General features: G+C 43.7%; 2 protein-coding genes across 2 annotated transcripts; one reads left to right on the plus strand and one right to left on the minus strand.

Moving 5' to 3' along the window:
- Positions 1-15,475: 15,475 nt before the first annotated feature.
- On the plus strand, positions 15,476-19,535 carry LOC311119340 (S-formylglutathione hydrolase-like). Its single transcript, XM_084194061.1, has 9 exons — positions 15,476-15,650; positions 16,727-16,805; positions 17,485-17,573; positions 17,833-17,931; positions 18,057-18,181; positions 18,327-18,446; positions 18,548-18,646; positions 18,770-18,937; positions 19,164-19,535. The coding sequence occupies exons 2-9, from the start codon at positions 16,738-16,740 to the stop codon at positions 19,242-19,244; spliced, it is 849 nt and encodes a 282-aa protein (XP_084050187.1). The 5' UTR covers positions 15,476-15,650; positions 16,727-16,737; the 3' UTR covers positions 19,245-19,535.
- Positions 19,536-23,421: 3,886 nt separating this feature from the next.
- LOC311119339 (leucine-rich repeat and calponin homology domain-containing protein 1-like) lies at positions 23,422-60,353 on the minus strand (the record flags this gene model as incomplete). The annotated part of the gene is made up of 11 exons (XM_084194060.1): positions 23,422-24,808; positions 29,519-29,596; positions 29,712-29,849; positions 29,992-30,101; positions 45,565-45,681; positions 46,997-47,075; positions 55,705-55,747; positions 55,848-55,925; positions 56,739-56,819; positions 57,933-58,000; positions 60,223-60,353. Coding segments are annotated over 11 exons (1,037 nt in total), but the record flags the coding sequence as incomplete, so codon positions are not given.
- Between the last annotated feature and the right edge of the window lie 671 nt (positions 60,354-61,024).

The raw sequence follows: 61,024 nt of genomic DNA on the forward strand, positions 1-61,024 counted from the left end.
TTTTACTTGTGTGCAATCACTATGGTAATTTAAGGGATAGTTCACCCAAATTACAAAATGACACATTGGTTTCCTTACCCTGTAAGCAGTCTATGGACACGGTATGACACCAATCCATGCTTTGGTTTAGTTTCCCTGGCACTGTTTCCACATGCTAACTCTAAACTAAACCAAATCATGGATTGCTGTCATATTTTGTCCATAGACTGCTTAAAGGGTAAGGAAACCAATGTTTAATTTTGTAATTTGGGTGAACTATCCCTTTAAAGAGTCTCAAATGTTCCACCCTAAACCTTCAAATCAACATTTCTTTAAGTCTTAAATAGTTAATCAAAAAGGAATATGTTCACATATAATTATTTGATCCAAGGAGAGGATGGTTAACCATAATGAGAGTTTACCTTCAGCTGCGGCCCATCAAAAGCTACAACAACTGAACCAAACAGACACCTACATCACAAGGACCAATAGTACTGAGTGGGGAGTCCTAAGTGGTTTAAAAGTGTAAACAGGCTTCCTCTGTCATTGTCTCCTTTCCTCCATTTTCACTGACCTGAAAACCCAGCCTCAGTTAAAGCAATATGGAGGCTGATGCTTGTTAAAAGGAAACTATTTGGGGTGTTTTTCCAATCTGCCTACATTTTTGTGTGATGATAGGGTGTTTCAGGCATAATTATGCATTATAGTTGTATTTTAGAATTTTCACGCCGGGAGAGTTTAGCTAGCTAGCTGTGTTTGCTATTCCTAAAATGTACTGTAGTCTAACGTTATAGCTAGCTAGCTAACTTTCCTGGCTAGCCTCAGTGCCTCTCATTAGGAGCAAAACTGGATAAACTGTTTGATGATGATTGCATAAAGGAATGGCTTTGGCTTGATGACTCATATTAGTCTTGGAGTAACTATACCTGTATGTTGTAGCTAGCTAGTTAACGTGTGTTTGTGAGATGTCTCATATTCTACACCATGCTGCTACAGTAGGAATAAAGACAGTGCACAACGTTTGCCCATAAATGTGTAATAGCGTTTTTGTCTTCCTCTCAGAGACAATATCGCTTAAGTACAAAGAAGGTGATGACTCTCAAGAGGAGATGTAAAAGGTCCCATAACAACAATCTCCCCTTGTATCAAAGTGACTCCGAACACCTCACTGCACCATCCAAACACACCATATGCAAGCATTCCCTTATAGAACTGTAGTATTTATTATAAGCGTTAGCAGTATATTTTTATTCTACTGTATACAGTGGGGGAAAAAAGTATTTAGTCAGCCACCAATTGTGCAAGTTCTCCCACTTAAAAAGATGAGAGAGGCCTGTAATTTTCATCATAGGTACACGTCAACTATAACAGACAAAATGAGAAAGAAAAATCCAGAAAATCACATTGTAGGATTTTTAATGAATTTATTTGCAAATTATGGTGGAAAATAAGTATTTGGTCAATAACCAAAGTTTCTCAATACTTTGTTATATACCCTTTGTTGGCAATGACACAGGTCAAACGTTTTCTGTAAGTCTTCACAAGGTTTTCACACACTGTTGCTGGTATTTTGGCCCATTCCTCCATGCAGATCTCCTCTAGAGAAGTGATGTTTTGGGGCTGTCGCTGGGCAACACGGACTTTCAACTCCCTCCAAAGATTTTCTATGGGGTTGAGATCTGGAGACTGGCTAGGCCACTCCAGGACCTTGAAATGCTTCTTACGAAGCCACTCCTTCGTTGCCCGGGCGGTGTGTTTGGGATCATTGTCATGCTGAAAGACCCAGCCACGTTTCATCTTCAATGCCCTTGCTGATGGAAGGAGGTTTTCACTCAAAATCTCACGATACATGGCCCCATTCATTCTTTCCTTTACACGGATCAGTCGTCCTGGTCCCTTTGCAGAAAAACAGCCCCAAAACATGATGTTTCCACCCCCATGCTTCACAGTAGGTATGGTGTTCTTTGGATGCAACTCAGCATTCTTTGTCCTCCAAACACAACAAGTTGAGTTTTTAACCAAAAAGTTATATTTTGGTTTCATCTGACCATATGACATTCTCCCAATCCTCTTCTGTATCATCCAAATGCACTCTAGCAAACTTCAGACGGGCCTGGACATGTACTGGCTTAAGCAGGGGGACACGTCTGGCACTGCAGGATTTGAGTCCCTGGCGGCGTAGTGTGTTACTGATGGTAGGCTTTGTTACTTTGGTCCCAGCTCTCTGCAGATCATTCACTAGGTCCCCCCGTGTGGTTCTGGGATTTTTGCTCACCGTTCTTGTGATCATTTTGACCCCACGGGGTGAGATCTTGCGTGGAGCCCCAGATCGAGGGAGATTATCAGTGGTCTTGTATGTCTTCCATTTCCTAATAATTGCTCCCACAGTTGATTTCTTCAAACCAAGCTGCTTACCTATTGCAGATTCAGTCTTCCCAGCCTGGTGCAGGTCTACAATTTTGTTTCTGGTGTCCTTTGACAGCTCTTTGGTCTTGGCCATAGTGGAGTTTGGAGTGTGACTGTTTGAGGTTGTGGACAGGTGTCTTTTATACTGATAACAAGTTCAAACAGGTGCCATTAATACAGGTAACGAGTGGAGGACAGAGGAGCCTCTTAAAGAAGAAGTTACAGGTCTGTGAGAGCCAGAAATCTTGCTTGTTTGTAGGTGACCAAATACTTATTTTCCACCATAATTTGCAAATAAATTCATAAAAAATCCTACAATGTGATTTTCTGGAGAAAAAAAATCTCAATTTGTCTGTCATAGTTGACGTGTACCTATGATGAAAATTACAGGCCTCTCTCATCTTTTTAAGTGGGAGAACTTGCACAATTGGTGGCTGACTAAATACTTTTTTCCCCCCACTGTATACACTCACCGGCCATTTTATTAGGTATACACATCTGTTCTGGAGGCAAAGGTCGGACCCGCCTTTGCCTCCAGAACAACCTGAATTATTCAGGGAATTCTGAAAGTGTTGGAAACGTTCCACAGGGATGTTGGTCCATGCTGACACGATGGCATCACAGTTGCTGCAGGTTGGACGGAGGTACAATCATGCTGCGAACAGCCCATTCCATCTCATCCCAAAGACGCTCTTTTGGGTTGAGGTCTGGGGACTATGCAGGCCACTCAAGTAAACTGAACTCACTGTCATGTTCCAGGCGATGTTTTCCACTCCTCAATTGTCCAGAGTTGGTGATCGCATGCCGACTGGAGCCACTTCTTCTTGTTTTTAGCTGATAGGAGTGGAACCCGGTGTGGTCGTCTACTGCAATAGCAATAGCCCATCTGTGATAAGGATCGGCAAGTTGTGCATTCCAAGATGCCGTTTTGCACACCACTGTTGAGCATTATTCAGCATCCACAGCAGTGAGATGGCTGATGGCTTCTTCAAACTAGACTGCACCCGAGCAAGGTTTATTTTGAGCTGATTAGCGTTTCCATTTTGATTAGGCTGCAACAACACTGTAAAACATTTTCTGTAAAATGTACAGTAATTTACTGGCAGCAATTGGCCAGTAAATTACTCTAACTTATTTTACAGTACAGTTACTGTAATTAATTTTACAGTAATCCTTTTTAAAGTACCAAAAATGTTACTGTAATCTAATTTACAGTATATTATTGGAATTGCCCATGCAGAAACATATTATCTAGTGTTCTTTGCACATTTTCATTTTTACATTTTGGTAATCTAGCAGGCGCTCTTGTCCTTAGCAATTTACAGTCAGTGCATTCAACCAAGGTTGATTAAAAAAACGCACATTTCTGTAACCATTACTGAAAATGTTGTTGTAGTTAAGGATACATTGGTCTTCAAAATAATTGTAATTACAAGAGATTAGGGGTGTAACGATCCATTTACTACATCGATGTATCAATTTATATTCCTATGATCCAACTACATCGATCTGTGCTCGGCGAGTTGGCCTTTTGGACAACATATATCGATCTAACATCGTTTTAAAATGTAATAAATCGATTGTATCGATACTAGGAAATAACCCATTGGATTTAAGCACGTCAGACTTTATATGGATGTTTTTTCTTAGCACTTTTAATGATAAAGGCTTTAAACATTACTCGATTCAGTCTGCCTGTCCGTGACGTCATCGCGCCAACAGCAGCGCAAAGGCGCAAAGACAACAAAACATAGCATGGCGGACGACAGAGGAGAAGCCGACGAGCGAGAAATTATCGAGCCACCATTGCGGTCCTTACAAGAAACAGGAATCTAGGAAACTTCACCTGCACTGTCCAGTATCCAGGTATTTATTTCAGTCACACTGGTTGAATTTTTGGCTAAAAGGTTACTGAATCGATTTCAAGTCACTGAATCGTTTCGGATCGTATCGTTCTAAATGAACCAATATCGTCCTTGAATCGTATCGACAACCACGAATCGTGATACAAATCGAATCGTTGTTAAAACGAATCGTTACACCCCTACAAGAGATCTTATATGTCTCTGACTATCTCTGGATAGTGCCACTACAATACTAAGATATTCACGGTAACTTGATGAAACAGTACAATACAGCAAAAGTGACTATTAAACTGTATGAACATTATTTCACTGTAATTACAAAGGATTAGAGAAAGCAGGTTGGCTGTGTGCATTTTGCATATTAAAGATTACTACAGTGAGGGAAAAAAGTATTTGATCCCCTGCTGATTTTGTACGTTTGCCCACTGACAAAGACATGATCAGTCTAGAATTTTAATGGTAGGTTTATTTGAACAGTGAGAGACAGAATAACAACAAAAAAATCCAGAAAAACGCATGTCAAAAATGTTATAAATTGATTTGCATTTTAATGAGGGAAATAAGTATTTGGTGGCAAAACCCTTGGTGGCAATCACAGAGGTCAGACGTTTCTTGTAGTTGGCCACCAGGTTTGCACACATCTCAGGAGGGATTTTGTCCCACTCCTCTTTGCAGATCTTCTCCAAGTCATTAAGGTTTCGAGGCGGACGTTTGGCAACTCGAACCTTCAGCTCCCTCCACAGATTTTTTATGGGATTAAGGTCTGGAGACTGGCTATGCCACTCCAGGACCTTAATGTGCGTCTTCTTGAGCCACTCCTTTGTTGCCTTGGCCGTGTGTTTTGGGTCATTGTCATGCTGGAATACCCATCCACGACCCATTTTCAATGCCCTGGCTGAGGGAAGGAGGTTCTCACCCAAGATTTGACGGTACATGGCCCCGTCCATCGTCCCTTTGATGCGGTGAAGTTGTCCTGTCCCCTTAGCAGAAAAACACCCCCAAAGCATAATGTTTCCACCTCCATGTTTGACAGTGGGGATGGTGTTCTTGGGGTCATAGGCAGCATTCCTCCTCCTCCAAACACGGCGAGTTGAGTTGATGCCAAAGAGCTCGATTTTGGTCTCATCTGACCACAACACTTTCACCCAGTTCTCCTCTGAATCATTCAGATGTTCATTGGCAAACTTCAGACGGGCCTGTATATTGTCACACCCTGGCTCTGGGACTCTATATGTTGAGCCAGGGTGTGTTCATTCTATGTGGTTTATTTCTATGTTGGGGGTTCTGGTTTGTTGTTTTCTATGTTTGCCTTAGTGACTCCCAATCAGAGGCAACGAGTGTCAGCTGTTGGCTGGTTGTCTCTGATTGGGAGCCATATTTAACTGTCTGTTTTTCACTTTGTGTTTGTGGGTTTTTGTTCCGTGTTCGGTCATTGATACCGTTGGACGTCACGAGTCGTTTCTTGTTTTGTGTTTAAACTTTAACTAATTAAAGTATGTTTGTTCATCACGCTGCGCCTTGGTCTGTTCCATATGACGATCGTGACAGAAAAACCCACCAAAACTGGACCAAGCAGCGTGTCCAGGAGCCATCGCCAGGGGAATCGCTTGCAGATCTCCGTGGCAACCTCGACTGGGTCCAGCCTTGTAAAGAGCAGAGTGGATGGACTTGGGAACAGTGGAGGAAGAGTCTCGACTGAGTCAAGCCTAATGAAGAGCAGAATGGCTGGAATTGGGGGCAGAAGAGCGAGAGTTGGGCGAGAGCGATAGAGGCCTGGCCCACGGGGAGGAGAGACCCTCAGAAAATTTTTAGGGGGGGGCTCACGACGTCGGGGCAGCAGGAGGCCGCGATAGAGCGGTCCAGCGGGTTGGCAGAGGAGGCCGCCAGGTTACGGGGGCCACTGGTCGAAGAGGGGATGGAAGGTGGAGAGGCACAGCGAGAGGTACTGGGGTGTGTTACCAGTCCGGTCCGGCCCGTTCCAGATCCCGGTGTAGGGCCAGTGGTGTGTGTCCCCAGTACGGTCCGGTCTGTTCCTGCTCCCCGCACCAAGTCAGTGGTGCGCTTCGTCAGCCCGGCTCGGCCCGTTCCTGCTCCCCGCACCAAGTCAGTGGTGCGCTTCGTCAGCCCGGCTCGGCCCGTTCCTGCTCCCCGCACCAAGTCAGTGGTGCGCTTCGTCAGCCCAGTCCGGCCTGTCCCTGCTCCACGCACCAAGCCTATGGTGTGCGTCGTCAGCCTGGTAAGGCCTGTTCCTCCTCCACGCACCAAGCCAGTGGTGCGAGTCCTCAGTCCGGTGAGGCCCGTTCCGGCTCCACGCACCAAGCCAGGGGTGCGCATCGTCAGCCCGGTCCGGCCCGTTGCTGCTCCACGCACCAAGCCAGGGGTGCGAGTCATCAGTCCGGTGAGGCCCGTTCCGGCTCCACGCACCAAGCCAGGGGTGCGTATCGTCAGCCCGGTCCGGCCCGTTGCTGCTCCACGCACCAAGCCAGGGGTGCGCATCGACAGCCAGGTCCGGTCCTTTCCTGCCTCACGCACCAAGCCTGGGGTGCGCGTCGTCAGTCCGGCACAACCCGTGCCTGGGTCATCGGTGCCAAATCAGGTACCGCTTTATTGCTCCCCAACGGAGCTGAAGCTAGCCACTCCTGCTACGTCCAGGTCAGCTCCAGCCAGCGGGGCCAGACCGGACCAGGGGCGCTATGGGGGGTTTATTGGAGGGTGGTGGGCAAGCCCGGAGCCAGAACCGCCGCCGAGGAGGAGTGCCCACCCAGCCCTCCCCTATTTTTCTCTGGTTGAGGCGCGGTCGCAGTCCGCGCCTTTAGGGGGGGGTACTGTCACACCCTGGCTCTGGGACTCTATATGTTGAGCCAGGGTGTGTTCATTCTATGTGGTTTATTTCTATGTTGGGAGTTCTGGTTTGTTGTTTTCTATGTTTGCCTTAGTGACTCCCAATCAGAGGCAACGAGTGTCAGCTGTTGGCTGGTTGTCTCTGATTGGGAGCCATATTTAACTGTCTGTTTTTCACTTTGTGTTTGTGGGTTTTTGTTCCGTGTTCGGTCATTGATACCGTTGGACGTCACGAGTCGTTTCTTGTTTTGTGTTTAAACTTTAACTAATTAAAGTATGTTTGTTCATCACGCTGCGCCTTGGTCTGTTCCATATGACGATCGTGACATATATGTGCTTTCTTGAGCAGGGGGACCTTGCGGGCGCTGCAGGATTTCAGTCCTTCACGGAGTAGTGTGTTACCAATTGTTTTCTTGGTGACTATGGTCCCAGCTGCCTTGAGATCATTGACAAGATCCTCCCGTGTAGTTCTGGGCTGATTCCTCACGTTCTCATGATCATTGCAACTCCACGAGGTGAGATCTTGCGTGGAGCCCCAGGCCGAGGGAGATTGACAGTTATTTTGTGTTTCTTCCATTTGCGAATAATCACACCAACTGTTGTCACCTTCTCACCAAGCTGCTTGGCGATGGTCTTGTAGCCCATTCCAGCCTTGTGTAGGTCTACAATCTTGTCCCTGACATCATTGGAGAGCTCTTTGGTCTTGGCCATGGTGGAGAGTTTGGAATCTGATTGATTGATTGCTTCTGTGGACAGGTGTCTTTTATACAGGTAACAAACTGAGATTAGGAGCACACTCTTAAAGGGAGTGCTCCTAATCTCAGTTTGTTACCTGTATAAAAGACACCTGGGAGCCAGAAATCTTTCTGATTGAGAGGGGGTCAAATACTTATTTCCCTCATTAAAATGCAAATCAATTTATAACATTTTTGACATGCGATTTTCTGGATTTTTGTTGTTGTTATTCTGTCTCTCACTGTTCAAATAAACCTACCATTAAAATTATAGACTGGTCATTTCTTTGTCAGTGGGCAAACATACAAAATCAGCAGGGGATCAAATACTTTTTTCCCTCACTGTAGCCTCTTACAAGATAAGCCTCAATATGTTAATAAGTGAGAAGCAACAATACCATGCGCATATGGCAAAATATGGTGTAATTGCAGACCGCAATTGGGGGTGTTTATTGATGTGGGTGTTACCTGATATCAGGAAATACCCATTGATACCTGCAAGTTTGGTCAGTTCCGGTGTTATGAGACTGATGGTTTCTCGACACAGATGATTTGTTTACATAGCAGGTTAGGATAACTAACTAGGCAGGTTCAATTCAAATCAAAAAAAATGTGTCACATGCGCCGAATACAACAGGTGTAGACCTTACCGTGAAATGCTTACTTACAAGCCCTTAACCAACAATGCAGTTCAAGAAATAGAGTTAAGAAAATATTTACTAAATAAACTAAGGTAAAAAATAAAAAATAAAAGTAACACAATAAAATAACAATTTGTACATGTAGGTAGGGGTAAAGTGACTATGCATAGATAATAAACAGCGAATAGCAGCAGTTTAAAAACAAAGGGGGGGGGTGGTCAATGTAAATAGTCCGGGTGGCCATTTGATAATTGTTCAGCAGTCTTATGGCTTGGGGGTAGAAGCTGTTAAGGAGCCTTTTGGACCTAGACTTGGCGCTCCAGTACCGCTTGCCATGCGGTAGCAGAGAGAACAGTCTATGACTTGGGTGACTGGAGTCTTTGACAATTTTTGGGGCCTTTATCTGACACCGCCTAGTATATAGGTCCTGGATGGCAGGAAGCTTGACCCCAGTGATGTACTGGGCCGTACCCACTACCCTCTGTAGTGCCTTATGGTCGGATGCCGAGCAGTTGCCATACCAGGTGGTGATGCAACCGGTCAGGATGCTCTCAATGGGGTGGCTGTAGAACTTTTTGAGGATCTGGGGACCCATGACAAATATTTTCAGTCTCCTGAGGGGGAAAAGGTGTTGTCATGCCCTCTTCACAACTGTCTTGGTGTGTTTGGACCATGATAGTTTGTTGGTGATGTGGACACCAAGGAACTTGAAACTCTCGACCCGCTCCACTACAGCCCCTTTGATGTGAAGGGAGGGGACTAAGCACCTACCCCTGAGGGGCCCCCGTGTTGAGGATCAGTGTGGCAGATGTGTTGTTGCCTACCCTTACCACCTGGGGGCGGCCCATCAGGAAGTCCAGGATCCAGTTGCAGAGGGCGGTGTTTAGTCCCAGGGTCCTTAGCTTAGTGATGAGCTTTGTGGGCACTATGGTGTTTAACGCTGAGCTGTAGTCACATAGGTGTTCCTTTTGTCCAGGTGGGAAAGGGCAGTTTTGAGTGCGATTGAGATTGCATCACCAGTTGGTCCGCGCATGCTCTGAGTACACGTCCTGGTAATCCGTCTGGCCCCACAGCTTTGTGAATGTTGACCTGTTTAAAGGTCTTGCACACATCGGCTATGGAGAGCGTGATCACACAGTCGTCCGGAACAGCTGGTGAGCTCATGCATGCTTCAGTGTTGCTTGCCTCGAAGTGAGCATAAAAGGCATTTTGCTCGTCTGGTAGGCTCGCGTCACTGGGCAGCTCGTGGCAGGGTTTCCCTTTGTAGTCCATAATAGTTTGCAAGCTCTGCCACATCCGACAAGCGTCACTGAATCACTGGACCTTAACACCGGATCATCGCAACTAGCTAGCTGCAACCAAATGGCTGTTGTTGGCTAATTCACCACTGTCCCGATGCACCAGTTAGCCTTGAGCTTACCTCGAGCCAGGCCCATCTCCCGGCTATCTACATCTCTGTCAACCGAACGGGACCTCCTAGTGTCGACACGGAGCCCCGCCGATCCATCACGACTGGTCTGCCTACGTAATCGTCTGATGAAGTTTCAACAGGCTTCCCGTTGCGACGACCACGAAGATCCATCTGCTAGCCCCGGCCCGCTAGCACGCGCAATCAACAGCCGTGCCTCCTGCTCGCCTATGCTGTAGCAGCCTACAAACTGCTCCTGGACTTAGCTATTGCTGTTCACTGGACCTTATGATCACTCAGCTACACAGCTGATGCCTGCTGGACTGTACCTTTACACGGTACCCTATCCTGTTTATCTGTTTAGCCTCAGCCCAAACTTTTATCGCCATTACCAGTTGTTGTCTTAGCCCTCTCGAATAACACCTGTGATTGCGTTATGCCTCTCTCCCATGTCAATATGCCTAGCCTATTGCTGTTTGGGCTAGTTCTTATTGTACTATTTCACTGTAGAACCTCCAGTCCCACTCAACCAGCCTCAGAGAGCTCCTTTGTCCCACCCCCCTATACGCGGAGACCAGCTCAATCGGTATCTCCAGTGATGCTACCTCTTTCATCGTTACCCAATGCTTAGGTGTACCTCCACTGTACTCATATCCTTCCATATCCTTGTCTGTACATAATGCCCTGAATCTATTCTACAAAGCCCGGAAATCTGCCCCTTTTATTCTCTGTACCCAACGCACTAGAAGACCAGTTCTTAAAGCCTTTAGCCGTATCCTTATTCTATTCCTCCTCTGTTCCTCTGGTGATGTAGAGGTTAACCCAGGCCCTGTAGCCCCCAGTATCACTCCTACTCCCCAGGCGCTATCATTTCTTGACTTCTGTAACCATAAAAGCCTTGGATTTTGTATGTCAACATCAGAAGCCTCCTACCCAAGTTTGAGTTATTCACTGCGTTAGCACACTCTGCCAACCCTGATGTTCTAGCAGTGTCTGAATCCTGGCTTAGGAAGGCCACCAAAAATTCAGAAATATCCATCCCGAATTACAACATTTACCGTCTAGATAGAACTACCAAAGGGGGCGGAGTTGCAATCTACTGTAGCTCTTTCATACTATCCAGGTCTGTGCCCAAACAGTTTGAGCTTCTACTTCTAAAAATCCACCTTTCCAGAAATAAGTCTCTCACTGTTACCGCTTGCCACAGACCCCCCCCCCCCCAGCCCCCAGTTGTGCCCTGGACACCATATGTGAATTGCTTGCCCCCCATCTATCCTCAGAGATCGTACTGCTTGGTGACCTAAACTGGGATATGCTTAACACCCCGGCCGTCCTACAATCTAAACTAGATGCCCTCAATCTCACACAAATTATCAAGGAACCTACCAGGTACAACCCTAAATTCGTTAACATGGGCACCCTCATAGATATCATCCTGACTAATTTACCCACTAAATACAACTCCGCTGTCTTCAACCAGGATCTCAGCGATCACTGCCTCATTGCCTGCGTCCATAATGGGTCCGTGGTCAAGCGACCACCCCTCATCACTGTCAAACGCTCCCTAAAACACGACAGCGAGCAGGCCTTTCTAATTGACCTGGCCCGGGTATCCTGGATGGATATTGACCTCATTCCGTCAGTAGAGGATGCCTGGATGTTCTTCAAAAGTGCTTTCCTCTCTATCTTAAATAAGCATGCCCCATTCAAAAAATTCAGAACTAAGAACAGATATAGCCCCTGGTTCACCCCAGACTTGACTGCCCTTGACCAGCACAAAAACATCCTGTGGCACACTGCATTAGCATTGAACAGCCCCCTCGATATGCAACTTTTCAGGGAAGTCAGGAACCAATATACACAATCAGTTAGGAAAGCAAAGGCTAGCTTTTTCAAACAGAAATTTGCATCCTGTAGCACTAACTCCAAAAAGTTTTGGGACACTGTAAAGTCCATGGAGAATAAGAGCACCTCCTCCCAGCTACCCACTGCACTGAGGCTAGGAAACACTGTCACCACCGATAAATCTACGATAATCGAGAATTTCAATAAGCATTTTGCTACGGCTGGCCATGCTTTCCACCTGGCTACCCCTACCCCGGCCACCAGCTCTGCACCCTCCGCTGCAACTTGCCCATCACCGCATTCTTATTGGCAGACTAAATAGCCTTGGTTTCTCAAATGACTGCCTCACCTGGATCACCAACTACTTCTCAGATAGAGTTCAATGTGTCAAATCGGAGGGCCTGTTGTCTGGACCTCTGGCAGTCTCTATGGGGGTGCCACAGCGTTTAATTCTCGGGCCGACTCTATTCTCTGTGTATATCAATGATGTCGCTCTTGCTGCTGGTGACTCTCAGATCCACCTCTACGCAGACGACAACATTTTGTATACATCTGGCCCTTCATTGGACACTGTGTTAACAAACCTCCAAACGAGCTTCAATGCCATACAACACTCCTTCCGTGGCCTCCAACTGCTCTTAAACGCTAGTAAAACTAAATGCATGCTCTTCAATCGAACGCTGCTTGCACCCGCCCGCCCGACTAGAATCACTACTCTCGGCGGGTCTGACTTAGAATATGTGGACAACTACAAATACCTAGGTGTCTGGTTAGACCGTAAACTCTCCTTCCAGACTCACATTAAGCATCTTCAATCCAAAGTTAAATCTAGAATTGGCTTCCTATTTCGCAACAAAGCCTTCTTCACACATGCTGCTAAACATGCCCACGTAAAACTGACTATCCTACCGATACTTGACTTCGGCGATGTCATTTACAAAATAGCTTCCAACACTCTACTCAGCAAATCGGATGTAGTCTATCACAGTGCCATCCGTTTTGTCCCCAAAGCCCCATATACTACCCACCATTGTGACCTGTACGCACTCGTTGGCTGGCCCTCACTACAAATTCGTCGCCAAACCCACTGGCTCCAGGTCATCTATAAATCTCTTCTAGGCAAATCCCCGCCTTATCTTAGCTCATTGGTCACCATAGCAACACCCACCCGTAGTATGCGTTCCAGCAGGTATATCTCACTGGTCATCCCCAAAGCCAACACCTGCTTTGGCCGCCATTCCTTCCAGTTCTCTGCTGCAAATGACTGGAACAAACTGCAAAAATCTCTGAAGCTGGAGACACTTATCTCCCTCACTATCTTTAAGCATCAGTTGTCAGAGCAGCTTACCGATCACTGCACCTGTACACAGCCCATCTGTAATTAGCCCACCCAACTACCTCATCCCCATAATGTTATTTACATTGTTATTTATTTTGCTCATTTGCACCCCAGTATCTCTATTTGCACATAATCTTCTGCACTTCTATCACTCCAGTGTTAATACTAAATTATAATTGTAATTATTTGCACTATGGCCTATTTATTGCATTACCTCCATAACTTACTACATTTGCACACACTGCATATAGATTTTCTATTGTGTTATTGACTGTACGTTGTGTTTATTCCATATGTAACTCTGTGTTTGTTGTTTTTAATCGCACTGCTTTGCTTTATCTTGGCCAGGTCGCAGTTGTAAATGAGAACTTGTTCTCAACTGGCTTACCTGGTTAAATAAAGGTGAAATAAATAAATTAAATAAAAGAGCCAGGGTGTAGTAGGATTCAATCTTAGTCCTGTATTGGCTTTGCCTGTTTGATGGTTCGTCTGAGGGCATAGCGGGATTTCTTATAAGCGTCCGGATTAGTGTCCCGCTCATTTAATGCGGCAGCTCTTGCATTTAGTTCGGTGTGGATGTTGCCTGTAATCCATGGCTTCTGTTTGGGATATGTACGTACGGTCACTGTGGGGACAACGTCGTCGATGCACTTATTGATGAAGCCGGTGACTGAGGTGGTATATTCCTCAATGACATTGGATGAATCCCGGAACATATTCCAGTCTGTGCTAGCAAAACAGTCCTGTAGCGTAGCATCCGCGTCATCTGACTACTTGTTAAGATAATTAACATGTCAGGTTAGGTGAACTAGCGTGGCAGGTTTGGAGATTGAGGTTAAGGTTAGGAAAAGAGTTAGGGTTAGTTACAGTTGTCAACAACTCATGTTTGTCCCCGACGTGATAGAAACGGCCACGGACCAATGGCGAGCATCAATGGTGTAACTTGATATCAAGAAACGCCTTTATCAGAAAACGACCCTCTCCAAAAATGCGTTATGATACTGTATTCTGAATTAAAGTAAATTACTGGCAGCAATTGGCCAGTAAGCTACTGTAGAGTTTTAGGACAAAGTTTGTAGAATTCCTAAAATACAGTATATTACCATATTCTGTGGGGGTACAGCATTCTCATTCAGGGTTGCAACAAATATAGCTTCTTACAAGGCACTCCTTAAAATATGTTAATGTCCAGAGAGACTTTCCCCACCCACAACATTTCCCCTCAAGGCACCATAATTAGTACTGTAAAACACAATATTTTACATTTGAAATTACAGAAGGGACTTACTGTGTGCTTTAAAACAAATGTACAGTATTTTACTGTGCATTCTATGATAATCTACTGTATTCAGTTTATACAGTATCATACTGTTGATTAATACAGTAAGTTACTGATAAAATTCAAAAACCGGCTAATAGTGAACCTAAATGACCTCAGGTCTGTAAGATATTTACATTTTAGTCATTTAGCAGACGCTCTTATCCAGAGCGACTTACAGTTATAGTGCATTCATCTTAAGATAGCTAGGTGAGGTTCCCATCACAAGCATAGTAAGTACACTTTTCCTCAATAAAGTAGTTACCAGCAAAGCCAGAGCTTTGGGGGGGGGGGGGGGTGGTCCATGCTGTTATAGTCATACTGAATGGTTTTTTAACAGTGAGCTTGTGAGCCAAAGCTATGGTTTTGTTCAAATTCATTAATTTCAGGACCTCTCAACTTTTCTTTGACAACAACGCCACCTTTCGGTTGCATATCGACATACATTTGAAGATGCAAGGGGAGGTATCTCCATGACGGCAGCAGTATGTTGGAGGGAGATACCAAGGTGTGAGAAGTGTGCCGAATGGCATGAGACAAAGGAATGTGTAGCATTGGGGAAAGTAGTGGTATGTGCTAATTGTAGGGGTGGCCATGGGGCTGTGGATCAGAAATGTCCCGTGCGAGAGAAGCAGTTTGAGGTTTCCAGGGTAAGTAAGTTTTTATATGCTGAGGCAGTGAAGAAAGTAGAGGAAGAAGGGTTGGGAGTGGTGAGAGTAGTAGATATGTACCAGTTCAGAGGGCTAGGCCAACAAGTGATATATGTTTCAGTAAGATTGGATTTTTAGCGTTTATAGCAATGGTTATTAATTGTACTGCAGGGATGGAACGTAAGTCGAAGAAAATTGAGGTTGTGGTGGCAGCTGCAGAGAGGTATTTGGGTGTGCAAGACTTGACATCAGAAGAGTTACAGGGTGTGTTAAGTGGTGATGTCCCATCATTTCAGGTTGAGGGCATGAGGTAGGAATGAATATATTTAAATAGTGGAGAAGGGTGGTGTTAATTATTAATAATATTTTTGAATTTGTGAGTGTAGTGTTAGATGGTAGAGTATTTCTTTATTTTATTTTTCATGCAAAATATAAGGGAGTTGTACTCCAGTCTAGAAGGTGGCGGTAATGCAACAAATTGGATGCCAACCTTCATTAAACCTCATTGAAGAAGAAGACGAAGTATCTCCATGACGTTTCACGTTGACCCACACGTTGGACTCTACTAGACCCAACCAGCGGGGACGAAAGTGAAGTTAATCTCAATAATCGTGATTTAACAAGGTATGTAAAGTGTAAATTAACACTTATTATTTGCTGTGTTTCTATGATCATGAAGTAGAAGTTACTGAGTTTCTTACGTGCAGCTTGCTTGCAGGGTAGGAGTGGCTCTGGCTCGCTCGAATAAGCCAGACAGCTACACAGAAACCGATACAATGTGGCAAGTTCTGCATTCTCTTGCTCTGAAGGCCTTATAGCATTCATCGATTGATCATCTAGCGATTTACAGAGGCTGCATTGTGCATGCTTTCAAGTTGGTGCTTTTTGAAGATGTTACATTTAATAAGTTAGCACAGCTGTGTTTTGGGCCTATGTTCTTGTTCGGGTCTTCTGCCCTGTCCAATGACATTCGACCAACTTGGCATTCTATTTTTGCATGCATCTGTGGACTGTAGACCCCTTTTTGTGTTTGCAAACATTGCCGCACGAGGGCGATGCGCGCAAGTTGGTGGGGGAGTTATAGAACGCCAGCAAAAAAATGCCTGTATTTACATGTTACTTATGAGTGCATTTCTCACTACTTATGGGTTATAATATAATTTTAAGGCTCGTATGAATGTCCTGCTTAAAGTTATGTTCGTCATCATCGCAAATCAACTGCATTATACTTATAAAACACTTAAACTTCAACCAGTAAAATGGCTCTTTGGCTAGCTTTTGCTACAGCCTAGCCTATCAATGAGCGTTAGCATTCTAGCTAATTGCTGCATCCAAACGTTATTTTGCAAAGATCACAACCAAAGAATCTTAGCAACTGTTCAAGCAACAATTAAAACATAATTGTAAACGTACAGGAACCCCAAAAAGTAATTTCGTTTAGAAATAATAAAAATGCAAGGGCTTTGTTAAATGGGCGCAGATGGCGATGGGTTTCTTACACGAATCTGTGCGTGACGTCAGTGTACTGGAAAAGGGTCTATGCAACTTAGTTTTAGCATGCATAACATGCTAGTAGTTGCTAGCTAAGAAGGATAATTTTACAAATGCAATGTTGTCTGGTCTACGCAAAACTGTAGCAGCAAGATTTCTGAAAGAATGTCCCATACAATACAACTCTTTCCCTCGTGGACTTGCCAAAGGTAACCGAACTATGGCCCTCGCCCAAGTGTCATCCAACAAGTGCAGTGGCGGCTACCAGAAGGTGTTCGAGCATGACAGGTGAGCTAGCCTCGTGAAACCAGACTAACTAACCTCCCGAGAGCTCATTCTGTTTTAGCTAGCAGATTGTAACGGCTAATGTGATGCCCCATTAGCCATTACAGGATAGGTACTGTTTGGCATATCACAGAGAATGTTCGACCAACCTTAACTTGGCAATACGATCTTTGTCCTCAATTCGGCGAAACATGTATCTTCCAAAATATCCGTGTTCAGTTGCAGGTGGTTCGTTTGAATTTAGAAAATGCTCTTTTTAAATAAATAAAAGTTTTACTCCATGAAATAATCCAAAAATGTGTTCGCCACCATCTTGTCTATTTCTAATCTTCTCTCATTGATCGAGAGCTCTGTCTACCTGCAACTCTACACAAACATGTTTAGAAGATATGTTTGGCCGAATCGAGAACGAAGATAGTATCTCCAAGTTAAGGTTAGTCGAAAAATTCTGTGCAACGCCAAACGGTACCTATCCTGTAACGGCGAATGGAGCATCTCAGTAGCCAGTCTGCTAGCTAATTCTGTTTCACTGTTATACATCAATGCAACACACTGCTGTATTTGCCATTGGAATACACAAATTATAGTTTTACAAATTCTATTATTTCCAATCTGCCCATATGGCTTGGGTGGAAACATGCAGTATGCCAGAAACGTGATGTAATGCATTTTCTTTTCTCAGCACTGAGCTGAAGTGTAAAATGAAAGTCGCTGTCTACCTGCCTCCTAAAGCAGAGAATGAGAAGTGCCCCGTCTTCTACTGGCTCTCTGGTGAGTTCTCACAGTCCATTGTCTCTCATATGTTACATAAAGACAGTGGTCACCATCCCTGCCCAGAATGTGTAGGTTTTTGTTCTATCCCAACACACCTGATTCAACTAATCATCAAGATCTTAATTGCCTGTACACTTGCACTGGTCTAGAATAAACATCTGCACACGATGACCACTGAATTATTCTGATCAACTACTTAGATTTTCCCTATGTGTGTTGAAAATGTTGTCCTTCACGTTTCACTGTGTGCTTCTAGGGTTGACATGCACAGAGCAGAACTTCATCACCAAGGCTGGCAGTCAGCAGGCGGCTTCTGAGCACGGAATCATCATCGTAGCCCCAGACACCAGCCCACGTACGCACGCACACACTTTACTCATTGCATAACATTCACCCTTCACTTCAATGCTCATGCCCACCTTTTAATAGTAATTATAGCTCCCACCCTACCTTCTTCCTACTATTTTCTGTGGTGTTCAGGTGGTTGTAACATCGAGGGTGAAGATGAGAGCTGGGACTTTGGCACGGGGGCTGGTTTCTATGTCAACGCCACCCAGGAGCCCTGGAAGACCAACTACTGCATGTACACCTATGTCACTGAGGAGGTGTGTCGGTCACATGATAATAGTAGTCGTGATGGTAGCATTTCCTATTACTATTTTGAATCCCCCAATACTGCTATGCACTGATAATCACCACCTCTCTCTCTCTTTATTTTTTTCTCTCTCTCTTTATTTTTTTCTCTCTCAGCTCCCTCGTTTGATCAATGCTAACTTCCCCACTGACCCAGAGAAGATGTCCATCTCCGGCCACTCCATGGGGGGACATGGAGCCCTCATCTGCGCCCTGAAGAACCCTGGAAAATACAAGGCATGGCAATATGGCAGTCCTTTCATTATGATATCATATATTACCATCATCTTTTGAATATATGAATGAAGCCCTTTCTCTTCATCCCATTCTCACTGCAGGCTGTTTCTGCATTCGCCCCCATCTGTAACCCCATCCAGTGTGCCTGGGGGCAGAAGGCCTTCTCTGGGTACCTAGGAGAAGACAAGAAGACCTGGGAGGTACAGTAAGGGGTTACAGGAGGACTGGCCAAATCAACGGGATCACAACAAACAAAGTAGAATTCCAGAACAACACCAAGAGTTTCTAATCACTCTTCCTCCTCTCCTTTTCCTCCTTTCCAGGCGTATGACGCCACGGTGCTGGCAGCATCATACTCTGGCCCACAGCTGGACATCCTGATCGACCAGGGCCGTGATGACCAGTTCCTGTCGGCCAGCCAGCTGCTTCCTGACAACCTGATCGCCGCCTGCTCAGAAAAGAAGATTCCTGTTGTGTTCAGGCTGCAGCCGGTGAGTGCTGCCACCCAGTGGCCAACTATAGCAACTGTTTGATCTTGAAATACCTACTATGTGTACTGAACTAGGGTTGGTGACTTTGCTGTATGATTTTCCCTGCTGCCAGTTGTTCATCTCAGTAGTTATACACAATATGTGCTTGTTTACTGATGTAAAATGCAGTGAGTATCATCATATTGCTATGTCATCAGACTAACAGTGCCATTAATGTCTCCATCAGGGCTACGACCACAGCTACTTCTTCATCTATTCCTTCATCACCGACCACATCAAGCACCACGCCAAGTTCCTCAATGCTTAAGACTGACTGCTGGACCAGAACCCAACCAGGCTTTCTCCTCTGTGCCTTCTACTCAAACTGTGCACCTGCTACTGTCCACCTGTCCCATCTAGAGAGACCTAGTGCCTGGTGAGCTAAAATTAACCTGATGCGCCTGTTGAGCTGAAATGAACACACCTGCTATGTTGAGTCAAACTGAGAACAGACAATAGTGGGGCCAGGATGTTTGGTGTTAAGAGGAGCTTGCTTGTTAATCATGTGGTCACTCCAACTGTATTTCTTTCAAAATAAAGGTTCAGTTATTACTTTTGATTACATTTGTTTCCATCTTATGACCTTAGGCTTATACACTCTGACATCTGAGACAATACAAAATACATGTAGGTGGACTATAGATCAAACATAAGACAATGTGCTTTTTACAGATAAGTGCTTTACTGATAAAGTGATGAGAAATATATACAGTATTCACAGCAGTTAAGGCAACATTAAAGGGGTGTTTCATGCAATAAAATCCAAATGGCTGTACAACAAATACACCAATATGACAAGAGGTACAAAATTGTATAATATGATACGTCAATTTTAAGAAACCTAAACATCTTTTTTTTTTTTACATTTCCTCCCAATCAAAGTACAAAACTGAGTACAAGCTTTCAGGACTATATACAGAGAAAGGTAGAAAAGGGCAACACAGCTAAACTCAGCAGTCAACAGTTACACTGTGGTAAAAACATTTCGCACATTTGTATAGTTCAAATAAATGTCATTGTCATACACACATTTCTAATTTTAAAATGGAGCTCTGAGATTTGTCAGTTGCCAAAACAAACTATAAAAACGTCTCTTTAAAGTGCTGATAATTTCAGGCCCATAGGCAGCCATACAGCCACTCCTAAAGGCCCAAGGGATTGACTGACTAATCAATGAACTAAAAGTAATGACCTCTTTAAAAAAAAAAAAAAATGTAAGTCCTCTCTTCTTTAGGTTTCTAAACTGTCAGGTTTGCAGCACACGGCCCAAACCTCCATAAGGAAACGATAAGCTACACAGTCACTTTCTCCTACTAAGCAAATATCCTTGTCATATTTCCCTTTAGTTTCCACATATCTCTTTTCTATCATCAAAATAGGAGGAAATGTTAGAACTGGGAGAAGGGATACTGGTAGTCAAATGTTAGCACCTGGGTAGTTCTATTTAGCTAGGTGGAAAGGACATTACTTTGAGTATTAAAGTAGGATTACTGTGCATAATGGTTGTTTTTACTATATATAATGTATTGTAAATTATTAAATATTAGCTACATTATATACATAAATAGTAGTAGTGTTGTAATTGTTGTTACTTTGAATTCTACATTAGCAATGAGATCACTCAAGATCCTGATTCTAAGAGATTGTTCACTTTGCCTCAGGAGTGTGGCTGATTTTATGTGTGGTGGTGACTGTTAAAATATTCAAATTACTCTTAAAGATGCACTATTCAGAAATCGCTCCGCCATTTCCTGGTTGCTAAAATTCCAATTGTTCGTAATTTCAGTTTGTGACAAAACAAGCAAGTATAGTGTAGAGAATCATTGTACCATCTAAACCGCTGTGAAATATATTTTCCATAACCAGAACTATTGTATTTTCAGCTGTTTGAAGCTGGTGTATGAAACCGAAAGTAAACTATAAAACGGAACTGAACGGGATGCATAGAAATAGCGTAGATAGAACAGATCTACCACTTAGACTTGCTTTCAATGAGTGACAGAGCTATACCTCACATTTCTATGTGAATTTGGTCGTCGCCCAAAAAGTTATTGCAGCTTTAATAAAGTAATAAATACAATTCATTTGGAAAGTATTCACTTTTTCCACGTTTTGTTACGTTACAGCCTTGTTCTAAAATGGATTAAATTGTTTTTTTCTTCCCCTCATTAATCTACACAATACCCCATAATGACAAAGCAAAAACAGGTTTTTAGAAATTTTTGCAAAAAACTGATGACATTTACATAAGTATTCAGACTCTTTACTCAGTACTTTGTTGAAGCACCTTGGCAGCGATTACAGCCTCAAGTCTTTTTGGGTATGACACTACAAGCTTGGCACACCTGTATTTGGGGAGTTTCTTCCATTCTTCTCTGCAGATCCTCTCAAGCTTTGTCAGCTTGGATGGGGAGCGTCGCTGCAGAGCTATTTTCAGGTCTCTCCAGAGATGTTCGATCAGGTTCAAGTCAGGGCTCTGGCTGGGCCACTCAAGGACATTCAGAGACTTGTCCCGAAGCCACTCCTGCGTTTTCTTGGCTGTGTGCTTAGTCGTTGTCCTGTTGGAAGGTGAACCTTCACCCCAGTCTGAGGTCCTGAGCACTCTGGAGCAGGTTTTCATCAACGATCTCTCTGTACTTTGCTCCATTCATCTTTCCCTCGGTCCTGACTAGTCTCACAGTCCATGCCGCTGAAAAACATCCCCACAACATGATGCTGCCATCACCATGCTTCACCATAGGGATGGTGCCAGGATTCCTCCAGACGTGACACTTGGCATTCAGGCCAAAGAGTTCAATCTTGGTTTCATCAGACCAGATAATCTTTTTTCTCATGGTCTGCCTTTTGGCAAACTCCAAGCGGGCTGTCATGTGCCTTTTACAGAGGAGTGGCTTCCGTCTGGCCACTCTAAAATAAAGGCCAGATTGTTGGAGTGCTGCAGAGATGGTTGTCCTTCTGGAATGTTCTCCTATCTCCACAGAGGGACTCTGGAGCTCTGTCAGAGTGACCATAGGTTTCTTGGTCACCTCCCTCACCAAGGCCCTTCTCCCCCGATTGATCAGTTTGGCCGGGCAGCCAGCTCTAGGAAGAGTCTTGGTGGTTCCAAACTTCTTCCATTTAAGAATGATGGAGGCCACTGTGTTCTTGGGGATCTTCAATGGTGCAAACTTTTTTTGGTACCCTTCCCCAGATCTGTGCCTCAACACAATCCTGTCTCGGAGGTCTACGGTCAATTCCTTTGACCTCATGGCTTGGTTTATGCTCTGAGATGCACTGTCAACTGTGGGACCTTATATAGACAGGTGTGCCTTTCCACATCATGTCCAATAAATTGAATTTACCACAGGTGAACTCCCAAGTTGCAGAAACATCTCAAGGATGATCAATGGAAACAGGATCCACCTGAGCTCAATTTCAAGTCTCATAGCAAAGGGTCTGAATACTTGTGTAAATAAGGTATGTTTTTTTATTTTGAATACATTCGCTAAAATTTCTAAACCTGTTTTCGCTTTGTCATTATAGGGTATTGTGTGTAGATTAATTTTCTATTTATTTAATCAATTTCAGAATCGGGCTATAACGCAACAAAATGTGGGAAAAGTGAAGGGGTCTGAATACTTTCCGAATGCACTGTGTATACTTTCTAAATACAAAACCCACTTGCACAAACCATCATATTGACGCTTATCACCACTTCTCATAAAAACATTACCACACGTCTAAAGACAATTAGATCATTGGAATAGTACAAACCATATATTCAAAAACATTAAAGCTGGAATCATTAGTTGATACATCCATTTTTGGACTTATAAATTAATGATATACCCATTGATTCTTGAAGAATATAACTTACAAATGCCTCACGAGCTCAGTTAAACTGTCGTACCCCATTAGAACCCAGAATAAAAACGTGTTTTACTCCTGTTTGTAAACAATGTAAATGTAAACAAACACGGTATAGCCTCAAAACATATTTAAAACTATAATTTTGTTATCATGGATGGTCAGTCCTTTCATTCATAGCTCTATGAGTTTGAGTGGTTACATTTCTCCAGGCCCATCCCTTAGCTTTTTACCAAAACACAGGCTGGGTGGCCTCTTGATATTGTTTCAATTAAGGATTCTAGCTTTAATTACATTTTACATTTTTGTCATTTAGCAGACTCTTATCCAGAGCGTTAATGAATTGCTGTCTCATACGTAGCTCTGAAAAAACAGTTTAGATGTTTTGGCAACTGTCAAATCTATCCAGTGGAACATTGTTTGATTTTACTGCTAAATCTTAAGCTTTGGATACCAAGCTGTATAAAATGCATATCTGTACAATAAAAACCCAACACCATTGCTCACACACCTAGTATGCTTATTTCAGAGTGTTCTGCTGTTTGTGTAGTAGTGGGATATTGGGATATCAACTCTTCATATACTGCTAACAGTGTCTCTAAATCAGTGAATGCATCTGTTACTTTTAAATGCTAACGTTGTAGGTCCTACATGACCACCTAGCATGGGCAGCATCACCCCACACTTCACGAGAGGTTATTTAGCAGTAAATCAAATCAAATTGTATTTGTCACATACACGTGTTTAGCAGATGTTATAGCGGGTGTAGCGAAATGCCTGTAAAGCCGTATACAATGTACTAGGGCAGGGGTGTCCAACCCTATTCCTGGAGAGCTACCTTCCTGTATGTTTTCACTCCAACCCCAGTTGTAACTAGCCTGGTTCAGCTTATCAACCAGCTAATTATTAGAATCAGGCTAAACCTACAGGTGGTAGCTCTCCAGGAACAGGGTTGGAGAGCCCAGTACTAGGGCATGCAAACCCTCTCCTCTCTTTTTCATTGTCTAACTATGACTCCTGTCACTCTCTTTGACAAGTACGCAGTCAGGCATGCGCGCGCGCACACACACACACACACACACAATGTTAGAGTAATACCATGGACCGAGAAGCAGGCTACGGAATGAAGCATGAGTGTAGTAAGCCCACACCTCCCCTGAGTTACATACCCACAACCACTCCCGATTCAACAACCAAAACACAATGTTCCCATAATGTTAGGACAACACTTCTACCCCTACAGAGGTGGTGAGAGATCAATTTAAAGTAAAACATAATACAATATACAGAACTATACCTAAAATATATTACCTATTAGAGAAAAATATTTGGGGGATTCTTTTCAATGTATACAACTCTCAGCCACTTGGCCATGTCCATTGTAAATATCTTGAAATAGGGAAGCAGTAGCAGAGAGAGCGCTACGTTGGAGTGTCTGGTGTTTAGTCTCAGAATACTGAAGGTGATTATAATAATACCTGTCCTTAGGAATAGAGGGGTGAAAACTGACAGCCTGTGAAATGCATAGTCAAACGTACACAGTGCAGCATGCTAGAAGCTGTTGTAGGCAGGGTTCAAGCTACAGGAGTGTCCAAGGGTGCTGGATGCTGCCACAACAAAGCAGGGCACTCGTGTCAGAATTAAACACCATCAACGTGGACACCCCTGTCAGCTTTGAATATCATATCCACTATGTCATTTAGGGCACCGCACGCATCAATGTGCAACTTCAAACCCTGGTTGTAAGAAACACGAAAGGAAGACAGATATAGGCTACAGTCCCTTGGAAAAGGCTATTTCAGGAGGTACAATGGCAACTTGTGTTCGTTCACTTTGACAAAGTGGTGTGTGTGTGTGTGTGGGTCTTCCCTCTCACGTGAAGAGAGCCTGCTTGGTTGAAGTCTCATCCACCAGCGCCTGGACTGTCATGCTCACCTTTATCATACCCTTCTCCTCTAGTATGTGATGAGGCAGACACAGCTTATCCTGTGAAGGTTCCACAGAGAAAGAGAAGGAAGAGACAGAGAGAGTGGGGGGGGAGGAGGGAGAGGAGATCGGGAATGAGTGGGACAGAAATAGGGAGACGGACAAGAAAGGAGGCAGCAAAAACAAGTAAATAAAAACCCCTCAATACAACTATGGTGATGAGTGAACATACAGACAGTACAGGTGTGTGTAGGAGTATGTTGGATAACCATTATGAGGAATCTGAACAGCACTGGACTCATCATCCTTCAGAGAACAGCAACACAGAATAGAAGAGAGGAGGGAACTGTACATTTATTACCAGTTCCATTCACACCATCAGATATACAAGTCATATAAAGCCTCACAGCACTGGCTGAATTAAAACAAACAGAACTATTAGTAGTCGCTGGGTAAAATAAACTTCCTTCCAATGTATCTTGAGGTTTTGAAAAGAAGAAAATAAGTCTACGGTCTGAACCACGACAGAATAGTACAATAGTAGGCCTAAAACTTCTACATACTGTAGTCATGTAACCCCCCCAGGGTAAATCAACTATAGCGATATGAGAGTTATGTACAGGTAACTTACAAAATAAAGGAAACTCCAACATAAAGTGTCTTAATGGGGTGTTGGGCCACCACGAGCCAGAACAACTTCAGTGCACCTTGGCATAGATCCTACATGTGTCTGGAACTCTATTGGAGGGATATGACACCATTCTTCCACGAAGAACTTCATAATTTGGTGTTTTGTTGATGGTGGTGGAAAACGCTGTCTCAGGTGCCGCTCCAGAATCTCCCATAAGTGTTCAATTGGGTTGAGATCTGGTGACTGAGATGGCCATGGCATATGGTTTACATCATTTTCATGCTCATCAAACCATTCAGTGATCACTCGTGCCCTGTGGATTGGGGCATTGTCATCTTATCGGGGCATCGGCATGGTAGCCAAAATAATGGCCTGCCCAGCATCTTTATACATGACCCTAGGCATGATGGGATGTTAATTGCTTAATTAACTCAGGAACCATACCTGTGTGGAAGCACCCACTTTCAATATACTTTATATCCGTCATTTACTCAAGTGTTTCCATTATTTTGGCAGTTATCTGTACATGGTCGAGATGTGCAGTAGTGACGTGATTATTGAACTTAATTTAGTGACAGTGTTCTGTAGTGACATTCTACAGTCTAGTCATAAGTGGTGTGTTTATTAGGTCCAAACCTATACACTGTGTTGTATCTTTGTCATAGATGGCATCACTATTGAGCTTTACTATTTACTTTGAACAGACAGTATAATAACAACTGTATTGTACCTGTATCTGATGTGTCTTGAAGAGAGAGATCAATGCAACAAAAAAGCTCCAAGATCCAGCTTGATAGAGGAACCCTATTAATGGTCTGTGCTTACCTGGACCCAAACTAGACAGGCTGTATGGAACCAAGAGACAGTGTATGACCCCATGGGGAGTGGGTATACTGTATGACCCCATACAACAGGTCTGTGACCCCAGAGGGCATTAATAAAGAGAACAGTCCAACATGACAGGCTTGATTTGAGACATTGGCCAAAGAGTTGTAGAGAGTCTTCCGGTAACCCCTTGTGTACAAGTTCCAGGCTTCTTTTTAACAGTTGGAATGTGCAGTATTGATGGGGACAGTATATGAATGCATGTGTGTGAGGTTGTGAGTCGGTATTTATTGGAGTTTAATGGTGCGCATCTGTAATGTGTGCATGAATACAAGTGTGTATGAGAGACACACTGTTGTGTGAGTCAGCAGTTTTCCCAGACAGAGGGAAGAGCACAGAAACGAGGTTGAAGAAAAAGAGGAGGAGGATTGCGGACAGAGACGTGTTGGCACATGCGGGGGGCAGGGCTGAGAGGAGGGTGGGCTTTGACAGGAGATTGACAGGTGGCATTACGTCAGCTCGCTCCAGCTATAGGCCACAAACAGCAGGAGGAGACAGAACACATGTACTAGGCTCGAGCCAATCAGGTCCCAGGGCTGCCAGGCGGGAGGCGGAGCCTGGGCGACCTGTGTAGACGCCTCGGGGGCGGGGCTTGGGTTTGGACTCGGGCCCTTCCCCTGTCTGTCTGAATTCCTCCCCTCTGTGGGGGTCTCCATGGCGACCAGGGCGCACACGGTGACACATATCGGCCGCAGGTGACACTGGATGATGTCATATGCTGAGCAGAGGGACGACTGAGGACCCAAAGAGGAGCGGAGGTGGTAACATACAATGTGAATGAAGGTGAAGGGAGAAGGATTGGAAATAGGAAAAGGGGATGAATGGAGAAGAATGGAAAACAGGGGGAAAAGAATGATACAGATAGAAGAAAGGAAAGGGCTCACATAGGAACGTCAAAGGATTTTACGAATGAAGAAGAGAAATACAGGCAGATAGAAGTGGAGGAGAATGATGAGCGAGGGAAGAACAACACATAGGAGAGAAAATACCAGAACAAAGAAGAGGAAGAAATGGGAAGGGAGTGCCAGGAAAAGAGAAATAAGGGGAGGGGATTCAGCGGAGAAGAAGAGAAGATAGACGGTGGTCCAGCAGGAAAACAGAACAGAGAGAAACAAGGCAGGATGTTAACCAGTGGGAACAAGAGGTCAGGGGTCAAGGTGTGTGTTTCTGTGCAGGGCTGCGCAGGCGTGGGTTACCAGGGCAACGTGCAGGGCTGCTTTTTGAGAGAGAGTATGTGACTTACTACATTTATAAATCTGAGACTGAACTGTCTCTTTCAGAAAGCAGCCCATGCCGGGGTGTGGAGCGTTAGGAGCAATGAGGGTGCAGTCGGTGTTAGCCAGCTACATCTTCACATGCATTTGCTAGCAATAGCTTTCTATCCAGCGCAAAGCACCTGTTTCAGCGAGGCAGCAACATTTCAGCCAGCAAGCAGCAGGATTACAAGATGGCTAGGGCCAGGTTATACAAGCAAAACCAGACTAGCAACAGCAAACAAGCAGGAGGTCTAAGGAAGCAGCCAAGAGGTCTCAGACAGTCTCACTGTTGGTAATGGTGCTACTGTGCATTCTAATGTACAGTCCCAGCAGGCTACTCAAACAGTGACTGAAAGGCAACTTTTGTAGTGTGAGGTTTCGACCAGGCTCATTGAGTGATGAGAGAATACGTTAAACACAATCACAGCAGGGCTTACTATACCAGGGTATGATCAAATAATGAGTCCCGCTACTACTGTATGTGTAACCATGGACGACAGAAATAGTGGTCATAATTACTGAATATATTTACTAAAGGAGCAATCACACAGCAACGAGGAGCCAGGGTCACTGGGCCAATTTGATAGTCGAACACATCTTATTAAAGAGCGACTGCCCCTAAAAAGCAATTTATTGTTTTGAAAATGGCCTATGTGGCATCGATAGGAGTCAGAAACATTTATTATACTGTCAAAATTGACTACAAGGTGTAAATAGGATAATGTTGGTAATAAAGATGATAGGAAATAATTGTATGTCGCGGAATGAAGGGTACCGTAACAGTTGTCCGTGGGTTGGGTTTATTTTAATCCTGTCCACAGCTGACAGCACCCAAGTAATCATCAATTCGGAGCGCAGCTGCACGAGACCGATCTTAATTTGGTTCTGTTAGTTTTGAGCATCAGTAAATTACACAATGTACATGGGACAATATTTTAAAAGGTCAATAGCTCCAAATTTCAATGACTTAAAAACCTCAAACCAACTATAAATTGTAGAAAGTGGTATACAAATTTTGAAAGCATTTAATGAGACAACTAAAAGATGTACAACATTAAAATATTGTCCCATTTACATTGTGTCATTTTTGATGGTCCCTAACTATCCCCAGAGATGGGCTATTCAAAGTCAAACCAATTTTGCCACGTTTGCACATCAGCTGGCTGAAGCTAATTGGCTGTGAACACAGACAAGACACCCACATCAAACCACACCCCGAAACCAACTCACGTTTGAATTCAGTCATGGCCGCTAGCGTTTCTTAATGTGCCAAATTAGGAAGTGCAATCGCCCTTTAAGTCCTATGTTGCCATCCCATACACACACAACATCTTTCAGTCAAGTAAATGACATGAGAGCACAACAGCTCCTGTTAAACTCATTTTTTTCTTTGGCACGCGCTGGGGTCAGAACCAGGCAAGAGCCAGGTCAAAGTTTAAAAGCATAGAGGAAGCCGTGATGATGACAGCATAGTCCAGTGCGATGATGATGATGATGCAGCTTTAATGCTTGCCATTATTTTCTCTCTTTCAGAGGAGGTAGTGGGGGATGGGAAGGTGATTGGCTAGATGTGTCAGTTCTGGGATCAAACTCTGTGCTCTGACTGGGCAGATTGTTTTAAGGTGATGATTATAAAGGGGTTTGGTCCCAATGTCAAATACATATCCTATAACTGTATTCCTGTGTAAACTAAAGAAGTTGTAGACTTGTCAAATGGTCTAGTTTCATCCCAGCACTAGCACCCAGCTCTTTCTGACACTTCATGCTAGTGTGCATAGTATTGGTGTCCTCTACAGGCTGTTTGCATCACTGATCCCCAATCAGCCCACCCAGAACTAGATTCCAACCCCAATGATACTATAGCTTTTATTCAAACTCTTAACAGATCAAGGATCAGTTTCCTTCAGTCAAATCCCAACTCTAACAGGTGAATCTGAAATAGAGTGCCTGATTCAGGATCAATGAGGTGCCACTATCTAACAGACAGGAATGTCTCACCTCGGGAACGCCCATCTTCCTACAGGCATCCAGGAAGTTCTCCACGTTCCTCCGACACTTGGCCATGCTGAGTTTGGGCTACAGGGTCACACACAGAACACAGAGCTCAACACACACTATAACTGTATATAACACAAAGAATCACCCATTCCTATGTATCCCTCTTTAACCCCTCATTGACCCCCAGACGTACCACAGCGGACGAGGGCACATGGATGCTGGCCACGGAGCGTGGGCGAATGTGATTGGCCAGATGGCAGAGCACCACCCCGTCCATGAGGGAGGAGCCGAGGTCTTCAGGAAGAGCCACCTTCAGTCTGCTCTCTATGCTCTGAGGGGAGACAGGAGGGTTAAGAGGGGTCAAAACACACACCTTAATACATGCACAAACTGAGGACATAATGCTACTGGATAGGGAGTTTACTTCCAGACGAGAGTGAGGGAGGGAAAGAGATTGACAGAGAAGCTCTCACCTCTCTGAGCTGTTCCATCAGCTCCAGCTCTTCTCTCAGCTGTTCCATCTTCCTCCTCATGGTGAACTGAGGATCCACAGACTCCAGACTCTTATGGGTCCTCAGGAACACTGCCCCCAACAGGCCGGGGGAGAGAACAGGCCAGCCGTTAAACAGGGTGCTCAGCAACTAACACTTACACATACTGAACTGTAATAATACATTCAGACCCACGCACACACACACATGCATTTAACACCCATAAAAGCACACATTCTGTAGCCTACATACACTATACTGTATATACAAAAGTATGTGGACACCCCTTCAAATTATTGGATTTGGCTATTTCAGCCACACCCGTTGCTGACAGGTGTATAAAATCGAGCACACAGCCATGCAATTTCCATAGACAAACATAGGCAATAGAATGGCCTTACTGAAGAGCTCAGTGACTTTCAACGTGTGACCGTCATAGGATGCCACCTTTCCAACAAGTCAGTTCGTTAAATGTATGCCCTGCTAGAGCTGCCCCAGTCAACTGTAAGTGGTGTTATTGTGAAGTGGAAACGTCTAGGAGCAACAGCGGCTCAGCAGTGAAGTGATTGGCCACACAAGTTCACAGAACGGGACCGCCGAGTGCTGAAGCGCGTACAAATCGGCTGTCCTTGGCTGCAACACTCACTACCGCGTTCCAAAATGCATCTGGAAGCAACGTCAGCACAATAACTGTTCTTCGGGAGCTTCATGAAATGGGTTTTTATGGCCGAACAGCCGCACACAAGCCTAAGATCACCATGCGCAATGCCAAGCGTCAGCTTGAGTGGTGTAAAGCTCGCCGCCGTTGGACTCTGGAGCAGTGGAAACACGTTCTCTGGAGTGATGTATCACGCTTAACCATCTGGCAGTCCGACGGACGAATCTGGGTTTGGCAGATGCCAGGAGAACACTACCTGCCCGAATGCATAGTACCAACTGTAAAGTTGTGGAGGATGAATAATGGTCTGGGGCTGTTTTTCATGGTTCGGGCTAGGTCCCTTAGTTCCAGTGAAGGGAAATCTTAACGTTACAGCATACAATGACATCCTAGAAGAATTCTGTGCTTTCTAACTTTGTGGCAACAGTTTGGGGAAGGCCCTTTCCTGTTTCAGCAGGACAATAATAATAAATAATAATAATAATAATATCCCATTTAGCAGACGCTTTTATCCAAAGCGACAATGCCCCTGTGCACAAAGTGAGGTCCATACAGAAATGGTTTGTCGAGATCGGTGTGGAAGAACTTGAATGGCCTGCACAGAGCCCTGACCTCAACCCATCGAACACTTTTGGGATGAATTGGAACGCTGACTGCGAGCCAGGCCTAATCTCCCAACATCAGTGCCCGAACTCACTAATGCTCTTGTGGCTGAATGGAAGCAAGTCCCCACAGCAATGTTCCAACATCTAGTGGAAAGCCTTCCCCGAAGAGTGGAGGCTGTTATCACAGCAAAGGGGGGACCATCTCCATATTAATGCCCATGAGTTTGGAATGAGATGTTCGACGAGCAGGTTTCCACATACTTTTGGTCATGTAGTGTAAATGCATACTGCAATATACACTGACACCGAAATCACACTTTCTCTTACAAACGGATACGTAGCTACTGTTATTGCATACTTGCATAACCCCTTATTCATATCCAGATGCACTCTACAGTGCTGGGCTCTGGGCTGCCTTCATTGTCATGAAGATTGGTTTTCCTAAAGAAGTTCCACTTAGTCAATCCTGCACACCAACAGATGGGATAGCATGACCCCTCCAGGACCCACAGCAACTGACAGGAGATTTGAAGAGGCTTGACGTAATGAAGCATATTTATTTGTTTTGTGTTATTGTACTCGTAAAAAGTATTCTCTGATTGGTAATATATTAATAAAACCACTTTTTAAACTGGTAAGCATACATATAACAAAGCAAACGCATTAGAGGAAATTAAGCATTCTTTTTAAAGTGGGAGGAGGAAATGTATTCAGAGGAGTGTGTGTGTGTGTGTGTGAGTGAGCGAGCGAGCGAGAGAGAGAAACAGTCTTGGCCTCTGATCACATGTTACAGCCATCGTTCTACAACATGGGAGTGAATCATTTACAAAGTCTGTGGCCTATATTGTAGTCATAAATCTCCCTTGCAACAGCCTCCATATACAGCTCAGTGACACACCACCACATGGAACACATTCAGTAGCTCTGCCTTGTGGTACAAAGTCCCACCACATGGGGGAGCCCAAGGGTCACTGGACACTTCAACCCACACTAGGGAAAAGGAAAGGAGAATGCATTTCTAAAGTATTCACACTAGACCTTAATAACATCGGCCTTATCTGACCATCTCTCACAGGGGCAATGGCTCCTTGAGGGGCTATCCCAGTAGGACTTTAGAGATAAACACACACAGGCCTCATTCAGAAGCATGACAGGCTGATATCTACCAGAGTAGGTAGAGAGGGGCAGCGAGGGGCCATCACTCCCCCATCGCAATAGAGAGAACAGGATGTTGACTATTATAGAGGGTGTGAATATGGTTAGGGAGGGGAAAGAGTAACATTCAACACCAGAATGTGACATGACCATGTAGAGAGGAAGCACAGATATGTCAATTATTGTAAACACAAACTCTGTGTGAAATAGCTTACAGAAGTCTCATACTAGGGCCTATCAATAACCAAGGCAGCACAAGAGGGGTTTCGTAGTTACAGCCAGTCACAATATAGCATGGGGGAATGATTTAACTCAACCCCCCTTCACTGTGGCTGGACTCATCTTAAAGCTGGTTACATGGTAATAAAACACAGGAGTTAATTAATTAGGACATTATAAGCCCCTCCCCCTTTCTCCCCTTCCTTCCTTCCCTCTGTGATAATGGTGGGTCCCTAGAGGCCATACTGATAGGCTGTCAGTCACTTTTACACAGATGGAGAAACAGAGACTTCCTGGCATTCACTGACTACCCAATCACCAACTCACGCACCACACACACACACACACACCAGGATTGTGCTAATTTCAGAATCTCTGAATTGACTCCCATTCAACTCATGAGTTGAAAATCGAATTGAATCAATGTGAATTTGAGTGACGGGAAGTAGAATTTAATTCAGTGCAATTCAATATAATGACATGTTTTATGTACAAAACATTAAGAACACCTGCTCTTTCCATGACAGACTGACCAGGTGAATCCAGGTGAAAGCTATGACACCTTATTGATGTCACTGTTTAAATCCACTTCAATCAGTGTAGATGAAGGGGAGGAGACAGGTTAAAGAAGGAATTTTAAGCCTTGAGACATGGATTGTGTATGTGTGCCATTCAGAGGGTGAATGGGCAAGACAAAAGATTTAAGTGCCTTTGAACGGGGTATGGTAGTAGGTGCCAGGCGCACTGGTTTGTGTCAAGAACTTGACATAACTGTGGGAAGCATTGGAGTCAACATGGGCCAGCATCCCTGAGGAATGCTTTTGACAACTTGTAGAGTCCATGCCCCGACGAATTGAGGCTGTTCTGAGGGCAAAGGGGGGTGCAACTCAATATTAGGAAGGTGTTGCTAATGTTTGGTATACTCTGTGTATATTTGTATAGACTACACCTAATATAGAATAGAAGAGGAAGTAGAATTTCACTGAATTCAATTATATTTCCTTTAATTCAAATGTGCAATTCTGTATCCTGTTTACTACCTCAGTTGAAATTCAATTCAAATTCAAGAATTGAATTGGAATTTGAGGCATTCTCAATTAAATTCTGAATTGAGCACAGCCCTGACACACACACACACGCGAGTGCCCATGATGCGGGCCCCTCAGGGCTGCGTGCTTAGTCCCCTCCTGTACGCCCTGTTCACCCACGACTGCGTGGCCAAGCACGACTCCAACACCATCATTACGTTTGATGACGACACAACAGTGATCGCCGTCAACGATAAGACAGCCTTTAGGGAGGAGGTCAGAGACCTGGCAGTGTGGTGCCAGAACAACAACCTCTCCCTTAACGTAAGCAAGACAAAGGAGCTGATCGTGGACTACAGAAAAAGGAGGGCCGAACACGCCCCCATTCAAATCGACGGGGCTGTAGTGGAGCGGGTCGAGAGTTTCAAGTTCCTTGGTGTCCACATCACCAACAAGCGGGTCGAGAGTTTCAAGTTCCTTGGTGTCCACATCACCAACAAACTATCATATTCCAAACACACCAAGACAGTTGTGAAGAGGGCACGACAACACCTTTTCCACCTCAGGAGACAGAAAAGATTTGGCATGGGTCCCCAGATCCTCAAAGTTCTACAGCCGCACCATCGAGAGCATCCTGACCGGTTGCATCACCGCCTGGTATGGCAACTGCCCGGCATCCGACCATAAGGCACTACAGAGGGTAGTGCGTATGGCCCAGTACATCACTGGGGCCAAGCTTCCTGCCATCCAGGACCTATATACTGGGCAGTATCAGAGGAAGGCCCCAAAAATTGTCAAAGACTCCAGTCACCCAAGTCATAGACTGTTCTCTCTGCTACCGCATGGCAAGCAGTACCGGAGTGCCAAGTCTAGGTCCAAAAGGCTCCTTAACAGCTTCTACCCCCAAGCCATAAGACTGCTGAACAATTAATCAAATGGCCACCCGGACTATTTACATTGACACCCCCCCGTTTGTTTTTACACTGCTGCTACTCACTGTTTATTATCTATGCATAGTCACTTTACCCCCACCTACATGTACAAATTACCTCGACTAACCTGTACCCCCGCACATTGACTCGGTACCGGTACCCCCTGTATATAGTTTATTTAGTAAATATTTTCTTAACTCTATTTCTTGAACTGCATTGTTGGTTAAGGGCTCGTAAGTAAGCGTTTCACGGTAAGGTCTACACCTGTTGTATTCGGCGCATTTGACAAATCAAAATTTGATTTGATTTTAAAGTTGTGCATTTTGAATGAACTGAATGAACAGCATAGAGAGAGGGCGAGAGAGAGAAAGAGGGAGAGATTGGGAAAGCGTGGAGAAGGAGCCATTGCCTCCTCTTAGCTCATTTCAAAACGTATCACTCTGGGCTCACTCACAGGCACAGCACAGACTTTCAGAACATTCTGGAAGGACACAGCACAGACTCTCAGAACATTCTGGAAGGGCACAGCACAGACTCAGAACATTATGGAAAGACACAGCACAGACTCTCAGAACATTCTGGAAGGCCACAGCACAGACTCTCAGAACATTCTGGAAGGGCACAGCACAGACTCTCAGAACATTCTGGAAGGGCACAGCACAGACTCTCAGAACATTCTGGAAGGACACAGCACAGAATCTCAGAACATTCTGGAAGGACACAGCACAGACTCTCAGAACATTCTGGAAGGACACATCACAGACTCTCAGAACATTCTGGAAGGACACAGCACAGACTCTCCGAACATTCTGGAAGGGCACAGCAGGACTGTGCTATAAAGTACAGGCTGACATCTCCTTCTCTCTCACTTTCACTCTCTCTCTTTCTAAGGGCACAGCATGACTGTATCCTACAGGGTGACATCTCTCTCTTTCTCTCTCCCTCCCTCCCTCTCATGTTCAGGCAAGCAGACCATCTGGACAGCTTTAGCACCAAACAACGCTTCCGAATATTTCTTCACCAAACAGACTGGTCCCACTGCAATGACACAGCAAGATCCTGTCATTGGTCCAGACAGTGTAGTCATGAAGACTACAGTCATAAAGTTAAAAACGTATACAGTCTGTAACTGGTCCTTCATAATAATAATGATAATGGACTGCAGTTATAAAGCACTTTTTCACATCGTCTCAAAGCAGTCAGTGAGCCAGCCAGCCTCAGCATGTATTTCTCTCAGTAAACTGGCACTGTTCAACCCTGCTCAGTCCAGTCTAAACAACTAGCGGTGCCATGGATGGTGGATGGATACTAAATCAAAACAGGCAGAAGCTGTGACCCGGTCACCATTTACTGCATACTGTGTACCCCATTCATACCCAGGCAGACTGGGCAGTCTAGGAGTCTGAATTCACCTCACACCCCTAGTGTTATCACAGTCCAGTTCTTTCTCCTTCTTTCCCTGCGTCTGCTGTCTGCTCTGTCTACATTTTCGTTTTCATCCTCTCTGTTTCTCTTCCTCTGTGTTTAAATTTCTCTCTATGTCCCTCCTCTCTAATTTATTTCACTCTCTCCCTCTAGGAGATTTAGGATGTAGCCTCTCAGTTGAACAGGGACATTCAGCCATAAAGTGTCCTGACAAATGAAATACATTCTGGAGACTGAGAATATTCCTCATCCTGCTGACAGGACTGCATTGGCTCAAAGAGGGAGAGGGAGAGAGAGAAAGAGGGAGAATAGAGAGAGGAAAATGTAATCCAAGGTGAACTTCCTAGTGTAAACAAATGTGTTTCAGTAAATATGTAAATAAAGGCAAGAGTCAGAAAACAGGAAGTTAGAGCATAGCTACTACCCATCTCTGGCTCCAGTTTAAAAACGACCTACTCCATTACAGTTCTTTAGAGAGAGAACGGGAGAAAGGAATATGAAAAAGAGAGAGATGATTTGTGTGAGAGATGGCCTGTCAGGTCTTGGCTGAGTCTTGGCAGTGCAACAAAGCTCTGGGGCATGCTTGTTGGCATTTCCCCGGTCTTCTCTTTCAGAAGGCTAGACTGGCATGTTGGACCCTGGCCTCCCCTGTACCCAGCCATGCTGGGCACTGCCAAGGAAGACCCCTGGCCACAAAGCCCAGCTGGAGAAGGAAGAGGCGAGGGTCAGGGGGAGAGGGTAAAGGGGTGAGGTTAAAAGGGGTGAGGTGGAGGATTTTTTATTTTTTGTCTTTATTTATTTTTGTCATTTAGCAGACGCTCTTATCCAGAGCGACTTACAGGAGCAATTAGGGTTAAGTGCCTTGCTCAAGGGCACATTGACAGATTTTTCACCTAGTCGGCTCGGGGATTAGAACCAGCGACCTTTCAGTTACTGGCACAACGCTCTTAACCACTAAGCTACCTGGATTGAGTGCAGGGCAGCATTCCTCCACCAAGCTCTCAGGGGCAAAGCCAACTCTCCCAAGGTCCATTTAGCTTCAGTGGAGTGGAGACGCTTTCTCTCCACCCCCCTCTCTCCAGTGAAACTATTCTCTATCTTTCTCCCCCCCCCCCCCCCTCCCTCCCAGCAATATATAGCATCTCCTCTAAAATAGGTTACTGTGTGTGTCTGTGTGTGTAATGGCAGGGTGTTTATTTGTTCCAGTGTTATACACATTGATAGAGCCTCTGAGGGCACACACTGATTGATGATGGGGTCAGAGAAAGAGAGAGAGAGAGAGAGAGAGAGAGAGAGAGAGGAGAGAGAAAGATAGCGGAATACATCTCTGTGTGTCTTGCTTTCAACAACAAACCCAGTTTAACGCTGTCTAATGGCCACCCAGTGGCGTTCTACCCCAGAAGGAAATCCTGTATCACAGAGTAAGTTTCCAATCCTGGTTCCTCTCTAGTCAGTCAAGGCTGCTACTGTGTGACATCACCCAACAGAGGAGTAAAATCTCTCTGCAGCTGGTGTTGTTTACGAGGTCAAAGGTCAATAACAGCTACTACACCACACGGTCATCAGTATCAGTACAGTCATTCTGCTTCGTAGTTCTGCCCTCAGGCATCCACACACAAACAGGCTAACCGTGTTACCAACAACTACTGCTGGTGTGACCCTAGACACACTTAGATTTGGAATGGTGCCCTTACCTCGGGTTCTGGAACCTGATTGGCTGTTAATGCGGTCAGACACTCGTGATCTCAACTCATATTGGTTACTGGTGATGTCACCTCCCTGAGGCCTGACCCATTTATTGATGCATGGCTATGATTGGCTCTTTATTGAAAACAAATATGCAGCTATCAACACTGTTCTCACTACTAGGATATTCCATATGACAGATTGTCCAACATTCCTTTTCAACATTACTGCTCCTTTGAACATTTGTATTTTCTTTCTTTGGGTCATTCTTTCTGCATGTCTATGTTATTATAATACCTATTGGCCTTTTACCCTGCCATTGATGTTTGACTCTTACACATGTAATGTAAAACCCTTTGAAAATGGTAGTAAATCAAAAGTGCTATATAAATAAAATTGTTATCATTAGCTACAGGAGAGTCATAAAAAGCTCATGTTGACTTTGACTCCATGCTGATGTCATAAAAACGCACCCTTAGAACATGTTGAACAATCCTGTAACATGAGTTGCCCTGGGGGGGGAAATGGCTGCTGGCAGCTTCTGTTTCCCTCCTGATGGAAGTGGGATATCCCCAGTGAGACCATTATCTAACAGTTAAAATATAAAACCATAAATACCCTGAGCTATAGAAGGGAAGCCGGAGGAGAGAAACAGAAGATAGACCAGTACGAAGCCGTGTGTCAAAACAAATCAAATCAAATTGTATTTGTCACATGCTTCGTAAACAACAGGTGTAGACTAACAGTGAAATGCTTACGGGCCCTTCCCAACAATGCAGAGAGAAAAGAGAAATAATAAAAAATAACACAAGGAATAAATACACTATGAGTAACGATAACTTGGCTATACAGTATACCTGGAGTGCCAGTACCGAGTCGATGTGCAGGGGTACAAGGTAGATATGTACATATATGTAGGAATAAAGTGACTAGGCAACAGGATAGATAATAAACAGTAACAGCAGTGTATGTGATGAGTCAAAAGAGTTAGTGCAAAAAGGGTCAATGCAGATAGTCCGGTTAGCTATTGGTTAACTATTTAGTAGTATTATGGCTTGGGGATAGAAGCTGTGTGAGTGTGTGAGTGAGTGTGTATGAACCCAGTACCCAGCCTGCTTTCCCATCCATATCAACCCTGGCATGAAATATCCTGTGTCTGTGTTTAATGAGTTTTCAGGCAGAGCCTGTATCAGAGGGGACTTAATGGAGGGTGTCTATGTGTATTGCTTGATCTGGACTGTGGTTGTACTGGGAGTGAACATACTGAGACACATGCTGTTCTAATGACTACAGAAGGAATGAACACATTCTCTCTGTCAGACAGAATGTTTTAAAACAACATACTGTACCCAGACACAGACAGACACACACGTACACACAGAAACACACAAATCCATGTGTATAAATGTGTATGTGTATTGGAGAGTATGTGTGTTTACAGTATGTGGATGTGTGTGTTAGTGTTGTTGGGTGGGCTTGGAGCTAGCTTCTGCATAGCAGACCCCCTTCCAATGTCTTCAACCACATTGATCCAGTGACGTACACACACACGGTTTAACGTTGCCACCACCACCACCATAACACACACACACCACCATGACGTGGTCCTGTATGGCTCAGTTGGTACAGCATGGCGCCAGCCTTGTGGGTTAGATTCCCGGGGCCACCCATACTTAAAATGTATGTGCGCATGACTAAGTCGCTGGATAAAAGCGTCTGCTAAAAGGCATATATGATATATTATGTAACTAGCAATTCCCCCTCCTTCAAATCAAAAATGTGTTTAACTGTTCTGCTTTTTGGTCTGTGGCTATATGTGATTTTTCTCAACTCTAGAGAATTAAAAAAACTCCCATAGGGCTATTTCCTGTGGGATCATGGCAGTTGCTTTGCCTACCATGAACCCATGTTATATATATATATATATACAGTGGGGAGAACAAGTATTTAATACACTGCCGATTTTGCAGGTTTTCCTACTTACAAAGCATGTAGAGGTCTGTAATTTTTTATCAAAATCCAGAAAATCACATTGTATGATTTTTAAGTAAAGAATTTGCATTTTATTGCATGACATAAGTATTTGATACATCAGAAAAGCAGAACTTAATATTTGGTACAGAAACCTTTGTTTGCAATTACAGAGATCATACGTTTCCTGTAGGTCTTGACCAGGTTTGCACACACTGCAGCAGGGATTTTGGCCCACTCCTCCATACAGACCTTCTCCAGATCCTTCAGGTTTCGGGGCTGTCGCTGGGCAATACGGACTTTCAGCTCCCTCCAAAGATTTTCTATTGGGTTCAGGTCTGGAGACTGGCTAGGTCACTCCAGGACCTTGAGATGTTTCTTACGGAGCCACTACTTAGTTGCCCTGGCTGTGTGTTTCGGGTCGTTGTCATGCTGGAAGACCCAGCCACGACCCATCTTCAATGCTCTTACTGAGGGAAGGAGGTTGTTGGCCAAGATCTCGCGATACATGGCCCCATCCATCCTCCCCTCAATACGGTGCAGTCGTCCTGTCCCCTTTGCAGAAAAGCATCCCCAAAGAATGATGTTTCCACCTCCATGCTTCACGGTTGGGATGGTGTTCTTGGGGTTGTACTCATCCTTCTTCTTCCTCCAAATACGGCGAGTGGAGTTTAGACCAAAAAGCTCTATTTTTGTCTCATCAGACCACATGACCTTCTCCCATTCCTCCTCTGGATCATCCAGATGGTCATTGGCAAACTTCAGACGGGCCTGGACATGCGCTGGCTTGAGCAGGGGAACTTGCATGCGCTGCAGGATTTTAATCCATGACGGCGTAGTGTGTTACTAATGGTTTTCCTTGAGACTGTGGTCCCAGCTCTCTTCAGGTCATTGACCAGCTCCTGCCGTGTAGTTCTGGGCTGATCCCTCACCTTCCTCATGATCATTGATGCCCCACGAGGTGAGATCTTGCATGGAGCCCCAGACCGAGGGTGATTGACCGTCATCCATTTTCTAATAATTGCACCAACAGTTGTTGCCTTCTCACCAAGCTGCTTGCCTATTGTCCTATAGCCCATCCCAGCCTTGTGCAGGTCTACAATTGTATCCCTGATGTCCTTACACAGCTCTCTGGTCTTGGCCATTGTGGAGAGGTTGGAGTCTGTTTGATTGAGTGTGTGGACAGGTGTCTTTTATACAGGTAACGAGTTCAAACAGGTGCAGTTAATACAGGTGGAGAACAGGAGGGCTTCTTAAAGAAAAACTAACAGGTCTGTGAGAGCCGGAATTCTTAATGGTTGGTAGGTGATCAAATACTTATGTCATGCAATAAAATGCAAATTAATTACTTTAAAATCATTCAATGTGATTTTCTGGATTTTTGTTTTAGATTCCGTCTCTCACAGTTGAAGTGTACCTATGATAAAAATTACAGACCTCTACATGCTTTGTAAGTAGGAAAACCTGCAAAATCGGCAGTGTATCAAATACTTGTTCTCCCCACTGTATATATATATATATATATATATATATATATATATATATATATATATATATATATATATATATATAACAAAAACAGTACAATAGGGCTCCAGACTTAGATTAGATTTATTCAAGAAATAAGTTGTTTAATCTAACATGTCCAAGCAGGAATGCATCATAAAGATATTTTGTTGTGCAATACCTAAACCAGTGATTGGCATGAATTTGTTGCTATAACTTTACTGTCAAAATAGGGGTCCAGAATTGCAGATTTGCATACAAATAGGCTATCACATAGGCTAATTCACTTGGGGCTAATCACTGAGGAAGGGGAAACTCGAAACAAAAAGAACAACAAAACCACAACTGTAGCCTACTGCATTTTGAAATGTTGCGCAAAAGAAGTTCAATTTTTTATCTTCCTTCCCCCTTCTCTCCATCTAGTCTATTCCGAGCGCTTTAATGCAGGAATCAGGATGCTACTGTTGGACCGAATCATGGTTTTAGCTGCCCCAAAAATATAACGTTTTGAGTGAAGTGACCAGCTAGAATTTGTAGCTCACACGGATGCAATCACATCTAAGCTTGGAAGTGTAATTTCCACCTCTCTAGTGTGTCTACCGGCTCACATTTGTTGCCTATGTTTTAGGCCTAGTGCTTATTTTACTCATTATATGCTGTAACTTGCTTTATTTGACAGCATTATTTGAAAGGATTTGAGGGTTAGTTAAAGAGTTGTGGAAAATAGGGCAGTGGGTTATCGTGAGATGCTGTTGAAGATTTTAAGCACGGGTCCACCATAAGCGAAGCAGCGCAGTTGATACTGTACTGTGGATTGCTGCATGTTGCAAAATGTATATTACTATTGTGACGTATAATTGCCATGTCCAGTCAATGAGCATTATGAGAAATGTAGGCCTAATTCTACAGATTCAAAATTGGTCTACAAACGCTTCCATCAAATGCTTTATGACAGCTTCATATTCTGTAGTAAAGGTGCCATTTCAAACACAAAAACCTGGAAAATAAACAAATAACCATCTAATTAAAAAAAAGAAAGTCTTCAAAGTTAGTTAAAAGCCCTCATTTTTATTTAGAATACATTTTTGCCAGTGAGCTTTGCAGCCCAAAGAACACTTAACAGGGAGCAAACTCTCCTCTTGCGCCTCATGGTCCGAGTGGCTTTATGCTTCCTGTGGACTGGGCGAGAAGTGTATCGTCTGCGTCAGGACATGACTATTGTTATACCCACTGAGTAGCTGTGCTTTTATAGGCTTTGACTTGGGAGCAAAATTACATCATAATGGCATTGACATGATGCAATACCATCAATTTGTAAGTCGCTCTGGATAAGAGCGTCTGCTAAATGACGTAAATGTAAATGTAATAGTAACCGTGCCAAACAGTAGCATGCTGATTCTTGCATTAAAGCAGAGGGGGGAGGAAGATAAAAAAAAGAAAAATTTGCCGCAACATTTCAAAATGTAGTAGCTACAGTTGTGGTTTTGTTGTTCTTTGGTTTCGAGTTTCCCCTTCCTCAGTGATTTAACCACAAGTGAATTAGCCTATGTGATAGCCTATTTGTACTCAAAAGATGTAAGCAAAATTTGTATGCAAATCTGCAATTCTGGAGCCCTATTTTGACAGTAAAGTTATAGCAACAAATTCATACCAATCACTGGTATTGCACAACAAAATATTTGTATGATGCATTCCTGCTTGGACATGTTAGATGAAACAACTTATTTCTTTAATAAATCTGGAGCCCTCCTGTACTGTTTTTGTTATATATACAGTGTAAATCAAATCAATTTTTATTTGTCACATACACGTGTTTAGCAGATGTTATTGCAGGTGTAGCAAAATGCTTGTGCTTCTAGCTCCGACAGTGCAGTAATATCTAACAAGTAATATCTAACAATTTCACAACATATACACAAATCTAAGTAAGGAATGGAATTAAGAATATATACATATATGGACAAGCAATCACAGAGCGGCATGGACTAAGATACAGTAGAATATTATAGAATACAGTATATACATATGATATGAGTAATGCAAGATATGTAAACAATATTAAAGTGGCTAGTTTTCCATTTCTTAAAGTGGCCAGTGATTTCAATAGGCAGCAGCAGCCTCTAATGTGCTAGGGAAGGCTATTTAACAGTCTGATGGCCTTGAGATAGAAGCTGTTTTTCATTCTCTTGAGATAGAAGCTGTTTTTCATTCGCTTTGATGCACCTGTACTGACCTTGCCTTCTGGATGATAGCGAGGTGAACAGGCAGCGGCTTGGGTGGTTGATGTCCTTGATGATCTTTTTGGCCTACTTGTGACATCGGGTGCTGTAGGTGTCCTGGAGGGCGGGTAGTTTGCCCCCGGTAATGCGTTTGGTAGACCGCACCACCCTCTGGAGAGTCCTGCGGTTGCGGGCGGTGCAGTTGCCGTACCAGGCGGTGATACAGCCCGACAGGATGCTTTCAATTGTGCATTTGTAAATGTTTGTGAGGTTTTTAGGTGCCAAGCCACATTTCTTCAGCCTCCTGAGGTTGAAGAGGCTCTGTTCTGCCTTCTTCACCACACTGTCTGCGTGGGTAGACCATTTCAGTTTGTTAGTGATGTGTAGGCCAAGGAACTTTCCACCTTCTCCACTGCGGTCCTGTCGATGTGGATAGGGGGGTGCACCCTCTGCTGTTTCCTGAAGTCCACGATCATCTCCTTTGTTTTGTTGACGTTGAGTGAGAGGTTATTTTCCTGGCACCACACTCCCAGAACCCTCACCTCCTCCCTGTAGGCTGTCTCATCATTGTTGGTAATCAAGCCTACTGTTGTGTCGTCTGCAAGCTTGATGATTGAGTTGGAGGCGTGCTTGGCCACGCAGTCATGCGTGAACAGGGAGTACAGGAGGGGGCTGAGCACGCACCCTTGTGGGGCCCCAGTGTTGAGGATCAGTGAAGTGGAGATGTTGTTTCCTACCTTCACTACCTGGGAATGGCCCGTCAGGAAGTCCAGGACCCAGTTGCACAGGGCGGGGTTCAAACCCAGGGCCTCAAGCTTAATGATGAGCTTGGAGGGTACTATGGTGTTGAATGCTGAGCTATAGTCAATGAAAAGCATTCTTACATAGGTATATATGGATAACATGGGTTCATGGTAGGCCAAAATTGAATTTGAAAGAGAAAGCAAGTGCTATGATCCGGGTTAATAGGGAAAAATATAAAACACAGCGGAATATAAAGAGGCCTACTGGATATAAGAGGACAATGCTCTTCTTTTGAGCCTAAAATGAAGAAAATCATCCCAATATTGTAGGAGGACCCTCCTGCAGCTTAGAATGCTTAGCTTATTATAATATAGATGACCAGAACACACTCACCAACATGAGAACAGATGAAGGGATGAAGGAAGAGGAGGAGTGTGAAGTGTGGAGGCTCTCATTTGATCTACTGGGCCTCACACTCCACATGAGTGGCAGAGTTCCGCTCCCACACAAACACACTAGGGTTGGGCGTTATCTAGATTTTCATACCATCATACCGTTTCTGTACCATACCGGGTATATGGTATTACCGGAAGTGCACACAAGGGGCGCAATAAATAAAAAAATGTGCACGCACAAAACAATTTAGGCAACAGGGATTTGATCCAGGATGGGATTGAATGTCTCTGCTGTAACCAAGAAGCTTGACCTTGACATCTAGCCACTTACCTAGTAAGTTAGCAAACCAAATGCATAGCTGGAGCCTTGAGCTGGATATAATTTATTTGACACATCTTAGATTTCTTATAGTTATAAATAACTTTTAGTTAGTTATAAGTAGTGGTGTAGCACGCAGCCCCCTGCAAGCTGCTGCTGTTTTAGCGGTATTGAAAATCATATCATTGGTATTTCGAAATACCCCGGTATACGGTACAAAAGGTGTATCGCCCAAGCCTAACACACACACACACACACACAGACACACACACACACACACACACACACACATACACACACATACACACACACACACACACACACACACACACACAGAATCAGGGAGTGGAGTCATCGGAAACAACTCAAACATGTGGTCCAAGGCACAGATGTGACTGCAAAAGTACAGTGCACACTTTCATCACACACACCCATGGCTTGGAACGAGGGATAGATTAGATAGATTAGAACGACAGATTAGAGAAGAAAGATCACAGAGAGAGAGTGATAGATAGAAAGAGGCACAGAGAAAAAACAGGTGGAAAATAAAAAAAGGAAACAATGAGAGAAAGAGGGAGAGAGAGAGGAATGTGAGTCACACAAATGCACATTATTTGCAAACATCTGAGAGACTGTTGAGCTGTTTCTTTTCGAGGCCTCCGATTGGCCGAATAGTCGGAAGGAGTGACCTACCACTGCTGTGCATGCCTCCATCGCTTGGTCTAGGGGGAGTGTCTTTATCGACGGACAAGGCCTGTGTGAGGGGGGGGCGGAGACAGGGCGGGGGCGAGCAGGGCAGTGAGGCAGGGGCTAGAGGTAGAGGGGGAGGGGTGAAGGGCAGGGTGGGGCGTGGCACAGGGGGGAGGGGCCAAGTAGAACAAGACAGGTCCATTCCAAAACCACACCCCCAAAACACGAGACACCAGAAAAGGTTATAGAAAAATCGGTTTGAATTTTAAAAGACAAGGGAACGAAACAGGCAGCGGCAGTTGATAATCGCATGCAAAGGCAGATTGGGTTAGATAAAGGGATGTGATTGGAGTGAGAATTGGTGTGAGAGGTCATGCAGCAGTTGGTAGAAAGATAGAAAGGGAGTAAAGGAGAGGAAGAGGAAAGAGGAAAAGAAGAAACAAAGGATATGCGAGAGAAAAAAAACAACACAAAACAAAGATAAAAAAATTAATCAATATTAGTGCCATTTCACAATACAGATTTCATGACATGCTGTTAATGTTAGCAGGTAAAGCTACATTTCACACACTACAGTAGTAACCTACTGTACGTAGCAACTAGCTGGATGGATGCTAGCTCTATTTCTACAAGCAGCAAATATCAGACGCTAGAGTAATTTCAGTGAACCTGCACCCAAAGCCATCTGACCATGAGGAGTACCAGACAGCTATAGAGGGTTCGGAAAGGATTGCTCTGTTCCATGGGATGTAGCTAACCAGTCCATCAGTTAGTTAACTCAAAGAAGGAAGAGACTGTATGTGTGTTTGTATCCGCTTCCTCCATAGCCACTCTTTGGGATTGGTTGCAGAGTACTCACACCCACGTATTCTCAGCAAACACACATCACTTTCTCTCTGGGCCATGTTCACACAGCGTTACAGAAACATTATGGGAGCAATGCATGTTAGTCAGGACAGGGCTGGTAGCCTCTACAGCATGACCCAACTGCTGCTGCTTTTGGGGACAGAGGGTGTTATGAGGTATTATGTGCCTCATTAGAAGTTGTGACTTTCGGGGGGGGATTGTGACTTTTGGGGGGGGATTGACTCTTGACTATTGGAGGAACTGAACCCAGGTCTTTCTTACTTTGGGGTAATGGTATAACCCTATAAAAGCTGGATTGGGGTGTGGGAGGATTTGGGGTTTGGGGGAGAAGCAGAGCGGAGGGGATTGAGGACGTCCATGTCTTCATTTTGGAGAGAAAGGATGGACGCATGAATGGACTCTATTAGGGACTGTAGTCTGTGTAGACAGTCGGAGGTATTGTGCACCTATCTGACTGAGATGTGTGTATTGTATTGATTATGAAGACTATAGAGGGGTATCCGCCATCACCCACCCATCCAGGCCTCTACCCAACCCCGGTAGTGAGCCATGCCCAGACGGCACTCACCCGAGCGGTGCTTCAGCCCGAAGGGAGGGGTGAGAGGGGTGGTAAACGTGGGACCGCTGCCTGGAACTCTGTCTTCTCCCTGGTAGAGAATCAAAGGGAGTACACACATAAAGGTTAGGGACCCTCTTCTCCTGAGAGTACACTTAAACAACACACACATTATCCAGGTCTACTGGGGGAATTGGGGACAAGCCAGCTGGTGTTGAATGTGTATGTGTGTGACCTCTGTTTGTCCACTGTGTATGTGTGTATGATGAACTTGTGTGTGCAGGATTTAGATTGGTGTTTGGCGTCCTATACTGTGACTATGTAACACTACAGATGACCTCTGAGCTGGCTTAACTAGATCATAACTCACTCTGTCCCTTTCTCGCTGACCCTCACCCAGATTGACTGGTATGGCCAGTTGTCCTCTAGCTTGATTGTGCTGAGGTCACTGTTGCTATGGCCATGTAGCTGGTATTGGACATGGTGTTGCTATGTGGTGACAGTGCTCTCTTCAAGTGGTCAGTGTTGGATGTGTGCCCTGTCCCCAATAGCCTTGTCTGTGTGTGTGTGTGTGTGTGTGTGACAACGCTAGAGCAATGTTGAAGATTTTGAAAGAACCACCAGACAATAGCTGTGTTCGAATACCCATACTAACATACTGTATACTACAAACTTGATGAGTGTATACTATAAGTTCATTTTAGTATCCTGTAAACAAACTGTATCCTTTCAGTTGAGTGTACTAGCCCTTCGCCTGTCTACCGGATGTTGATGTGGTTGCTATGCAACTTCTTTCTAGCTTGTTAGCATAACAAATTACTAGCTAGACATCTTACGACTCCATTGAGAACGCACAACGACTATACCACTTAGCTAATCTAAGAATTACGTGAATAATCAAGTCAATAAACACTGGGTAGTTAGTTAGATAGCATATAGTTAATATACTGGCAAGTTCGATGTATTAGTATCCAACTAATGTTAGGTAGCTAGCTAACATACAGGTACATACAGTGAGGGAAAAAAGTATTTCATCCCCTGCTGATTTTGTACGTTTGCCCACTGACAAAGAAATTATCAGTCTATAATTTTAATGGTAGATTTATTTGAACAGTGAGAGACAGAATAACAAAAAACAAATCCAGAAAAACGCATGTCAGAAATGTTATAAATTGATTTGCATTTTAATGAGGGAAATAAGTATTTTATCATAATAATAATAATATACCATTTAGCAGATGCTTTTATCCAAAGCGACTTAAAGTTGTTGTTTTTTTGTGTATGGGTGGTCCCGGGGATCGTACCCACTACCTTGGCGTTACAAGCGCCGTGCTCTACCAGCTGAGCTACAGAGGACCACAAAGATTTCTGGCTCCCAGGTGTCTTTTATACAGGTAAAGAGCTCAGATTAGGAGCACACTCTTAAAGGGAGTGCTCCTAATCTCAGCTTGTTACCTGTATAAAAGACACCTGTCCACAGAAGCAATCAATCAATCAGATTCCAAACTCTCCACCATGGCCAAGACCAAAGAGCTCTCCAAGGCTACAAGACCATCGCCAAGCAGCTTGGTGAGAAGGTGACAACAGATGGTGCGATTATTCGCAAATGGAAGAAACACAAAATAACTGTCAATCCTGCAGCGCCCGCAAGGTTCCCCTGCTCAAGAAAGCACATATACAGGGCCATCTGAAGTTTGCCAATGAACATCTGAATGATTCAGAGGAGAACTGGGTGAAAGTGTTGTGGTCAGATGAGACCAAAATCGAGCTCTTTGGCATCAACTCAACTCGCCGTGTTTGGAGGAGGAGGAATGCTGCCTATGACCCCAATAACACCATCCCCACCGTCAAACATGGAGGTGGAAACATTATGCTTTGGGGGTATTTTTCTGCTAAGGGGACAGGACAACTTCACCGCATCAAAGGGACGATGGACGGGGCCATGTACCGTCAAATCTTGGGTGAGAACCTCCTTCCCTCAGCCAGGGCATTGAAAATGGGTCGTGGATGGGTATTCCAGCATGACAATGACCCAAAACACACGGCCAAGGCAACAAAGGAGTGGCTCAAGTAGAACCACATTAAGGTCCTGGAGTGGCCTAGCCAGTCTCCAGACCTTAATCCCATAGAAAATCTGTGGAGGGAGCTGAAGGTTCGAGTTGCCAAACGTCAACCTCAAAACCTTAATGACTTGGAGAAGATCTGCAAAGAGGAGTGGAACAAAATCCCTCCTGAGATGTGTGCAAACCTGGTGGCCAACTACAAGAAACGTCTGACCTCTGTGATTGCCAAGAAGGGTTTTGCCACCAAGTACTAAGTCATGTTTTGCAGAGGGGTCAAATACTTATTTCCCTCATCAAAATGCAAATACATTTATAACATTTTTGACATACGTTTTTCTGGATTCTTTTGTTGTTATTCTGTCTCTCACTGTTCAAATAAACCTACCATTAAAATTATAGACTGATCATGTCTTTGTCAGTGGGCAAACGTACAAAATCAGCAGGGGATCAAATACTTTTTTCCCTCACTGTACAAGCAACTGCTGTAATGATATGCTATGCGGTTCGTAAAGCTAGCGTAGCTAACAAATTGTCAGCCAACATAACGTGTAACGTAACTTATTTGAAAAGTCATTACTTTATTACATTGCTCAACATTTTCTTAACATTTGTCATTATTAGTTAAAGCAATGAATTTGTATCAGCTCTCGTCGGACTTCGGCTGCATATTTTCAGCCATTTTCTTCAAATCTGAAAAGTTGTGAAGCCACGCCCATTTTCTGAATAATTGCATTATGGGCCCTAAAAGCACAGAAATAGTGTCCACTGCATGTATAAGTCATATTTTGGCGAATGTAGTACGACATCCGGGAACTTTTGGCATACTAACTATATCCATACAATGACCAATAAGCATACTACATACTCAATTTACGTCACAAATAGTACGGTTTGTGCGAATAGAATTGGAACACAGCTAATGTCTTCTCCTTGTTATGTGCTATGCTGTTGTTCCTTCTTCCTTGGTCCTGGTGTGTTTCAGCTACAGGATTTTCAACCCTCTGGCTAGAGCTTGTTAAAGAAATGAAACCAATGTTTAAGTTCAAAAGCATTTGGTTAGGCCTATAAAGTGTGTGAGCCAATCCCTGTTTTGCTCTGAAGCTCAGGACCAATCATATCTGTGCAACAGCTCTCATGGTATTGACCCAGATTGGGTCAGGGTAAAATCCTCATGTTTGTAAACTATTGGTCAACTTCACATACTGCAAACTATAGCAACATGCTACACACAACAAAATCTCACAAAGACACAACAAAAACATCAACACTACACACAAGCACCTGCTTCAAATAATTCCCTTCATCTACTGTACCTCTAGAAGCGTAAACAAAGGTAAGATCAAAGTTACAGATATGCAAAACAGCAGACTTACACACAGGTCTAAAAAGTAATGGGTTGGCTAGCTAGGTAACAGGATAGAGGTCACACCAGCAAACACACCTACTGGTCGCATAGTGCTGAATCCTAACTTGAGATCCAAGTAAACGTTCACGCAATCTTGCATTGAAGTCAATGGCAGGTTTTTGCAGAGTTAGGATTCAACCTCTAATGCCCTTAACCACATACAGTGGGGAGAACAAGTATTTGATACACTGACGATTTTGCAGGTTTTCCTACTTACAAAGCATGTAGAGGTCTGTAATTGTTATCATAGGTACACTTCAACTGTGAGAGACGGAATCTAAAACAAAAATCCAGAAAATCACATTGTATGATTTTTAAGTAATTAATTTGCATTTTATTGCATGACATAAGTATTTGATCACCTACCAACCAGTAAGAATTCCGGCTCTCACAGACCTGTTAGTTTTTCTTTAAGAAGCCCTCCTGTTCTCCACTCATTACATGTATTAACTGTTCATTACCTGTATTAACTGCACCTGTTTGAACTCGTTACCTGTATAAAAGACACCTGTCCACACACTCAATCAAACAGACTCCAACCTCTCTACAATGGCCAAGACCAGAGAGCTGTGTAAGGACGTCAGGGATAAAATTGTAGACCTGCACAAGGCTGGGATGGGCTACAGGACAATAGGCAAGCAGCTTGGTGAGAAGGCAACAACTGTTGGCGCAATTATTAGAAAATGGATGACGGTCAATCACCCTCGGTCTGGGGCTCCATGCAAGATCTCACCTCGTGGGGCATCAATGATCATGAGGAAGGTGAGGGATAAGCCCAGAACTACACGGCAGGACCTGGTCAATGACCTGAAGAGAGCTGGGACCACAGTCTCAAAGAAAACCATTAGTAACACACTATGCCGTCATGGATTAAAATCCTGCAGCGCACGCAAGGTCCCCCTGCTCAAGCCAGCGCATGTCCAGGCCCGTCTGAAGTTTGCCAATGACCATCTGGATGATCCAGAGGAGGAATGGGAGAAGGTCATGTGGTCTGATGAGACAAAAATAGAGCTTTTTGGTCTAAACTCCACTCGCCGTGTTTGGAGGAAGAAGAAGGATGAGTACAACCCCAAGAACACCATCCCAACCGTGAAGCATCATTCTTTGGGGATGCTTTTCTGCAAAGGGGACAGGACGACTGCACCGTATTAAGGGGAGGATGGATGGGGCCATGTATCGCAAGATCTTGGCCAACAACCTCCTTCCCTCAGTAAGAGCATTGAAGATGGGTCGTGGCTGGGTCTTCCAGCATGACAACGACCCGAAACACACAGCCAGGGCAACTAAGGAGTGGCTCCGTAAGAAGCATCTCAAGGTCCTGGAGTGGCCTAGCCAGTCTCCAGACCTGAACCCAATAGAAAATCTTTGGAAGGAGCTGAAAGTCCGTATTGCCCAGCGACAGCCCTGAAACCTGAAGGATCTGGAGAAGGTCTGTATGGAGGAGTGGGCCAAAATCCCTGCTGCAGTGTGTGCAAACCTGGTCAAGACCTACAGGAAACGTATGATCTCTGTAATTGCAAACAAAGGTTTCTGTACCAAATATTAAGTTCTGCTTTTCTGATGTATCAAATACTTATGTCATGCAATAAAATGCAAATGAATTACTTAAAAATCATACAATGTGATTTTTTGGATTTTTGTTTTAGATTCCGTCTCTCACAGTTGAAGTGTACCTATGATAAAAATTACAGACCTCTACATGCTTTGTAAGTAGGAAAACCTGCAAAATCAGCAGTGTATCAAATACTTGTTCTCCCCACTGTATCTAGGATGAGCTACCCCTACTGTAGCCCTCTTCGGAACTATGTAACACTTTACACAAAAACTGACTTGGGACCAGTGGTTAAGAGCATGAAGTGACCACACACATAAACACACACACAAACACACTGACACTAGATGAGGTAAGTCGGAGGCAGGGATTGGCTGGTAAGCCTGAGGGGGCGTGGCCACCCATGGCTTGTTACTAGGGTTACCTGGTTGGACATATGTCTCTCATATTGTTGGCATGCAAGCTGGGCCTCCAGCCTGGCCCTCTCTAGAATCAACTCTCGTTTCTTCTGGAACTCAAAGCCTCCATCGGGAGTGTCCCACTAGATAGAACATACCAACCAGTGGAACTTATTTGTACATCTACCACACCAATTCAAGCTTTACTTCCAGAAATCATTACACTCTACAAAGGAGACAAGCTTACACTCTAACACAGCTCCAAAACAACATTCACCACAACTCAAATAAGTTATACTACAAACAAGTCATCTTAACAATATTCAACTACCAACGAGCAGCAGAGCTATATTACAGAAGACAGGAAATGACATCAGAGGAATAGGAAGTGCAGGGCTGCTTGCTCAGGGAGGGAGACTAAACACACACCAACTCAGGAGAGGGGTCTTAGTCTGTAACACAGATGCTGATATATTTTAGTTTGACACCATCACACACACCCTTTAACTGCACATACAGATGGTGCACATACTCACACAATGGTCATAGTCAGAGGTCATGCAGTATAGGTGCTCAAAGGGTGCTCGTACAGTGCATTCATGAAGTATTCAGACCCCTGGACTTTTTCCACATTTTGTTATGTTACAGCCTTATTCTAAAATGTTTTTTTTTTTTTTATCCTCATCAATCTACACACAATACCCCATAATGACAAAGCGAAAACAGATTTTTTTGAAATGATTGCAAATAAAAACAAAAAAACAAACAGAAATACCTTATTTACATAAGTATTCAGACCCTTTGCTATTAGACTCGAAATTGAGCTCAGGTGCATCTGTTTCCATTCATCATCCTTGAGATGTTTCTACAACTTGATTGGAGTCCACCTGTGGTAAATTCAATTGATTGGACATGATTTTGAAAAGGCACACACCTGTCTATATAAGGTCACACAGTTGACAGTGCATGTCAGAGAAAAAACCAAGCCATGAGGTGAAAGGAATTGTCCGTAGAGCTCCAAGAGAGGATTGTGTCAAGGCAAAGATCTGGGGAAGGGTACCGAAAAATGTCTGCAGCATTGAAGGTCCCCAAGAACACAGTGGGCTCCATCATTCTTAAATGGAAGACGTTTGGAACATGGTGGTGGCAGCATCATGCTGTGGGGGATGTTTTTAAGCGACAGGGACTGAGAGACTAGTCAGGATCGAGGGAAAGATGAACAGAGCAAAGTACAGAGAGATCCTTGATGAAAACCTGCTCCAGAGCACTCAGACTGGGGCGAAGGTTCACCTTCCAACAGGACAACGACCCTAAGCACACAGCCAAGACAACACAGGAGTGGCTTCAGGACAAGTCTCTGAATGTCCTTGAGTGGCCCAGCCAGAGCCAGGACTTGAACCCGATCGAACATCTCTGGAGAGACCTGAAAATAGCTGTGCAGCAACGCTCCCCATCCAACCCGACAGAGTTTGAGAGGGTCTGCAGAGAACAATGGGAGAAGCTCCCCAAATACAGGTGTGCCAAGCTTGTAGCGTCATACCCAAGAAGACTTGAGGCTGTAATCGCTGCCAAAGGTGCTTAAACAAAGTACTGAGTAAAGGGTCTGAATACTTATGTAAATGTGATATTTACGTTATTTATTTGTAATACATTTGCTAAAATTTCTAAAAACCTGTTTTTGTTTTGTCATTAAGGGGGTATTGTGTGTAGATTGATGAGGGGGAAAACTATCTAATCCATTTCAGAATAAGGCTGTAACGTAAGGAACTTGTCTGTCGGCCTTGCATTAAAGAACATAATTGGTTAAAGAAAATTGTGATAAATAAAAAAGTTTACCAGTTTCATTTAAGGATCAAAAGATTGACAGCCGTCCCATATAGATTGCAAAATAGTTGGGAAGAGATTTTTTACATACCGATTCCATGGCATAGTGTTTATGAACTGATACGCAAAACGACGCCGGATTCAAAACTTAGAATTGTTCCATTTAAATTATTATATAAAATTCTTGCTACCAATAGAATGTTATTTGTATGGGGGATGCAATCTTCCCAGCTCTGCAGATTTGGCTGTGAAGAGACAGAATCATTAGATCATTTGCTTCGGTACTGTCCATTTGTAGCTTGTTTCTGGACACAGGTCCATGAATGGCTGAAGGATTGCAATATTTGCATGGAGCTGACCCTGCAGATAGCACTACTGGGTGATCTGAAAAGTCATAGTCAATCGATCAATAATATAATAATACTTTTAGAAACAATTTTTATTTTCAATTCACAAACTGTAGAAACAATGAGAATAAAAAGGTTCAGAACTTTTGTAAAACATCACAGTACAGTTGAAAAATATATGGCAAATAGAAATCCAATATGGATGGTGTAAAGCGATAGATGGGAGGTGTTGAATGGAGCTGAAGGATGGGACTAATAACAACAAATAATAACATCAAGATAACTAGTGTAAGACATGCTGTGTCCATAATAAGTATATAGGTTAAATATTGTGAGCTTTTGTGAAATATAAATAAATATGGCATATAGAAGCATACCAGATGGACATCATGAAAATGATCGGAGGAAGTTCAGGAGTAAAAACAAACAAATTATAATTATTGACTGTGTCCATAAAATTTATATAGTATGTATACGCATGAAGTAGAGGCCTAAGCATTGTTGTTCACTAGTTTACTCCAATTAGGGAAGGGATAGTGTGGTTAGAAAGTAATAAAGGGAAATATATAGATTTTTAAAGGATATGTATGTGTATATATATATATATATATATATATATGTATGTATATGCGTATATGTATGTATATGCGTATATGTATGTATGTGTATATATATATATATATACATACATACATACATACATACATACATACATACATACATACATACATACATACATACATACATACATACATACATACATACATACATACATACATACATACATACATACATACATACATACATACATACATACATGCATGTATGTATGTATATATATATATATATATATATATATATATATATATATATATATATATATATATATATGCGAGAGAAAAAAAAGAAAAAGAAACATATGGATTGGAAGTGATGCAGACAATTACATTGTTGGAAGTTACAATCTATCTGCAATATTAAAGCTGATCTACCCCCTAAATAAAAAAAAAGGCTGTAACGTAACAAAATGTGGAAAAAGTCAAGGGGTCTGAATACTTTCCGAATGCACTGTAGGTGTGTCCATTATGCAGTAAAACCACATACGTGATTCTCATAGGAATGATGTCTCACCTTGGGTGTGGTTTGTCCTTCACTGCCGTCACTGTCTTGGCCACTGTAGTGAGAGAGAGAGAGACAGAGAGAGAGTAAGAAATAACGCATGTGTGCACGCAACGCACATACACACAGACACACACACACACAAACAGTCTTACTTGAGAGAGTCTTCCACCATGACCATCTCAACAGGGTAAAGCTGAACTCCAGATAGGTCCTCTGTTTCCATGCTCACTCTGAGAGCAGAGAGAGTAGAAAGAGTGAGAGAGAAAGATAGAGAGAAAGAGAGAGAGAGAGAGACAGAGTAGGGGGGTCAGACAACTACACAGATCCTCACAGCTTCACAGCTCAATGCCCAATGACTGTCTTTTACCTCCAGTGAGCCAGCCCTGGAGTCATTCCAGTCCCTGCACTGAACTATATGTTCACAGAACCAGGGAAGACATCCAAATACATTATTACTGCTACCATACATGTTGCAGAGTAGGAGGGAGCAGCATGTGGTACAGTGTGTGTGACAATGAGTGGGCTCTGACTCAGCAAAAATACACAAAGACATCATGGTAGCTACAATGACAACATTCTGATATGGCCAAGTGGGACATTTCACCCACAATTCCTCACAACATTGACCTGAAATATGGTTAGATGACGCATGGTGGATAATATATTAGTGTTAGTGTTGGGCTGTGTGGGAGATTTTGACTGCCTCTCTCTGCATAATATGATAATGAGCCATCTGTTGGGTTTGGGGATGTACATGTTTAGGTCAGAAATGTAAACTCTGACTCAGTAGGGATAACGGTACTCAAGTTTACAATGCAACATTCCAATGGTACTTCATATAGAGATCTGCTTATGAAGATAACAATCATTATTATGATCATGGCAATGACCAATTTCACCTTAAAAATGATCCTGAACATGCTGGTAACAATGATTATTAAATAAGGCCAGTATCATAGTTAAAGTGAGAAAGGTGTAATAGTATTATAACCAGCTATAACCAGAATTAACCAGTATTATAACAGATTCATAACGGAGCCCACCTGTTAGGGTCTTGTAGTAGCTCCACAGCCTCCTTCAGCTGGTTGATCATGGCAATGTGCGTTCCTTCTGTGACCTTTGACCTACGGGACAGGAAACAGGAAGTGAGTCATATTGTTTACAATTCAGAGCTGTGTTTCATCAATAAAACATGCTTTCGAATACGTCATGCATTTAAAAGAAATCTAAACTCTAACCTAATGTTGCCCTGGTATAGATAAAGGCACAAACAAAATACATGGTGTGATATGTAGCAGAACACACATAGCTTTGCTGTGGCAAGAAAATAGTATGGTGATGGTTTGTTTAAATAAAGAGCATATTTCTAAATCCCAAGCCCCTTTTTGGGCCACATTCTCCTGTTCGACAGTGTGTGGGTCTCTATCTTTCATCTAAGAGTGGGCTCTGACTCAGCAAAAATACACAAAGACATCATGGTAGCTACAATGACAACATTCTGATATGGCCAAGTGGGACATTTCACCCACAATTCCTCACAACATTGACCTGAAATATGGTTAGATTACGCGTGGTGGATAATATATTAGTGTTAGTGTTGGGCTGTGTGGGAGATTTTGACTGCCTCTCTCTGCATAATATGATAATGAGCCATCTGTTGGGTTTGGGGATGTACATGTTTAGGTCAGAAATGTAAACTCTGACTCAGTAGGGATAACGGTACTCAAGTTTACAATGCAACATTCCAATGGTACTTCATATAGAGATCTGCTTATGAAGATAACAATCATTATTATGATCATGGCAATGACCAATTTCACCTTGAAAATTATCCTGAACATGCTGGTAACAATGATTATTAAATAAGGCCAGTATCATAGTTAAAGTGAGAAAGGTGTAATAGTATTATAATCAGCTAAGAGCCAAGAACAACTTACGAGGAGCACAGCTTCTCAAAAGCCACCAAAGACGTTTCTACTCTAGCTTACAGTAAAGAGCTGACAGTGTACATCAACCAACTTGAATACAGATGGGCAAAGAGTACTGCCCATAGAAGCATACAGTATAAAGAGGAAAAACACCTTATAGCAGAGAGAGCGAGAGAGACTGATAGAGGGGACAGAAACAGACTGACACACAGAGACCCACCCACTACAGTGAACAGAGAGAGGGAGGAGAAAAAGAGAAAGAACTGGATGGAGGAAAGATGAGAGACAGATGGATGGAGGGATACTCACGTCTGCTCAGAGGCCCAGTGTGTGTCTTCCTCTATCCTGAGGGGCTCGTCGTAGTCTGCCGTCCGTCCCTGCACGAGCAAGAACACACACATACACACCGAGTTACACACACACACCGAGACACACACGCGACATCAGCACCAGCTGCAGTCAAGTCACATGATCCAGAGAACAAGCCAGCGATTGGCTGCGGTTCACTTAAATTTTTCCTAGTGAATGAGAGTGTATAAGCAGGCCAGTGTGCCTCCCTCCCTCCCTCCCTCCCTCCCTCCCTCCCTCAAAGATCTGCTGACACAATCCACATGGGGTTTTAGATGAGACCACCCTGCCTTTCACTGTCACACACACATGGGACAGCAGGGGAGGGAAGGAGAGGGGGAGAGAGAAAGAGAGACAGGGAGAGCTAGACCTAAACATCAGCACCACAGGTAACTTCCACAAAGCTGTGAACGATCTGAGAGATAAGGCTAGAAGGGCCTTCTACGCCATGAAAAGGAATATACAATTTGACATCCCAATTAGGATCTGGCAAAAAATACTTGAATCAGTTATAGAACCCATTGCCCTTTACGGTTGTGAGGTCTGGGGTCCGCTCACCAACCAAAAATTCACAAAATGGGACAAATACCAAACTGAGACTGTGAATGCAGAATTCTGTAAAAGAAATCCTCTGTGTAAAACATAAAACACCAAATAATGCATGCAGAGCAGAATTAGAGCAGACTACCCGCCAATTATCAACCCTTCCATAACAAAGCCATCACCTACAGAGAGCTTAACCTAGAGAAGAGTCCCCTAAGCAAGCTGGTCCTGGGGCTCTGTTCACAAACACAATTAGACCCAACCAAATCATGAGAAAACAAAAAGATAATTACTTGACACATTGGAAAGAATTCACCCAAAAAAGTGAGCAAACTGGAATGCTATTTGGCCCTAAACAGAATACCTGACCACTGTGACTGACCCAAAATTAAGGAACGCTTTGACTATGTACAGACTTAGTGAAATTAGCCTTGCTATTGAGAGAGGCCACTGTAGGCAGACCTGGCTCTCAAGAGAAGACAGGCTACAGTATATGCACACTGCCCACAAAATGAGATGGAAACTGAGCTGCACTTCCTTAACCTCCTGCAAAATGTATGACCATAGAGAAACATCTTTCCCTCAGATTACAAAGAATTCGAAAACATTTTTGTTGTATATCTACTGTATTAGGTGAAATACCACATTGTGCCATCACAGAAGCAAGATTTGTGACCTGTTGCTACAAGAAAAGGGCAACCAGTGAAAAACACCATTGTAAATACAACCCATATTTATGTTTATTTACTTTCCCTTTTGTACTTTAACTATTTGCACATCAGTACAACACTGTATATAGCCATAATATGTCATTTGAAATGTCTCTATTCCTTTGGAACTTTTGTGAGTGTAATGTTTACTGTTCATTTCTGATTGTTTATTTCACTTTTGTTTATTATCTATTTCACTTGATTTGGCAATGTAAACATATGTTTCCCATGCCAATAAAGCCCTTTGAATTAAATTGAATTGATAGACAGGCAGAGAATAAAAGAGGGAGAATGGGTTATCCTGGGCTATCCTGGTGTGGAATCTCCCTTTTCCTTTTGTTAAAAACACCAACTCTTTCATTATTTACAGCACAGCCATTTCCTCATGAATCTTTCACAATATAGACAGCCTTTATGGATGTCATACTGTAGTGTATAATAGGGTGCACATTAAATTATTCCCTTAGTAACAGCTCCAGAGTCAGCCTAGACAGCTACACTCTTAGAAAAAAAGGTGCTATCTAGAACCTAAAAGGGTTCTTCGGATGTCCCCATAGGAGAAACCTTTGAAGAACCCTTTTTGGTTCAAGGTAGAACTCTTTTGCGTTCCACGTAGAACCCTTACCACAGAGGGTTCCACATGGAACCAAAAACAGTTATCCTATGGGGACAGCCAAATAACCCTTTTGGAACCCTTTTTCTAAGAGTGTAGCTCATAATGGATGAGGCTGAGACTCAGGTAGAAAAATATGACCAAAATCAGTTATTAAAGGGATAGTTAACCCCAAATGTCTAAATGTGTGAATTCAGCACGTTGCTCGCCTAAGTCACTTTAAACCAAGTCTTTCAGAGTGAGTGAGTGAGTGAGAGTGAGAGTGAGAGAGAGAGAGAGAGAGAGAGAGAGAGAGAGAGAGAGAGAGAGAGAGAGAGAGAGAGAGAGAGAGAGAGAGAGAGAGAGAGAGAGAGAGAGAGAGAGAGAAGAGAGAGAAGGCCCTTGCCTTGATGTAGCTGCGGAAGCGGTTGCTGAGAGCCGAAGAGGAGTCTCTGTAGCCTAACTGTTCCTTCAGGTCCTTCAGGGCCTCTGTTGGGCTCTCCTCTATCAGTCGTACACCGTCCCCGTGGGGGTCCGCTACAGGGGGCAGAGATTAAGGTCAGAAGTTAGAGGTCAGGTCAAAGAATGTCACATTTCAAAGTAATTTACTGTATGGAGACACTGTCGCTTATATACGATGACCAATTCGAATATTGTGTTTGATCGCTTGTTTATGGGATTTGGGTGGAACAACATTACAAACTCTGTACTCTATATAAAATTATAAACTGGGTGGTTCGAGCCCTGAATGCTGATTGGCTGAAAGCCGTGATATACCACGGATATGACAAAAAAAAAAGGTTTTACTGTTCTAATTAAGTTGGTAACCAGTTTATAATAACAATAAGGCACTTTGGGGATTTGTGGTGCACGGGCTGTATCCAGGCACTCCGTGTTGCGTCATGCGGAGAACAGCCCTTAGCCGTGGTACACTACATGACCAAAAGTATGTGGACACCTGCTGTCGAACATCTAATTCCAAAATCATGTCCGTTAATATGCTATAACAGCCTCCACTCTTCTGGGAAGGCTTTCCACTAGTTGTTGGAACATTGCTGCGGGAACTTGCTTCCATTCAGCCACAAGAGCATTAGTGAAGTAGGGCACTAATGTTGGGCGATTAGGCCTGGCTCGCAGTCAGCATTCCAATTCATCCCACGGGGGCATTGTCATGCTGAAACGGAAAGGGCCTTCCCCAAACTGTTGCC

This window comes from Coregonus lavaretus (genome assembly GCF_964263955.1).
Source record: "Coregonus lavaretus genome assembly, contig: HAP1_SCAFFOLD_2478, whole genome shotgun sequence".
In the NCBI taxonomy this organism is placed as follows: domain Eukaryota; kingdom Metazoa; phylum Chordata; class Actinopteri; order Salmoniformes; family Salmonidae; genus Coregonus; species Coregonus lavaretus.

Excerpts from the sequence above, each read along its gene's own strand:
- LOC311119340 (XM_084194061.1), top strand. The coding sequence starts at position 16,738 with ATGGCCCTCGCCCAAGTGTCATCCAACAAGTGCAGTGGCGGCTACCAG. Across the intron at positions 18,447-18,547 it reads AGAACCCTGGAAAATACAAG|GCTGTTTCTGCATTCGCCCC; the intron begins GCATGGCAATAT and ends TTCTCACTGCAG. Across the intron at positions 18,938-19,163 it reads TTGTGTTCAGGCTGCAGCCG|GGCTACGACCACAGCTACTT; the intron begins GTGAGTGCTGCC and ends TGTCTCCATCAG.